Source organism: Adiantum capillus-veneris, chromosome 25 (genome assembly GCF_014529385.1).
Source record: "Adiantum capillus-veneris isolate H3 chromosome 25, ASM1452938v2, whole genome shotgun sequence".
NCBI classification, from domain to species: Eukaryota; Viridiplantae; Streptophyta; class Polypodiopsida; order Polypodiales; family Pteridaceae; genus Adiantum; species Adiantum capillus-veneris.
In genome coordinates, this window is record NC_140955.1 from 86,451,262 (window position 1) to 86,523,350 (window position 72,089).

Genomic DNA, 72,089 nt, shown 5'->3' on the forward strand with positions numbered 1-72,089 from the left:
TATGGCTGATTTGGGTGTTGGACAGGACACTACCGACATCATCTACACTTATAGTCAGAGCACATTGGCAATTGCGAGGAATCTAGTTTTTCATGCTTGCACAAAGCACATTATTATGTCAGGGAGAGACTCTTAGTAGGAGAGATCAACTTGGCTTATGTGCCAACATAGGACAACCTCGCATATCTTTTCACAAAGGCATTGCCTCGTGAGAAGATCAAAGCTTTCCACAAAGCTTTGGGCTTGCTCCACTTTGTGGACCGATCATGTCCTCAGGCCTTGGCACTTCCCTATACTCTATGTGCCAGCTCTTGTTCACCACATCACTCCAAGGGGGGATTTTTTACCATAGATATGTGGTAGCGATGTGTGTGAACACACTTAGGATTGTCGGGGCATTTTTTCCCTCACTAGGAGGTTTTCCCCCCCCCGTGCATTATATATATGCCCATCACTCTAGGGCTATCTTATCTTTCCATTGCACACTAAGTAATACTACTCTCAGTGGTGTGCCTTGAGATTCTTTGTCTTCTCCAAGCTGTATGTGTTTCCTTGCAACCCTATTTCCAACACCCCTCATGGTGCATGCTCTCCATTTTTATCCAAGCGCATTCCTTGCTCGCTGCCATCATTGTGCAAAGAATATTTTTTTAAAAAATTGCTTCACACTATGGTCTTAGACACCCTAATTTTGGGCATTCGAGGTGGCCAAGGGCCCATTCCCTTGCAGGGTTTTGGTAAGGGCAAGCATTATTTAGAGCATGACTTGGAACGTATTTCGAGCCCAAAAAAAGAAAACAAAAATCTTCAAAGAACAGAGAGCTCCTAGAGTTCGACATCGTTTCTCAAAACTCTGAACATCTAAGGGCTTCTTCTTTTTCTTGAGGATGGTAAATTCCCTCGTTGAGCAAGAAGAAGATTGGCGGGTGTTTGTTCTTAGTTTGGGTTAGAATTCGAACGTATTTGGGCCAAAATTCTAAAGAAATCATGGCCATTATCTTCAAGCCCTTCATCACGTCTTTCATTTTTACATCAAAAATTTTATTTGCACTTGGGGCTTTGGTTTGGCACGACAAAGTGCCATGTTGATTGCGGTTACTCTTCTGCTGTCGCTCTTTAGCATTGCAAGGCGATTATTGAACAAGTTATTCATTTTTATTTCCCGCTTACACAACAATGTTGCAATATGGATTCAAACATAGACATGCATCAGGCTTTTGATTTTGAAAACCTTGCAATCGACTACTCTCATGAAGAGTACCTGCACGATAGTTGGACAAGGTGATAACATAGAATTTCTTGATATGCAAGAATTTTGAGCAGTACAAATATGCATTTCTGTTTTGGAATCAAATTTTGCATATTTGCATTTGCATGTGAGTAAAATGTTTGATCTGCTTGTGCAATTCCTACAACAATTAGCCAAAGATCCTCTTAATGAGCAGCCTCGGGTTTCTTTGGCTCCTATGCATGGAATGAACATCGCTGGTCTTTAGGAGCAAGAATCCACTTTGAATATGTTCCCCCTTCTCTCTCAAAAAGAGATGGATCTTTTGTTCAAAAACACTAAGTCACCGGTCTTTCAAGATGAGGAAAAGAAGCGCAACAAAAATACATTGAATATATTGTCATAATCTTAGATGAACTCTGGATGCATTCAAAGGCACTACAAACTAGTCTAATGGATGAAAAGGTTGAACCAAATAATTACAACACTAAGTCACCGGTCTTTTAAGATGAGGAAACGAAGCGCAACAAAAATACATTGAATATATTCATGTCATAAACTTAGATGAACTCTGGATGCATTCAAAGGCACTACAAACTAGTCTAATGGATGAAAACGTTGAACCAAATAATTACAAGTTTGCAAAGATAGTTGCCATTGAGAGTTAATATTTTGCTAATTATTCTTAACCTAGTATGTTGTCAAAAGAATTGTCCCAAGGATAAGTTGTTTTAACTGCTTAGGAAGTGGACGTAGCAAAAAGGATTGTCCCAAGGAGAAATCTGTTGCCCAGGGTAGTGAGAAAATTGTGCACATGGTGCAATTGCTTCCCCTAAAATCCTCTTCTCATTTCTCCAATGTGTAAGTAACACATATCAAAGCGGTTCACGAGTGTTGTCTTATATGGCCTCTATATGGCAACAAAATTTTTCTCCACACGAGAGATGGTGCATATGCATTGGTTTATCCAATGTAACAAGGTGAGTATCCTAGTAGACAATGGTGCCTCCCACAATTCATTAACTATAACAATGAAGTGGCCCAATTTGGCTCAGACACCTAGTTCCCATGTCAGGCCAAGGGCAAACCCAGGGGGGTCACGGACCCACGACAAGGGCCAGCGGCATAAGTGTGGACAAGGAAATACCAAATATGGAGGCCAAGGGCCTATTTAAAGGGTGGTTGGGTGGATGTATTCTCACGGTAGTCCATCGGTCCTCATACTGGTATCAGAGCAAGGATATTTTGGGCCTAAGGATCGTGGACTCATCCCTTGCATGTTTTTTGCAAGCTTATGAAAACAAGGAGGGGCATGGAGAATAGAATCATGTGCAAAAACCCTTGCTAGGCGGGGAAGTCGTAGTCGAGAAGAACTGTGTGCAAGAGGGCTTGTGTCGGGGAGGAATACATGTTACACATCCATCAAAATTTGTGCCATAAGGCTCAGTGTGGTTTGCATTGCACTGAGGACAACTTCACGTCACAGGCTCGTGGGCGATTGAGCAATGTAATGGGATCTCGCTCTCTCTCTCTCTCTCTCTCTCTCTCTCTCTCTCTCTCTCTCTCTCTCTCTCTCTCTCTCTCTCTCTCTCTCTCTCTCTCTCTCTCTCTCGTTCTCCTTGCAGCAGCAGGTGGCCGACTGCACCATAGCTTCTTTGAATATTTTCTTTGACACTTATGCCCAAAGCTTTAAGGACAAAAAATTGAAAATTCAAGGGAGGGTGGCGCCCCCCCCCCCCCCCCCCAAACCTAGGAGGTTTTTCCCACGGCATGGCTCTGCATGGTGGGCAGGTCTCGCATCAACAGCACGGGAAAATTTATCAGAGCCGTATATCGCTAGAGTCGATGGCATGAAATACACAGAAATTATATGTATCTTCTCGTTGGAAGACAAGGCCAATTGACCGAGGAATGGTCATACAATTGGAAGGAGTTTCCAAGGAACATGTTATCCAACCAAGATACACATCAAGATTTGGGGATGGATTCAAAGACTCTCTAGGACAAACGAGGAGGAATTCTTTCGACATGCATGTACAACTATCCAAGGGATATAGTACTCCAAGATTCCTGATGAAATTTTGTATCAATTGAAGAACCTTCGGCATGTTGCAAGGCATATTGGTACATCCATAGGTACTCATGTTTTTTGCTTCTATTTTTCATTGATTATGTAGTCATTTGCATGCTCTTCAGGGTTGTGAATTCCGACATGTGGTGCAATGATTGCCACCCAAGTGGTATGTGGCCTTCACCACGCATGGCTTGATTGTTGTTACAACATGGTTGTTATTGAACCTATCCAATTCCATTTCTCTGCATGGAATATGTATTAAGCGGCTGTGGATTTCAAGGAAATTCAACCACTTTTAAAGCTCCGCTCAAGCAGAGGGAGCACATAGTGTCTCAACAAGCATCAATATGTTTGAATTATAGCAAGGCTAAGACTGACGCATGATTCTATGATGCTCCTCAAAATTAAACAAGGTTGATTAGTAGTAAATGCAAGTACATGCAAGGCCTGTGGCTTGAATGGTAAACCTGTGACTAGTAGGATCAAGGTACTCGCCAAGACCGGCCATTAACTACAATTCCATGAAGCTCTCAAGCAAGTCTCTAGGGCCTGGCTCCTAGGAAATTTGTTTGCATGTGATGCACTCAGATAAGGATATGATCCACCCATTATCAGCAAGCATGATCCAACGGGTTTTCATAGGTACTTGGCAATAAGTACATGCGGTACAGTATTGGGTAGGTACGCTTTGTTTATGCACTTACTATCCATATTTTTATGCTTCCAATGTGGTATACTATTCAAAAACATTGATAATTGATGAGGTTAATTTTCTTTTAACTCTGTTTAATCTGACACTGCCATAAGATACATTACAAGAGCAAGGCTCCATATACCGACACTTGAGAAAATGACTTGTGTATTACTTTGACTATTATATATATTTTTTATCTCCTCCTTGTGCTACGTACAAGAGGGGGAAAGCAAGGCTTTTAGAAGCATGGTTTGTTAAGCAAATGTTGCTTTGATCAAGCAGTGTTTTGGCAATAGATCACACTTGATAGCTAAGATTTATATACTATCTCTATCAATATTGGGAAATCTCATGATTCTCAATAAGCTGCACGATTCGGCAAGGCCGATTCTCTATGAAATTTCAACAAGGTCAATTCTTTTCTACTTTGACATATGTGTGTCAATAGGAGCACATGTTAGCTCTATGAGCATTCAGGTTGCGTTCTGTCTCATCTTTTTGATGAGACAACTTATTCAAACCTCCACTTTTGGACATCTTGCATAGAAGTTTCCAAAGTTTGGAATATGCTATTAGCATAGGACTTCGAGGAACTTGGCACCATGTCTATCTGATTTTCTCTTGGAGGTCGATATGACCCAAGCTGATAGCTCTAAATTTCTTAGCATATACGGCTACGAGACAACTTCAAGAGACGACAACCGCTCTTAAGGTTAGTACATTTCAAGTTATACTTGTTTTTTTAACACTTTAATCTTTTATTTGAAAAAGATTTCTCTATAGTGCAATGCAAAGTGCTTTGCCAGACTTCATGCAAAGCAAGGCTTCTCTTATGTGTTGAGGAACTATCACTTGACTTTAGATCAAGTATAATGGCACACATATTTGGCATTAAGTGGACATAAACTCATAGTTTGAGTCTGGCAATGACACACTGTGATGTATCCATGCCAATGTAATCGTGCAAGGCACGTATAGCAGTAGCTTACAAGGTTGAGACTGTTATTGAAGCCAAGGGCTTACCACTGTGTCTTTTTGAATGTATGCATGGCATGCAACTACAATGGCGGTACAACCACCCCATCATTGTACACACTTTCACAATACCATCGTCTACTCTACTTATGAAGATTTGAGACTGGTAGATGGGCTTTTGCTGATTGTATATGTATACAGCGGTGAGCACTTCACATTATTGGCTCTATGCACCACTGATGGTTTTTATGGGTAGCAAATAGGCATGGCCTAGCTATCAAGTAATTGATTCATGGGAAGACATGAATACATTAAGAGAGCCTCCACGCAGGGTGTCTCTTCTATAAACACATGAGAAAATCTAGTATGATTATTTTCTTTGAGGGTATTTGCCATCTTTCTCCTCTTTCATGGAGGAAGAAGATTCTGTCACAACTTAGTTGTGAATAAGATTCCAAAAGAGCTATTGCTTATTTTCAACACTAAATAGGCCTCTAAGAGTGTTATTTTGAGAGGTATGACCGTGTTAATACATAATTACTCCATAGGAGTTGAGAGTCATGCTTTGAGCTCAGCACAGTGGTACTTGCAATAAAAGAAGTTTGCAATCTGCCCTGCAACAGTGGACAAATTCAACTTTCTTAGTTGGTTCCAAATTTTTTTTAATACAAAGCTAACCAAGGGATTTGGATTGCAAAGGCAACACCCAGGGTTACCAGTTTCTATTGCTTGTTTTTCTAGTTGTTTCTTTCAGGTTTGCAAAGTGCATGTGGCTACAGGTAAGTGCGTTATGTTCAATATCTAGGTATGCATCTGATTTGGTTTTATTTCATTTTTGATTTTTTTTGTTGCTTGAATTTTTCAAGCTGGATGAATAAGCTTGAATGCTTTCATCCATTTTGCTTTTGAAAGACATGACAAGGTCATGTAAGAGCAAGGAATTTTGGGCCGCACTGTTCCAAATATATTTCTACATTATGCAGTTATGGACCTATATATAGGGCTTTCTTTGGCACATGTGGTCACATGGGATACAACATGATCTAGGAACTCAAAGAGATTGGTTTAGCCAGTGTGGAGCAAGGTTAATGAGCGTCCCTCTCACTCATGTCACTGAGTGTTTACAGTTACCTCCACACACAAGTACATATTGTACTTGAAGGATGTTCTTTTTTTAGACATCCTTGTTGAGACATATTCCACATGTGTAGAATATGAGTCTCCGAGACTAACATTGGGCGCATGCTATGTCAATTATGTATCACGACAAATCCCTAAGTGTTGGTCAAATCCATTTATAAGACCATTTATGCACGTCCTATCAGGAACAATTTTAGTGGCCAAAAATTATCGGCAGATACCTAGTCATACTTGTTAAGGTACAAGTGTTGTTAAACAACTTTAACGGATGGTTGTTTATACATGTAACAAGGCTCTATTCTGTTGATGAATATGTTTCATTGGTACCTAGGTGTGATTGATTTTTACATTTTATTATGGTCCAATGGAGGCCCAAGGGTCAGGACGGACATGGATATGCAAGTTGTGATTTGTTTTTGCTAAATGCATGCACACTAGGTGTTATGGGCCCTAGTGTTTAGCAAAGGCTGATTTGGAACAACATGCACATTCATGGCATTAGTTTCTTATAAAGCATCTTGCACTCTATGTGAAATATCTTTATGCAATTACTTTTGGATCTACCAACCACCAATAGAGGTCATGGCTTGGTTGGGTGCTTCTGGATCTTTCAAGTTAACCAAGATTGTTATTCATCACATTGTTGATTCCTCAACAAAGGTGTACAACATTGAGATCCTTGTTACCAGTCATCTGAGACAACTTATTGTAAACGGTGGGAAAAACATACCTCACTACTATCATCTTCCAAAGAGGATAGGCATATTACAAAGTGTAATCTTGTGCTAAAGGATATGCGAAGCACGTACGTTAGCACCAAGAAATCCAATTAGAAAGCATGTATCATTCTAGTTGGATTTAGCTAACCATAAGGTAAAGCATTCTTGTGACTAGGTTTATTCTCTTCATGTTTAAGTCAGGTTCTCAACCTTGAATACTAGTTATGGTGGGGTTGTTTACCAATGAAAATTGGTAGCAAGTCAAGGACTTATACTTTGCTGATGATTTGCATAAGTTAGTTACTTTCATGGAAAGTGAAAAGAGGTACCCTTTGGGGTACATCTTTGTCGTGATAACTCATTTAGCATGCTCATGTGGTGTCTAAATGGAGCTTACACACTATGTTGGTTATGGGCCAGTTACACAAGACGATTGCATAGGGATAGCAATGTGGAAAATCAAGATGTTAGTCTTGGTTTCATTGAACCTTCTTTTAAACTGTGTTTATGTCAAATGAACAGTTGGATCCATGAAGGATGCCACATTGGAAAACATTAGTGTTCTTATGGAGACATAACCACTTTTGCTTTTGAGGACGAAAACAATTCTCCAAGGGGGGAAGGGGGGGGGATAATGTCAAGCCAAGGGAAAACCTAGGGGGGTCACGGACCTAGGCCAAGGGCCAACTACCTAAGTGTGGATAGGGGAACACCAAATACGGAGACCAGGGGTCTATTTAAAGGATGGTTGGCCCGATGCATTCTCATGAAAGTCCTTGGGTCCTCATATCCCATCTCTACTTTCATTAACTGTAACAGTGAAGCAACTCAATTTGTGCAAGACACCTAGTTCCCACCACTACAAGGTAGCCATGATTAAAGTCCATGATGTTGAGGTGTGGAATACACAAGTAGAAGGTGTACCTCTAGAGATTCAGGGTTATCATACATCGTTGGATTTTCAAGTTACGAATATGGATCAAGAAGGTATGGTACTAAGTCAGAAGTGGTTACACAAGCTAGGGTCCTCATTAAAGCATGGCTATGAGTATAATAATTTAATGTTTGAATCCAATGGTGTACATATGCTACTGGTGGGAGAAAAGGATGTGCCTTCCTTACCACTTATTTGTACATCCAAACTTATGAATCTCTCTTATGAAGATGAAATAGAAGAACTCTTTTCTGTTACTCCCTGTGTAATTTCTTGTAAAATGTTGATAATGGTTAATGCTAATTGAAGATTCCTTGATGCCACATTCTTCTCTCTCTCTTCTCTTCCAGCTCTTACTACTTCTCTATCACCAGAATAAGCAAATGTTGCTAATAAATTAAAAGCACTTTTTATGAAATACAAAGATGCGGTTCCAAAAGACTTATCACCAAGGTTATTGCCAACACGTTCTATGCAACATGGCATAGATGTGGTTGCGGGTAGTAAGCCCATTAGTAAACCACCCTATAGAATGAGTCATTCTAAGGCTATTGAGGTGGAACAAGCATTGCATAACACTTACGTGTCTAACTCTACACATGCAAATGCACAAACATGAGCATAATAAAAGAAAATTTATAGTAGTTGCATTTGATGCATCCAAGAACCCCAAGGGGCCATCTGTATAGTGAAGAGTTTGAAAAGGCTAAGAAGGAAAAGCTACATTTTACATGTTTAGGGAGTGAAAACAACACAAAGGATTGTCACAAGAAAAAATCTATTACCCAATGTAAGGAAAGCAATGCACATGGTGCAATTACTGCCTCTCAAGTCCTTCTCTCACTCTTCCAATGTGGAAGTAACACACACCGAAGCGGTGCACGAGTGTTGTATTACATCCTCAATGTGGTAGCTGACCTTTGGTCCACACGAGTTGGTATGCATACATGGGTTTACCAAGTCACAAGGTGTGAATCTTAGTAGTTAATGGTGCTTCATACAATTTCATTAACTATAAGTCATTAGGAAAAATATGGACTCTCCTAGGGCCCTTTTGATTAGGGAAGGGTTAGTGGAGGACCAACGAGAGGGCTCTTGGGATATCACCTATAGCCTAAGGAGAGATAGGGGGGCAGCCTATTTGTTCCTCTCTTCAATGCTTGATTCCTAGAGAGAAAGGGGAGGTGGACTTGGAGGGGGGGGGGGGGGGGGGGGGGGGGGGGGGTAAAAAGTGGGAAAGAGATGTCATAAAGCCTAGAGAGAGACCCTTGACAAAAAGGGACCCCAAAAGAAAAATTGCGCAGGTCAAAAAACCCTAAAAATTTGAAATTTTTGAAAAGTCTCAAAAATGACCATTTCCCCTCTAAAATTGCCCAAAACATAACCAAACATCAAAAAGTCACTTTTTCTCTCCAAATTCCCTCTCTCTCTCTCTCTCTCCTACAATCTTCTCTCCCCTGCCCCCTCCCCTCCCCTCCCCTCACTCTCTGTGTGCAGTCAACCCCACCATAGCCAAAAGCTCACTCTCCATCTTCTCTAGCTCTCCCTCCCCTCCCCCCTCCATTCTCTCTGTGTTGTGCAGCCCACCATAGCCCAAAGCTCATCACTATCCTCCTCTTCAGCTGTCCCCCCTCCCTCTCCTCACTCTCTCTACATTCAACCCCACCATAGTCAAATGCTCACTCTCCATCCTCTCTAGCTCTCCCTCCCCTCACCCCTCCATTCTCCACAATGCAGCCCACCATAGCCCAAAGCTCATCACTATCCCACCATAGCCAAAAGCTCACTCTCCATCCTCTCTATCTCTCCCTTTCTCCCCTTCATTCTCTCTGTATTGTGTAGACCTCACTATCCTTCTCTCCAACCCTCACACCCCTCCCCCTTCCCCCCAATCTCTCTCTGGTGTGTGGCCACCCGACCTCTTCCCAAGAATGTCCACCCATACCACGCATAGACGGCCCAAGTTTGAGATACAAAAGGTCATACTGCACAATACAAAGAGCTCAAAGGTGGAATGGATCCCACAGGTATTTAGCAAGGCTCATGGGTCTACATGCAACCATTCAGTGTTGTTCCTCATGGAGTACAATGTTGAGGCATACTGGAACGCCATTGGAAGTGAAGACTGATGGCTTTTAAAACAAAATCTGGAATGGTGGCCATCACTCAACATGTGTATAGTGTAGCTGAGATCCACTTGCAAAGAGATTCAAACCAATTTGCACCTCATTGTAAGTCTAATGCTAAGTCATGTGTCCTCTTTAATTTGCATGTGTCCATATTTTTTGACAACGGTATTTGTGAACGTATTTTTTTATCCAGCTTACTTGCAAAGCAACCGCTTGAATGCCTCTCGGGTACCTTTATGGTTGTGCATGCTATAGATAAGAACTAATTTATATAACTCAACAATGTATATTAATTTAAACTATAGTAGCTAACACCATATTTGTCGTATTCAGGATGTTATTGGGATTCTTGGGCTCAACTTGGTTTGGTGTCAAGTGGAAAGTGCGACTTCTCCAATCAGAAGATCATTCTAAACAGTCTTTGTTTGGTGTGTATACTTGTGGATATGGAGGTCCATGGAGTTATCAATGATGAGACAAGCCTTGCTAAGAGCATAGCAATTGCCTAAGTCTATATTCCATTCAATGTATTTGATCCAGAACATAACATCCCAAGCTATTATTGTAGCCAAGCTACAAACTTTGTAATGAAACTAATTGAATAGAAAGCACTCTTGTTTCATCACATTTTTGTCCACTCTAGTTAATCTTCAACTATATGATGTTGTGCTTGTGATCAATTTTTGCTTCATCTAATCTTGTATGGGTATTGTGCTTCCTGCCAAATTTTTGGTGCTCATAAGTGAATTGATCATGTAAATTGATTTTTTGGTAGCAAGTACACCTTTGCAATGTGCCTGCATGTAGATCTAGTAAGCCATCTAATCTCAAAAGTCAGGTTTGAGCACTTAAAGTTTATCTCAAAATGGTGGCAAGCTTTAAATTCTTAGAAGAATCCCATACTCAAGACTAATCTAAGCAAGATAGAGCAATCATATTTCCTTGTGTTGCAGGCATAGACATGAGCCTCCTTTGGCATTGAACAAACATTTAGTTCATGAGCACTCAAAGTTTATCTCAATATATTTGGCAGGCTTCAAATTTTTGAAAGAATACACTCAAACCTAATCCAAGAAAGATAGAGCAATCATATTCCCCTCTTGGCATTGTGCAAACACTTCGTTCTACCTTTGCCATCAATAATGCAATGGCATGCTATTATGTTGTATTTGATATGAATTTGTGTAAGTTCAACCATAAGCTTGTGTTCTTTGAAATCCCCAAGGAACACAGACTATGAAATCAAAATAAAGAAAAGAGAGTGAACAAACAAGATAGAGATAGGGGATATATATATATATATATATATCGTACATAGATAGATGGAGGATAAACAGACAGATAGACAAATAGATATAGATACATACATTAATAGATAGATAGATAGATAGATGGATAGGTAATTTGATAGATAGATACATGAATAGATAGATAGATACACATGCAGATAAAAAACACAAAGATAGATAAATAGATAGATAACTAGGGGAGAGAGAGAGCGAGAGAGAGAGAGAGAGAGAGAGAGAGAGAGAGAGAGAGAGAGAGAGAGAGAGAGAGAGAGAGAGAGAGAGAGACCCTTTTGGAACTCAAGGGCATTGCCCCTTTATTGAGGATACACTCTTATGATGGATAAATGACATGATACATGAATCAAACCCAAACAAACCCAAGACAAGTTATTCCTTGGATTGCTTGCTAATTGAGTATGCATCATGCATACTTTGAGCCATCTGTAGCAAAGAATGAGTAGAGAATGCATCATGCACATGGTGAGCGATCTATAGCCATTTATAGTAGAGGATGAGTTTGCTTTTTCTAGATATATCATATGAGCTATAGTTTTGTAAAATGATTCTTTGGATGGATGTTCATGGTTATCTTGTAGGCCCAAGGCCACCATGCCCAAAACTAAGCAAGCACAAAGAGTAGGAGGCAAGGCAGGGGGTGCATAGGCCTTGGGAGGCCCAAAGAAAGCCTGCCACAAGGGAGCGCATTTGGGCCTTCCACCATAGGTCTATGTAAGGCCCAAATGCGCTCCCTTGTGGCAGGCTTTCTTTGGGCCTCCCAAGGCCTATGCACCCCTGCCCACAAGGGAGCGCATTTGGGCCTTCCATAGACCTATGGAAGGCCCAAATGCGCTCCCTTGTGGGCAGGCTTTCTTTGGGCCTCCCAAGGCCTATGCATCCCTTGCCTTGCCTTCTATCTGTGCCAGCTTGCTTTGGCATGGTTGACATGGTCCTACAGGATGTTTAAACTTCACTCAACCATGCAATAATAGCTATCTCATACCATGGCGCGTTGCATGCCTTGCCTTCTATCTATGCCAGCTTTCTTTGGGCCTCCCAAGGCCTATGCACCCCTGCCCACAAGGGAGCGCATTTGGGCCTTCCATAGACCTATGGAAGGCCCAAATGACCTTTGTGGCAGGCTTTCTTTGGGCCTCCCAAGGCCTATGCATCCCTTGCCTTGCCTTCTATTTGTGCCAGCTTGCTTTGGCATGGTTGACATGGTCCTACAGGATGTTTAAACTTCACTCAACCATGCAATAATAGCTATCTCATACCATGGCGCGTTGCAAGCCCCGCTTTGATTTTCAGGATAGTGCCCCATAGTGTGTATGCTCTAGTTTTGGTCTCTAAAAAAAAAGGGGGTGCTTTGCTTGGTTGTACAAGACACTTTTTAGTGTCACAAAGGCCTACTAGTGAAACAGAGCTACCCAAAAAGGAGAGATACAGAGAGAGATAATTGATTCTTAAAGAAGCTACCCATAAAGGAGCCAATATTCTATTAGTACAAAACACTACTCTATAGGTTTATGCAAAAAATAATTGATCATACATGGCTAGCTAGCTGAAAGCAAAGAGATATTGGGGGGGGGGGAGAAGAGAGAGAGAGAGAGAGAGAGAGAGAGAGAGAGAGAGAGAGAGAGAGAGAGAGAGAGATAATAAAGGTTTTCTAAACCCATCCCATGCCTCTTTTCCATCCAATGCATGAATAGGCACCCTTGCCTCCTCTCCTAAACGAACCAACTAGCCCCTACTTTTGAAGCATTGGTTGATATAGTTTTGCAGCCTCAGAAATGCTACCATGATGCAATTACATGGCCCATCTTGATGCAGGCTTATGAGTGATGGGTAATCCTCCCCACTAGCATAATTGCCAACATTGGTTCAACACTTTCTATATTAGTTATGAACCCCTAGTATTCACCAAGAATATACCGTATTCATGTGACACACTTGTATAAGCATCAAACCCCTCAGTAAGAATCAAATCTTCAAAGAAATTGCTACATGGAAAATAATTTGCAAGATCAAAGATTTCATATATTAAAGCCATAGCGCTTGTTGTTACAAAACCATGTCCATTGTAGACCACCTCAAACATGATTTTATGAGATTACAAAGGAAAAGCTATGTTGATAGCTTTGGGCATTATGGATACATGATCGGCATGTATAGAGTACATATCTAAATTCTTCAAATGTTGCCTCAAATACACTCAGGTTTGAAACCAGTGCCCTTGTGTAAAGTAACATCACCATTGCTTGACATACTTGACCTTCCTATGCTTGGGATCCATCTCTGTCTCATGGCTATGGAGTTTTCATGTGTGGTGCAGGGGCACCCTTCTGTGTCCTTCCAACTAGATAGTTTGTGATGTGACTCCACCTTACATGAAAAAGAAATATTATGTTCCATAGCTTGCAAGAAGTTGGGTATGCTAGAGTCTTTTCCATAGCTTGTAGAAGTTGGGTATTAGTGTTGTGGGATGCAATAGAGGCAAAGGTGGATGTGAAGACAACTACATTAGCTTGTAATCACGGTTGGCTTGGTTGATAGGGTAAGTTGAGTGGGAGGGAAGGGGTAGGGTCAGGGGAGGGGACGTTGACATTGAAACGGAAGATTGAGGAGGTAGATGAAGAGGTAGTTGCTGTAGATCTTGGTATTTTTAAGGGAGGACAATGAACAATGGAAGAGGGTACAGGGATAGAAAGAAGAGAGGAGAGGAATTTGACAGTGAGAGGAAGGGTTTAGCAGGTAGATGAAGAGGCAGATCCAGGAGTGTGTGAGAATGAGAGGGAGAGTTTAGTAGGTAGATGGAGAGGGAGATGCAAAATTCTGTAAGAGTGAGAAGGAGGATTTAGCATTTAGATGAAGAGGGAGATGCAGCAGGTCCTGGCTATGGTGGGCATGGCTACTTTGAGGAAGGGGAGTGAGAGAGACAAAGAGGAGACATAGCAGCAGGTCCTGGCTATGGTGGGCATGGCTACTTTGAGGAAGGGGAGTGAGAGAGAAAAAGAGGAGACATGGAGAGAGACAAAGGGATTTTGGAGGCAAAAATGATGTCTTGATATTAGAATAGGTTTGGGGTCACTTTTTGGGGGGAAATGACTACTTTTGAAAATTTCAAAATTTTAGGGTTTATTTTTGGCCGCCTTTAGAAAAAAATGAAAGGTGGGGTTCTCTTTTTTTACAAGGGTCCCTCTCCCTCTTTATGACACCCCCTTTTCTCTAGGAGATGTTGAAAAGTTAGAGAGAGAAGATAGCCTCCTAGTCACTACTTACCCCACCTTTTCTAGGCTTGAAGGCTAGAAAATGACCTACCAAAATAGCCCCCATTAGTTCCTTTGTCTCCCTTAATCACAACATACTTCCTTAAAATTAGGGATTCTTACAAGGCCCATGGAGAGTCCATATTTTTCCTAATGTTAGTGAAACGACTCAATTTTCCGCAGACTCCTAGTTCATACTATTACAAGGTAGCAATGACTAATGGCCATGATGTCGAGGTATGAGATACTCAAGTGAAAGATGTACCATTGGAGATTCAAGTGTATCGCACATCCTTGAATTTCCAAGTCATATGGGTTGAGTAGATTTGGACCTTAGTCGGGAGTGGCTATATGGATTAGGGTCATCATTAAAACATAGTATGAGCATAATAATTGTCCAATGGGATGCACATGCTGCTGTTAGGGGAGAAGGATGTTCCTTTCTTGCCACTTATTTGTACAACTAAGCTTATGAAGCTCTCTTCTCAAGATGAAATAGAAGTATTCTTTTTGTGTTACTCATTGTGTCATTTTTTGTCGAATGTTGATAATGTTTTAAGTTGCAGTTCCTCGACGCCGCATTCTTCACTCTCTTCTCTTCCAACAATGACTACTTCTCTCTCTCACCAAAACAAGAAAATATTGTTAATAAGTTAAAATTTATTAATGGAATATAAGGATATGTTTCCACATGATTTGTGACCAAGATTACTTTTGACACGTACAATGGAATTTGGCATAGACGTGGTTGCAGGTAGTAAGCACGTAAGTAAACCACCCTACAAAATGCATCATTTTGAGGCTACTGAGGTGAAAGATCATCTTGCTGGCTACCTTAGTAGAGGGTTTTTACAATCCAGATCTTCACCATAGGCCTCTCCCATCTTATTGGTGAAGGAAAAGGATGGTAGTATGTGCATATGCATAGATTACTGTGGCCTGAATGTGGTAACTGTTAAAAAAAGTATGCATTTTCGAGAGTGGATGAGTTATTTGATAAACTCTATGCTTGTATCTTTACAAAGATTGATTTACAATTTGGCTTTTATCACTAGTACGTATTAACCTGCAGATATTGAAGGAGTACGATCGGAAGTGCGACGCGAGAGAGAGTGCGAGAAGAAGAGCACGACGATATGGTGAACTCGCTCTACTGTAATGTGTAGAGCATAGTGAGTTCTTATTAGGTTTTTACAAAAGAATATGTGTACATACCTGGCGGCCCGCCCACTTACCTGGGCGACCACATTGGGCTTTATACCCCAACAACCTCCCACTTAAAGTCCAATGTGGTACTTTAAGTGTGAGAGAAGCTACTATACAAGCTAATATACAAGAGATGTAGAGAAGTGATGTACTACCCTACACCTATCTGCTTGCGAAAATGCGCAAAGCTCTCTGAGGGAAGTCCTTTTGTAAGTAGATCAGCAGGATTTTCTGTGGTGTGAACTTTGACAAGCTGAAGTTGCTTATCCTCGAGCATTTCCCTGATGAAATGATACTTCACATCCACATGCTTTGTCTTTGAGTGATAAACTGGATTGCGAGCCAATTGTATAGCACTTTGACTATCACAATATAACACAGACATCTCTTCTTTGATTCCAAAATCTTTTACTAGTCGATTAAGCCAAATTGATTCTTTGCATGCCTCTGATGCTGCAACATATTCAGCCTCTGTAGTAGACTGAGTAACACAATCTTGTAATCTAGAACGCCATGATACTGCTCCACCAGCCAATGTAAAGACATACCCTGACATAGACCTTCGGTTGTCTAAGTCACCTGCATAATCTAAGTCTGTAAAACCCTTTACACTTAGCTCCTGATTCCCATAGCATATACGCATACTCTTTGTAGCTTTCAGGTATCTCAATATTCCTTTCACTGCCTCCCAATGTTTCTTGCCTGGGTTTGACATGTATCGACTTACTACTCCCACTGCAAATGCAATGTCTGGGCGAGTAGCAATCATTGCATACATCAAACTGCCTAGACGCATATGGAATCTTATCCATTTCAGCCTGTTCTTCCTCAGACACAGGACAATCTTGTTTGCTAAGTTTCACATATGGTGGCAATGGAACACTCAATGCCTTTCCCTTCTCCATATTGAAACGTTGCAAAACCTTGTCAACATACTCTGTTTGAGATAACCAAATCAACTTCTTTGATCCGTCTCTCTCAATGCGCATACCAAGTATATGACTTGCCTCACCCATGTCTTTCATGTCAAACGATTTTGCCATCTTTGACTTCAAAGCTGAAATTTCTTCCAAGTGCTTGCCAGCAATCAACATGTCATCCACATACAAAATAAGGATCAGCCAACTGCCATCCTTAGCCTTCTTTGTATATAGATAGTGATCGAACTCACTATGTTTGTAGCCTTGAGAAAGCATAAACTTGTGGAATTTATGGTACCATGCCCTCGGTGATTGTTTTAAGCCATAAAGACTCTATAACAACTGGCATACCCAATCTTCCTTGCCTTTCTCAACAAACCCTTCTGGCTGCTGCATGTAAATTTCCACATCTAAATCACCATGCAAGAACGCTGTCTTGACATCCATTTGGTGCAACACCAAATCTAATATGGCAAACAATGCAAGAAACCATCTCAATGTAGTCATCTTGACCACCGGAGAGAAGACTTCATGAAAGTCAATGCCTTGTTCTTGCTTAAAGCCCTTGGCAACAAGACTTGCTTTGTACTTTGGCTGACTATCATGAGCGGTGATCTTATACCTGTAAACCCATTTACAAGGTAGAGCATTTTTGCCCCGTGGTAATTTAACTAGCTTCCATGTCTGGTTTTTATGCAGAGCTGTCATCTCTGACTGCATGGCCAATTGCCAATTCCCGGAGTCCTTCATTTGCACTGCTTCCTTGTAACATGAAGGCTCATTGCAATCAGTCAACATGACATAGTTCATAGATGGAACAAACCTATCAGGAGGTCGTGTGACACGTCCAGATCTACGCACAATAGGTGGCTCATGCTCAGCCACAACCTGTGGTTCCACTCTATCCTGTCCTTGCTCCTCTTGAGCCCTGACATTTTTTCTTGCACGTGCAGGTCCATCTTCTTGGAAGACAACTCTTCTAATCTCCTCAACCCTCTCTGGTTTAGAATGATATTTGGATTCATTAAAGTGAACATCATTGCTGCGGACAACCTTTCTGGATTCGGGATCCCAAAGTCTGTACCCCATCTCACCAGAATTACCATAGCCTAGAAAGATGCACTTTCTACTCTTTGGCTCAAGTTTGTTCCTAAATTCCTTTGGAACGTGAGTATATGCCTCACAGCCAAAGACTCTGAGATGCTTGTATGAGGGCATTTTGCCTGACCATACCATCTCTGGCACTGAATCCCTCTGCAAAACCTTGCTAGGAGATCTATTTACAAGATGAACAGCTGTTGATACAGCTTCAGCCCAAAACCCATTTGGCAGCTGTGCATTAGACAACATACTTCTGACCTTCTCTTGTATGGTCCTATTCATCCTCTCAGCAACACCATTTTGAGGAGGATTGTAAGGAGCAGTAAGTTCACGTTTTATACCTTTTGACTCACAAAAGTCCTGAAAGGCCTTTGAAACATAATCTCCACCATTGTCAGTGCGTAAGCATTTAAGCTTCTTGCCACTCTGATTCTCCACAAGTGTCACAAACGTTTTGAAAACACTAAACGCTTCATCCTTGTGCTTGAGAAAGTAAACCCATACTTTCCTCGAGTAATCATCTATAAATGTCATAAAGCAAGAAGCTCCCCCTAGAGATAGGTTAGGCATAGGTCCACACAAATCACTATGAACAAGTGCCAACTGTGTATCTCTTCTACTGCTTCTATGCTTATGTGGCTGCTGTATTTGCTTACCATACAGACAATGTTCACAGAATTCAAAATCATTAAATATAAAGCCAGGCAAATAACCAGAACGAGACAAGATTTCCATTCCCTTCTTGGACATATGTCCTAACCGGCTATGCCACAAAGTAACGTTCGGCTACTCGGTTACATTGATTACATTTTTAGAGACATTTGATACATAAATCATGTAAAGTCCTCCAGACTTTACTCCATGTGCTATTTGCTGTAAGAAGAGCTGAGTCCATTGTATTCTTCAAGAAGTAGATGTCTCCTGACACTAGACTGTCATCCTCTGCAACAGTGTTTGTCACATTTATTTCTTGAATCTTCACTGAGGACTTGTTCTTCTCACCATGGTCTTCAGCTTTCTCTTTGCATTTTTCTGCTCTCCATTCTCTGCAGACTCTTTTCATGTGACCCTTCTTGCCACAATGGTAGCATTCTATGTCACTCTTGCCTTTAGCACTGCGGGACTTGCTACGAGACTGATTCCTCTTTCCACCTTTGTACTTTTCTTTGGTCCTTCCCCTGACAACTAAGGTTGTTCCTTTGCCTTTGTCCATTGTCTTTCTATTGGTTTCTTCAGTAAGCAGACTTCCTTCTACACCTGCTATGTTCAAACCATCTGGAGGTGCATAATTACTCAAAGCTGTGCGAAAAGTGTCCCAACTTTCCGGCAATGTGATCAACAGGAACATAGCTCTAACAGGTTCATCAAAATTGACACCTTGAGCTGACAATTGACTATAGATTGTGTTGAATTCATTCAGATGATTGGACATAGGTGTCCCTTCTTTCATCTTCAAGTCAACAAGCTTCTAAAGCCAGTATACCTGTGAAGCTGCACTCTGCTTCTCATAAAGATCACTCAGCTTTAACCATGCTTGATAATCCGACATCTCGTATGATACATTGAAGTAAACGCTGACGGGAGCAAAGCGAACCCCAAACCCCCGACGGCCTCTAAAACATCGGGGACCGAATGGCGCGCCTCGAGCCTGTCATGGTAAAGCAAACAGGGGGCACCACCTAGCTTCAGCGGCTAGGACGCAAACAACACACCACCATAACAAAGTTTTCATCCAAGAGAGATGGATGTTTGGGAGTAATGATGAAGAGGAAAGGGAATGAGATCAAGTGAGAGAGAGAGAGAGAGAGAGAGAGAGAGAGAGTGAGGGAGGGGGTATAGCGGCTTAGTACTTAGGCACCACAAAAGGATGGCGAATCCGCACACCCTTCACACATACACAAGCTCACTCCAAAACACAAGACTAGGTGGCGATTCCGCACACCTCACATGGGCAAAACATTGCAAGAAAACATAATCACAAAACCTCAAGCTTTATTTAGAGAATTAGGCGATGAAATGGGGAGCATAGGGTAGGGGAATGAGAAGGGAGAGAGTGGTAGAGCACATGGCGGATAGGTGGGAGTTGATGGCGAAGACTCGCACGAGGATTATGGCCATCATCCTTCATTTAGTTGCCCTTCATCTTCCATAGCCAAGGGTGTAGAGGTCATGCTCAAGACAAGCATGGTGATTGCAGTGATGGTGATGGTGTGGGTGTGTGTGTGTGTGTGCACTAGGCACACACAGTGCATAGTGTGTTCTTTGGTGATGTTGTGTGTGTCCTTAGTGTGATGGTGACCCCTCTTTATATAGGGGAGGAGGGGGGAGAAATTCTAGAATTTAGAAATGAAGAAATCATTATCTACATAGGCCATGTGACTGTGGGCCCCACTTGTCTGGCTGTGTGTATATGTGCCAGAACAGCAGTCTCATGAGAGAGACTAAGAGAGAGAGATGGGTGAATGGAAAAAAGAGAGGGGACATGGAGAATAAAGTAACTACAAGAGGGGAGTGTGTTCAGAGGTGAATCTGTGTGCAGATGTGTGTGAACACAAGAAAATCAGGTAACCACTGGGTGGGGATGGGTCTGTGGGCACTTTTTTCAGTGAAAATGAGTGTGTGTGAGTGTGGGGGAGGCCATCTGGCTACAAGACAAGAGAGATTTTGAATTTTAGAGAGAGGGGGGGGTATTTGGATCATGGGAGAGTGTAGGAGAGAGAAAAGGGGGGGTGGGGTATGCTGTTTTGGAAGATAGGAGAGGTGGCATGTGAGTTAGGGTGCATTATTGGTAAGGACAGGGGGTGGGGTAGCTTCAAGGGAGAGAGAAAGGAGAAAGGACAAGGGGAAGAGAGAGGGGGTTCACCTTTTGAGTGGAGGAGAGGAAAAGGGACCCCCGGCGGGGCAACAGTGAAGAAAAAGGAGGCAAGGTGGGGATAGGCTGCCCCGCAGGCATGAGGTGGCCTATTTTACCTTTCTCATATATTTACATAATCATAATTTATTTTTTTTCTTACTTTTCCAATTCCTTTTATCACTCCCTCCCTAAGAGGAGGTTTCCATGGGGTGGGGACGAGAGAAGAGGGGTATGTGAGCTTGGCTTGTGAAAAGCCCCCATCATTAGCCCTCCCCTTTTGGCTAGAGGCATTCATGCCTCTAGCTCATCTGTTTCTTCTTTCGCTTAGCTGTAGGATCCGATATCGGGTTGCCTTCTGAATTAGCCATTCCATTTGGCCATTGGTGAGATTTCTGGGATATTCATGAATCTGTAACAGGTCCGGGTGATAGCTTGTTCCTTGGAATAGTGTCGGTTGATTAAAGGGGAAGCCCATGGCTTCCAAAACTTTGTGCCAGTGTCCTCCTGGATCCCAAGTGAAAAATAGGATCATTGTCTGCAGTGTCTGAACAATAAAATTTGCATGCCAAATTGGACCAAATTTGTAACCACCAATAGCGAGAGGGGAAATGAGCATCTTGGCTCCTGCAAAGACAGAACTGAAAATTATGATTCCCAAGAGTGTACCAAGAATCCACCATATATGGCCGACTTGTTGGTGTTGTGAGCTCAAGTTGTCTTCAGAATCCTGCTTACTGCCATGACTGGAAAAAACTGCAAGCATATCATGCTTCTTTTGGGTGTGCTCAAACATGTCAGCTTCCTTTACTGATGCTAATAGCAAGCCACCTACCTTGCGGCTTAAATACAAGCGTAATCCACTTACCTTTCTCCAAAGAGAGGATGCACTATTTGTAAAAAATTGTACCAAATTGCGAATGAGGTCTTTATTCTTGCATTCTATCAGGCTTTTGTCTATCCATGGCTCCTTTGCTCTTATCTCCATGCTGATCTTCTCTCTATATGTTATAGCGGCTAGCCATAGCCATAGGTCTGATGCATCCCATGCAAACACAATGCTGTGTTGTGGAGGAGTTTGGAACATCCTTAAAAGGTTGGCAACATATTGATCATCACACTTACTCTGAACATCCTCACATAAACTGGAGGCATTACCCATCTCCAAGTCTATAACACTACACAATAAAGTCTTGCTCGGTTGCCAAGCCTCTGGAGAAATATCCAACTCCAAACCTTCAGTCATACTTACCTCTTTGTTATGGTCCTCTAGTGAAACTGCCTTGATGCAAGATTCCTTTAGCTTGCTACACTGTCTTGGGTCCATGCTGGTGCACAGGCTTTCGTTTTCAAAGCCCTCCCCTTTGCTTGATATGTTGTCCATCTTCTGCAAAGCCTTGCTAACAGGATGGTTTTCCTCTTCTCTTGTATCTTTCATGACCTTTGCATTCCTCTTACTCTGATGAGGCCTAATCAACACTTTACACCTTCTTACCCTGACTGCCCAATGTTGTCGATTCATCGCTTTGGTGCCTATTTCATTCAAGGTTAAAGATGTACTCACATTTGTAACACAATTTTCTTGACTTACCTTCCCCACATGGGTAGCATCTTTTGATTCTTTAACCTCTTGTTCCACTGCTTGAGTTCTTTGAATAGTCTTCTTACTTGATCCTTCTTCGGATACCTTCATCTTGACCTCTTCTGCAAGACCAATGATACTTGGTGTGCGGGTACCAATTGGTGGTGGGCGTAGGATGATTGTAAGTGGTGATTGTGGAGGACGTAGAATTTGTGTTGGTGGGGCTGGTGCTCGGGGTGGGGGTGTTCTTTCTCTAGGGGGTGACAATTGGTTCCTCCTACCTTCTCTATTATAGTTTTGTTGTGGTTTGGGACAGTAGTACATACCGTGACCATCTTCTCGATAGTTGTAGCAGTGATACTCCCTGTTTTGTCGTCGTGCTCTTCCAGGGTCTTGATCTCTTTCTTGACTCCTCCCTTGTTGTATTAAGTGGACAGACAAACTCTGCAGTTGGTAAGTAATATGGGCCAACATATCTTGTTGGTCACCTCTTACCCCAAGAGCCGGTGGTGGTGGTGGAATGGTGGTTGTCGTAGTTGCTGGTCGACACGATGTTCCTGCTTCTGTTGACTCGGTTTCTTTGGCTTTCATTCGCAGCTTCTTGTCCTTAAGGCGAGCAATCTCAACGGCTAACTCGTACATAGCCGAGAATCTACCTTTCACCTTCTCCTTGAGAAGCGGCCATAAGCCATGCGTGAACCGATCTTTTTTTAGGAAATCGGGTGCGGCTTCCCCCCTTGCCAGTGACTCAACCCACCATTCCCACAAATCCACAAATTTGGACTCATAGGTGGCATATTCTAAAAGACCCTCCTGCTTCAAGTCTCTCAACTCGTCCCACAACTTTTCTGAAGTGGTACCTCCCCCAAAGCGCCTCTTAAAAGCGGTTTTTAAGGGTTCCCAGTCATCCTTGGTTGCTTGTGGAAGTGCATTGTACCATGATCTAGCTTCTAGCTTCATGAGATGCTTAAAGATTCTAACCCGGGATTCATCCGTATCTTTGTTGCTCACTACACATGCTACTTCAAAGTCATCTAGGAAGTCTGTTATCAAATCCTCCCCCTTCTTTCCTTTAAATGTTGGAAATGCTACACTTGCCATGATTACTGAGAGAGAGCTAGAAAGACACACTGCTTAACTTGCAAAAGTTTTTTTCTTCTTTACAAGGAGGCGTGTATACCCTCTTATACTAGGACATAGATTAAAACTTCAAACGGTACATTGCCTTGTACCAAAGGTAAGACAAATGGTTGATCTGATGCCAGAACCTCCAAAAACCGCTCCCCACCCAGCATGGTGTCAATGACGTGCTGGTAGTGAGCCTTCAAATCTAGTATTACCTTGATTGAGTATACACGTGTTGGTATGTGTGATCTGTCTTGAGGTAGGTTGTACTGATTCATGTGAAGCTTAGAGGTGCTTAGTCACTGTCCAAGCTTGTGGGAGAGGGTGGTGTTCTTTCCTGAAACAAACTCAGTAGATCCCTAGTTTCTCTAGTGAGAGTGTGAGCCAATGCTTCCGTTATCTGTGCTGCAGTATCAGGTGCAACTTGAAAACTGACTGTGATAATTACCTCGGTGACTTGAGTTACCCGATTCTCAAAGTAGAATAGTGTTGATTCTCTATTTTGTAGAGCTCCTTCCATTTTGTTGTTGTGGGTTGGTTGTAGGTTGTGGACATGGTTTCGACCTTCTCCTTCTTCTTCTTGGCACTTGGCCTATGTATATCCACTGGGTTTGGCGTGTTGGTTGACTCTCCCACTGCAAATCGATTACCATTACGCCTGGCACTCGAGCTTCGATGGAGATGCGGAGTTCATCTAGTTGTGCTTGGAGATGCGGAGTTCATCTGGTTTGGCGTGTCCAATTAGCAAATCCTGCTAGCCATTCATCCATTCACAATAGTTTAAGGGTTACAGTCTTGTAAACTGAAGGGTTTCATGAAAAGATCCTCAGTGGGGGCACCAAATGACGGGAGCAAAGCAAACCCCGAACCCCCGACGGCCTCTAAAACACCGGGGACCGAATGGCGCGCCTCGAGCCTGTCATGGTAAAGCAAACAGGGGGCACCACCTAGCTTCAGCGGCTAGGACGCAAACAACACACCACCATAACAAAGTTTTCATCCAAGAGAGATGGATGTTTGGGAGTAATGATGAAGAGGAAAGGGAATGAGATCAAGTGAGAGAGAGAGAGAGAGAGAGAGAGAGAGAGAGAGTGAGGGAGGGGGTATAGCGGCTTAGTACTTAGGCACCACAAAAGGATGGCGAATCCGCACACCCTTCACACATACACAAGCTCACTCCAAAACACAAGACTAGGTGGCGATTCCGCACACCTCACATGGGCAAAACATTGCAAGAAAACATACTCACAAAACCTCAAGCTTTATTTAGAGAATTAGGCAATGAAATGGGGAGCATAGGGTAGGGGAATGAGAAGGGAGAGAGTGGTAGAGCACATGGCGGATAGGTGGGAGTTGATGGCGAAGACTCGCACGAGGATTATGGCCATCATCCTTCATTTAGTTGCCCTTCATCTTCCATAGCCAAGGGTGTAGAGGTCATGCTCAAGACAAGCATGGTGATTGCGGTGATGGTGATGGTGTGGGTGTGTGTGTGTGTGCACTAGGCACACACAGTGCATAGTGTGTTCTTTGGTGATGTTGTGTGTGTCCTTAGTGTGATGGTGACCCCTCTTTATATAGGGGAGGAGGGGGGAGAAATTCTAGAATTTAGAAATGAAGAAATCATTATCTACATAGGCCATGTGACTGTGGGCCCCACTTGTCTGGCTGTGTGTATATGTGCCAGAACAGCAGTCTCATGAGAGAGACTAAGAGAGAGAGATGGGTGAATGGAAAAAAGAGAGGGGACATGGAGAATAAAGTAACTACAAGAGGGGAGTGTGTTCAGAGGTGAATCTGTGTGTAGATGTGTGTGAACACAAGAAAATCAGGTAACCACTGGGTGGGGATGGGTCTGTGGGCACTTTTTTTAGTGAAACTGAGTGTGTGTGAGTGTGGGGGAGGCCATCTGGCTACAAGACAAGAGAGATTTCGAATTTTAGAGAGAGGGGGGGGTATTTGGATCATGGGAGAGTGTAGGAGAGAGAAAAGGGGGGGTGGGGTATACTGTTTTGGAAGATAGGAGAGGTGGCATGTGAGTTAGGGTGCATTATTGGTAAGGACAGGGGGTGGGGTAGCTTCAAGGGAGAGAGAATGGAGAAAGGACAAGGGGAAGAGAGAGGGGGTTGACCTTTTGAATGGAGGAGAGGTAAAGGGACACCCGGCGGGGCAACAGTGAAGAAAAAGGAGGCAAGGTGGGGATAGGCTGCCCCGCAGGCATGAGGTGGCCTATTTTACCTTTCTCATATATTTACATAATCATAATTTATTTTTTTTCTTACTTTTCCAATTCCTTTTATCACTCCCTCCCTAAGAGGAGGTTTCCATGGGGTGGGGACGAGAGAAGAGGGGTATGTGAGCTTGGCTTGTGAAAAGCCCCCATCAACGTTTTCTGCCAAAGTCAGCATAATGGTAGAAAGTTCCAATTCATCCATTTCGTTCCATTCATCTTTGTCCATATCTTCTGGTTTTATCCCCTTGAGCTTTATAGGTTTTATCTGATTCTTTTGTACCAACACGTGCCAAATCTGCTTCTTCCACAATGGGAAATTGGTTCCATGCAGCTTCTTGATATTGTAAAGAGCAGTGTCCTGTGATCCAGCCATAGCTACGCTTCACAGTGGTTTACTTTCCTGGGAAAAATTCGGCAGAGTTTCCCCTGTAAACTGACCTCTGAACCAATATCAACCTGTCAAATGAACCAAGAAAGCTTCAGATTCTGCATAAATTTCGACAGAGTCTCCTTTGTAAAATGGCTCTGGTGTACTCAAAAAACAGACCAAAAAACAGCTCAAAAAACACTGTCTCTCTGACACTGTAAGTTGCGGGTAAACCTGTCCTGCACCTGTACTGTCTCTGACTGTCCTGTCACTGTCCTGTAATCATAGAGTGCGACAATGCCTCAACGACAGTAAAGCAAAGATGCAATCCCAACTGTCTAACTCACAGTCAATACATCCTAGCTGCCTATCTAAGGGTGCTCGAGGGATCGCTCCAAGACCTGTATCACCGAAAGGATCTCAACATTCGAGAATCCCCCAGCTCAATAAAACCTCACTCGACCCTCAACAAAGGCTGCAGTAAATTTGACAGTACATAGACTTCCCACAAAGTCATACATCCACAAATTTCCCACTATATGCTGTAACCGCTGCGGCGGTTGTTTGCTGCGTGACTCACAGCCAGCAAACCCTCAACAGACATACATCATCTCTGGAAATACATCCCATGTGGAAGTACCTGCAATGTCAGGATGAAATCTGGAATATCAAGCAGCAAACACAAGCTACCTGATGAACTAGTGAATGTCGCCTACAGTCTGTGTGTAGATGCGCCCGTGTCGTATGTGACACGCCTCCAAGAACTGTGAGCCGTCCTTCGATGTGTAGACAGCCACAAATCAACACTCTGGGAGTGTCGATATCCTCAGCACCTGCAGTCGTAGGCCGAAAACCCCAAATTTGCAAAGTCGGATCTGCACCCGTCGAGACCACGTAGTCGAAAATGGCCTGCGCAGACCTTTGTCGAAGCCGAACGGTGGCCGAGATGACCTCAGAATGAAATTCTGAGAACACCGAGCCCTTCGAGCAATCTCATAGGATTTGGGGCCGTGTCTTCGCCTGTCGAATTTCACTCCAATCTGAGCTGGTGACTCTAGCCTCCTGCAGTGCTGCCCCGAGCCTCGATCTGAGCTCTGATACCAGTTGAAGGAGTACGAGCGGAAGTGCGACGCGAGAGAGAGTGCGAGAAGAAGAGCACGACGATATGGTGAACTCTCTCTACTATAATGTGTAGAGCATAGTGAGTTCTTATTAGGTTTTTACAAAAGAATATGTGTACATACCTGGCGGCCCGCCCACTTACCTGGGCGACCACATTGGGCTTTATACCCCAACAGATATACCCAAAACTGATTTCTGAACAACGTTTGGACACTATGAGTTTGGTTATGCCCTTTGGGTTGACCAATGTGCCAGCTTTCATGACGCTTATGAAAAGTCCATGAACCATAGTTGGGCAAGTTTGTTATTATTTTCCTCGATGAAATTCTAGGTATAGTGCCTTTGAGGAAGAGCACTTACAACATCTAAAGCAAGTGTTTTGAGTTGTTACGACAAAACAAGTTATATGCCAAGGAATCCAAGTGTGATCTCTCAAGGAGGAAATTCACTATTTGGGGCATGTAAGTTCAACTGTCGCACTATGTATGGATAAATCCAAAGTGGATGCTATTAGGAGATTGCCTTCTTCCAAAAATGTGGAAGAGCTACATATTTTTTTGGGTTTTGTACGTTTTTATGGAAGATTCCCTAAAACCATGTGTTGGAATTAGTGTTGCAAGGAAACACACGCAACTTGGAGAAGATGAAGGAAGCTCAAGGCACACAATAGAGAGTGTGTTACTTGGTGTGCAATGGAAAGATAAATAGCCCTAGAATAAATGGGCATATATACAATGCACGGGGGAAAAAACCTCCTAAAGAGGGAAAAATTGCCACGGTGGTCCTAGTGTGTTCACACACATCACTACCACATGTATATAGTAACAAATCCCCCCTGGAGTGATGTGGTGAATGAGAGCTGGCACTTGAGTAAAGGGAAGTGCCATGCCTTGAGGACATGATCAGTCCACAAAGGGAAGTAAGCCCAAAGATTTGCGAAAAGCTTCAAACTTCTCATGAGACAATGCCTTTGTGAAAAGATCTACAAGGTTGTCCTGTGTTGGCACATAAGCCAAGCTGAAACAAGAACAAAAACCACTTGTGGACACTCACGTGTCAAAACAACCAGCCCAATCTAAGTCCGAAAAAGCGTGTAAGTCTGGCGGCAATGATCCCCCCCTTGGGATAAAACAAGCCAAGATGTAAAGTGCCACTAAGGTAGCGGAAAATCCTCTTAACAGCCTGCCAATGCTTAGACCCTGGGCTATGCATAAATCTGTTGACTTGTGAGACTGCAAACTGAATATCTAGCCTCATGTTGCATACATAAATGAGACATCCAAAAAATTTTTGGTAAAGAGTGACATCAGTAGGATCGCCAGCATCATGTAGACTCAACTTCAAATGTGTTTCCATGGGAGTGGCAATAAGTTTGCAATCCTCAAGTCCAAACTTACATAGCAATGTCTCTATGTAACTTTTCTAACACAAGGCAATACCACCATCACTCTGCTTAAACTGTATGCCCAAATAATGATGCAACAGCCCCAAATCATTCATCGTGAAAGTAGCATTCAAATCAGCCTTAAATTCAACAATATGTGCCTCATTGGGACCAGTGATCAGCAAATCGTCCACATAAAGAACAACAATGAGAAGTACATCGCCCTCTCGCTTGACATACAATGTGCTTTCTGTTGGACTGTTATGAAAGCCTTGTTTGACCAAATGAGTGTCAGCTTTCTTATACCAAGCACGAGGAGATTGCTTCAACCCATACAAAGCCTTCTTACATCTGCACACTTTGTCCTCTTGTCCTTTCTTGAAAAAACCGTGAGGCTGCGTTACATAAACTTCCTCAAATATGTCATTATTTAAGAAAGCAGTAACAATGTTTGATTGATGTATATCCGAACCAAAATGAGTTGCCAATGCACATAAAAAATGCACAGTAGTCATACGACAAGTGGGAGAAAAAGTCTCTTCATAATCTACGCCTTTTTGTCGTGCATAACCCTTTGCAACAAGTCGAACCTTATGGCAATCGATCTCACCATCCGGCTTGCATTTCAACTTGTAAACCCACTTCGTACCAATGGCCTTTTTTCCAGGAAGAAAATCACATAAAGTCCATGTGTCATGTTCTATAAGTGCATCATATTTTGATTGCATGGCAGCCATCCAATTTTCTGAATTCTGTGCTTCATCAAAAGACAGAGGTTCCTCAACATCATGTAAGCTAGACACAGCCAAAGCATAACAATCTAATAAATAAGATGCATGTCGAGAGCCTGAACGAGTACGACTAGACAAAGGTGCATCCAATTTATTGTCACACAATGTATGCACCATCCATTTTGGCATACCTCTAGCCTACTCATTTTCAGCCCTTTCCTCATCAAGTACATCATGTACATCTGCATCAGTAATAGGATGATCTATAACATTTTTAGAAACGCCCATAGGTTATACATTTACCTCATTGGAATTTACATTCGTAATTCCACCACTGAAAAGAGGCAACAAAGTGTCATACATGTCCAGTGAGCTTACATTACTGTTTGTAGTACATGACAGCAAGGGCTGAACAGAATCTTCCACAAACACTACATCCCTTGAAACCAAAATACGCATTTTTTTGCGGATGATACAACCTGTAACCTTTGATTTCATCACTATAACCAACAAAAATACATTTGATAGCCTTATCATCCAATTTTCTGCGCTGTGTTTGTGGCACCAAAGCATATGCCAAACAACCAAAAACACGCATGTGCTCAATAGAAAGCTTTCTATCATGCCATGATTCATATGGAGTAATAGACTGCAAAGATTTCGTAGAACACCTGTTTAGTACAAAGTGGCACACAAGATGGCCTCAAGCCAAAAAGAAAGCGGCAAAGCTTGACTTTTGACCATACATCATGCCATTTTTGTAAGTGACTTGTTTTTCCTCTCCGCAACACCATTTTGCTGAGGTGTATAAGGCACTGTACATTGGTGTTTTATCCCACGACTAGCCAGAAATGCACTAAATTTATGAGACATATACTCCCACCCTGGATCGGAACGGAGGGTGTCCATAGTACATTTTGAGACATTTTCAACCATAGCCATAAATTGTTTGAAGCACATAAAAACTTTGGACTTCTCTTTAAGCGGAGATACCCATGCATGCCTAGAGTAATCATCAATGAAAGTCACGAAGTAGAGGTAATTTCCCAAGGATGGAGTTTGCATGGGCCCACAAACATCACTATGCACAAGTTGCAACGTGCATGTGGCCCTAATTGAACCATCCTTTGAAAACTTCAAACACTGCATCTTACCCAAAATACAGCCTTCACAAACATGTTTGATAGGTGCTTTAAGAGGTGGCAAAGAAGCAACCATATCAAATTTTTGCAAACGTAGCAAACTGGCAAAATTCTGATGACCAAAATGTGCATGCCAAAGTTTTGCATCTGAAATAGCCCTTGAATCATCAACTACATTTGCAAAATTTTGTCCACACTTTTCATACAAAGTGAGCTTATACAGCCTATGGCACAAAAGCCCAAATGCAACAATTTCATCACCAAAACTGAGATCATGAATTGCACATCTGTCATCCACAAATTTGATTAGAAGTCCAAGTCTAGCAAGTGAAAATACAGACAAAAGATTCTTCTTGATCCCAGGTACATAAAATGCATCAACAAGTGTGAAAGAACTGCCATTTGTAGCAGTAAGCATAATCTTTCCAACCCCCTGAACTAGATAAGAGGCATTGTTGGCACAAGGGACTGAATTCCCATGAGGGACAGACTTGAGAGAGGTGAACAATTCACGATGTGAGGTAATGTGCTTTGTAGCACCACTGTCAAAATACCACACATGTGAATCTGCAAAAACTGACAAGCATGCATCATGGACGACAGGATTGTAAGTGCACTCTGCACTAAAAGCCCATTCTGCATCAACATCGGCATTACAGCCTCCTTCCATAGAAGACTCAACAATGGCTGCATTTGTAGTGGAACCAGCATTTGCAGTGGAATAACCCTCTTTCTTCTTAGCCTCTTTGGCCTTCAACTTAGGACACTGCTTGATCAAGTGATCATTAGCTTTACAATAATGGCAACACATCTTCTTTTTTCCCTTATCACCAGAACTGCCAGATGAAATTCTTCCAGTAGAAGCATTGGGAACATAAGTTTTTCCACTCGCAGCAGAACCATAAGAAGTGGCTGCATTGCTGTTACCACCCTTTGTTTGAGAAGCAATACAAGCGTGTTCAACTGCACACTATTTAGTCCTACTCTTTTTGGAAAGTGACTCTTGCAAGAGCAATGTGCAAAATGCATCAAACTTGACAACTTCAGGATTTCCTTGGGTCATAAGTCTGGTAAGACATCAAGAACACTTTGCACAAGGGAACTATCTGAAATGACTTCACCTGCAAAAATAAGTTGCTCATTGATATCCTTGACACTAGCAAGGAAAGTGTCCATATGATCTTCCTCATGCATAATCTTCGACTCCAACTCTTTACGCAGCAAAGCAATTTTAGCCTCATTGCAACTTGCATAAAGACCATCCAAAAAATCCCAAGCCTGTTTTGCAGATTTTGCTGAACGAATGTGAGGAACAATGGTGCGCTTCACAGACAATGCAATCAATGCATGAGCTTACACATCCTTTACATCCCAATGAGATTGTCCTGCTGTAGGCAAAACAACTCTAATAACAGCAATTCTTGCAGCAAGACCTGCAACATCCTCAACATCGCCTGCATCCTCAAAACCAGGACGTACATCAATGCCCTGCACAATATTCCAGACACCCTTTGACACAAGAACATGTTGCTTCATGTAAGTGTACATAGGGTAATTGTCCCCATCCAATCTGTCCTCATCAACAAACATCTTGAACACATCTTTGTTGTTGTCAGCCATGGTAAATGCACCTGATGTGAAAACTGCCTGAAAAGAGGAGAAACGAAGCAAGAACAACACATGCTATATAGCACAAACTGTACAAGACTGTAAGGCACCTATTATGCAAAAAACGGCACTGACAAAAATTTGCAAAAAATGACGAAATAGCCCGTGCAGTACTGTCTGTAGTGGAAACGGAGGCCGAAATGAGTCCGAATCAAAAATTTGAGGAAACTGTTCTCCGCGAGCTCTCCCAAAATTTTTGTTGACCTATGAACACTTGCCAAAGCTAACAAAAATCAAAGAAAGTGAGCAGGCGTGTGCTAGAGTTGTTGGCGACTAAGCCCGAGAGGACGTAACCTGCTCTGATACCAATTGTTGGAATTAGGGTTGCAAAGAAATGCACACAGCTTGGAGAAGATGAAGGAAGCTCAAGGCACACAATAGAGAGTGTGTTACTTGGTGTGCAATGGAAAGACAGATAGCCCTAGAATGAATGGGCGTATATACAATGCACGGGGGAAAAAAACTCCTAAAGAGGGAAAAAATGCCCCGACGGTCCTACTGTGTTCACACACATCACTACCATATGTATATGGTAACACCATGCTCATATTGTTGTTTCAATAACAGACCAATTAAGAGCCAAGGGGAAAATCTTTTAGTAGGAAGAAGCTCAACAACAAAGTTTTGATGCTCTCAAGGTTGCATTAGCTACTACAGCTCCTATTTTAGCTATTGTAGATCCTATGAAATCGTTTATGCTAGAAATGGAGGCTAGTTATCGTGCTATTGGAGTAGTCCTTCTATAGGAGGAAAGGCCAATTACATTTGAAAGAAAGAAGCTTGATTGTGCACATTAGAATTATTCTACTTATGAAAGAGAACTCCATGCAATAGTGTCTGCTTTGAAAATGTGGCGACATTATTTGTATGGGGCTCAATTTGAAATTGTGTTTGATCATGAAAGTATAAAATGGTTTACACAACAAGCCAATTTGAAGGGTCAAAAGGCCAGGTGGGTTGAGGTTCTTCAAGCATATGATGCAAAGCTTTGGTATTATAAAGAACGATACAATGTGGTAGTTGATGCTCTTAGCCATATGCCTAAGATCATCTCTCTTCTCTTCACAAATCTTTGAAGTGAGTTTTTGGAATCTGTAAAGGGCAAATATGAGCATGATGAAACATACTCCAAAGTTTGTTGCTATGTGAAAATGAGGGATCCTTCTCACTCCAATGTTGGCAGTGTATCTTTTCCTCCACACCCCATTCTCCTCCTTTGAGTGATGGCGGAAGAAATTTTCCATAGATGATGGGTACCTACTCCATAAGGGGAAAGTTTGTGTACCGATGGATGTAAACATTTGGTGTCAAATTGTCATGAAGTCCCAGTACAGGGCACCCATGCATAAAAAAACCTTATGCATTCCTACGATGATAGTCTTACTGGCTAGGTTCACATGGGTATGTTCAAGACTATGTCTTGCATTGCCAAAAATTCAAGTAGATAAAGTGGAGCGCTTAAAAGCAAGAGGTCTTGTGGGAAAGTATCTCTACGGATTTCATTGTGGGTTTACCAACCATTGTACAAGGTCATGCCTTGGTATGGATGGTCATAGATCAGTTGACTAATCTTTGCAAATTTATTTCAACCAGGTTTACAATTAAAACTCTAGAGCTAGCGAAGTTATTTTGTTGACAATCTGTATAGGTTGTACGGGTTGCCCAACAATAGTGTGAGTGTTAGCCCTACTACTTACATCAAAGTCTATATACAACCAAGATGTATTTTTTAAATCTTTTTGAGCAATCTGGACATTTCTAGCCTTAAGCCTTTGTAATGTATTGATTTTTAGATTTTAAATGTAAACAATTATGTGATTATGAGCCCAACAAAGTGGAGCTAAATGCTTCTAGACTGTATCAATAAAATCCCAAGTTGTAACAGAGTTATATAGTATTCCCTTTTTTGACCCAAAATCTTCTGCTAAGGTATAAATGCCAATTTTTGTAAACCTAAGGGAGTTATTTTGGATAATAAGCGTTGTGACGTTTTTGTAGAGCACTATGTACTCTCCTGTTTTCTTCTTAAGCTTATAGCTTCCTCTTGAAATGTCCATTTGAAGTGTCATCTGCTTCATCATGTTCATAAGTGAAAGCTCTTCGCAACATTGTGCTTCTCTCACGATAAAACTGTGTTTTTGTTGTAGCTAACCTCCTCCTTAATTTGCTGATAACTTTGAATTTTCTTAACAAAACTGGATTTTATGCATTGGAGGGGTGTTGAGGCATCATTGCTAAGCTCTAGGATGCATTTAAAGCTAAGAATGGTTAAGTCAAATCTGCACTGTAGATATTAAGCGTGATTTTGGCAAGTGGACAAAAGGGATGTGTCTTTTGATGTTTCTTATCCACCCTGTAAGTTTCATCTTGTTTGGACTTTGTCTGCTTAGTGAATCAATGAGATTTTATTGCAATATTGTGGTTGTTGCCTGACATGCAGTTGAGTGTTTCTTTGAGTAGATAGGGATTGGGTGTGTTTTCCAAGGGACTGACAACCTCTCGTAGCTTCTATGCACTAGTCAAGTCACTCCATCCCATGGTATGACATTTATGTTCGTAGTTCTCACTATCACTACAATAAGATAACAAGGTTTGGCATTCATGGGGAGCCCCATATTTTGGTGTCATTGTCGGGGATGAGGCACCTTAAACCAGGGAAAACCTCAGTGATCAGTAGCAGTGTCCAAAAGTTCCCCTAGGTTTTCCCTAGAGTACAAAAATAACCGCACGATTGAGGTGTGTCTACTTCGATTGTGTAGAGGTCTCTTGGGAGTAGTTCCACTCACCGAGGAATTTTAGGCTTATTTTACTTCGATTTTGAGGGGTTGATAGCTTGGACAATGTCAAAGTCTGAGGATTGATACTCTTTTCAAAAGAAAAAACAAAGAAAAACTAGTGTTGGTGGACACTTTCCACTACCATTAGTCTAGTTGATTAGGAGTAGGGCTGGTAGACATCGAGGAAGGTTTCCAATCTATTTCCAATCTAGTGATTAGAAAAGTTGTGTGCAAAAATTTCACAATTTTCAAGTACGAGACTCATAAGATGAGTTTGAAGCATCAAAAACAACATTTCTAGTCATCATTGATCTTTGAAAGGCTGTAGCAACCGATTGGTAAGTCAAAAATCCACTTTCAAGAAAAATTTCAAAGTCAAGCCAAAAATAGGCTTATTATCTCCTGTATGATAGATGCATGCAAAGGTGAGTCTTGTTAGCCAAAAGTACTTGCAATAGGATGTATAAAAATTGAATGCCATCAAAAGTCCAGAAAAAAGCAGATTCTTGCCTATAGATAATAAGCACTTATTATTTTGAGGCCTGAAAATGAACCTTTGTGAAGACTCAAGAGAGTGTGATGCCATTTGGAGACAAAATTAGGCCCAAATACCCTTCACTCTGAATAGACACACAATTGGGGCTAAGAACACTTGAAACTGAATAGAAATTGCTAAGACTTCTTGACAGGTTTTAAAATACCTTATTACAACTATGGAAAGTGAAAAAGTGGGAGAGACTTGCAAATTTTTGCACCTAGATAATAAGCACACAAAATTTTTACCATTTAACTCTAGAGGTATCAAAAAAGTATAATAAGACCCTGATTAAATTTTGGTGGCATTTGGAATTGTAAGTTGTCAGAAATCACTGAAACCAAAATGTAGATAAAAAATTTGGCCTAAAAACTTAGAAACTGAACCAAACTTCATGGAACTTGATTTGTGACTTGATTAAGGTGTGAACATCCAGCACAAGCCAAAAAAATTTGGAAAGAGTCTTTATTCTCACACCAAAGATAATGAGCACGCTTATTATCTTCTACCCTAACATTTCAACTTTTTGACAATTTTTCAAAGGGGATTGGGTCTAGAGTAGTAATAGAGTACTTGGAAGAAGTTTCAAGTAATTTGGATAGCATTTGACTTGTATGACTTCTAGATTTGCTTTTGAAACTTCTTGACACAAAAACTCAAAGGATGCCAATGCAAGGGCTGGGGTAGGGTCCATCACAAGGGCAACCTATGGGACAAATCAGAGCATCTAAATGATGTGCTATTGAGGGTAAATAAAAAAGCCATGAAATGAATGAGTGCTATTATAAACCTAAATATGATGGAAATGTCCACTATGTAACAATGAGACAACAAGGACAACCTATGTATAGGTATCCACCAAACATGGGACTAATGCAAAGACCACCTATGGCTACCGAGAGACCACAACCATTCTTGGGTCAACAACCACCTTTGCCAAGAAATAATGTTGTGGCAGTGAAGTACATGCTTTGAGGGATAAGTGAGAGAGAGCAGGCACTAGTACCGGTTATGCCATACAATGAAGAGAGTCCGTCAACTGTGGTAGTAGAAGACGAGTGGTATACTCAACTGACTCCTACCATGGTAGAACTAGTTTATTAGGCACCTCTATAGGTAGCATCAGTTTACTTTATCGTAAACCACGGAGCTAGACCGCCCATGATGAAATAGATTCCTAAATTGAGAACATGAAATTGCTATAATTGTGGTTCGAATGACCATTGTAAAAAAAATTTTCTGGAGCCAGACAAGAATGCTAAGCCAATTGAGGCCTTCTACATGCAATGTAGTAGAAAAGGTGGAAATATTTCTAAAGTTTGTCCTAGGAATCCTGTGAACAAAGGAAAAATGGCCATATATGTAGTGCAAGTCATGCCAAGTAGCTCTTCAGATAGTGAACCCACAATTCCGGTCAAGGTAATTACCAGGGCACAAGCTAAGAAGAACAAGCAAAACAATGTGAGTGAGACTGATAGAAACAAGAAGTCTTCAAAGGACTCCGAGAGAGAGAGAGAGAGAGAGAGAGAGAGAGAGAGAGAGAGAGAGAGAGAGAGAGAGAGAGAGAGAGAGAGAGAGAGAGAGAGAGAGAGAGAGAGAGAGAGAGAGAGAGAGAGAGAGAGAGAGAGCTACGTTACGGGCTTAGAAGATAGCAACAACAAAGGGAAATTGAAGAGTGGGCCCAAAAAATGGTCGAAGAAACAGCTCAATCAATGTCATCAAAGTTCCAGGAATCAAAACCAAGATCGGGAGGATCAGTGTTGGTAGACAAAATATACAAACCCATCAATGCCGGCTTGGAAGCTTTCCAAGCAGGATTGAAAGTGAGTCAACCTTTCAAAAGCACGGAAACTCAAGACTCTACCCTCATACGTGGGAAAAATTAAGACAAATTACTAGTATGCAAGACCACAAAAGTGAATCGAGCAACGTAGACTTTGGATGAGGAGAACCTACAATCTATTATGTCGACACATTTTTAATGTACCACACATTATGTGAGTTGTTGAAGATAAGACCACATCTATGGAGAGATCTGCAAGGCACATTAGAAAAAATGGGCATAACGGGAATAACCAAAGAAAACATTGAAGAGTTTCACAAAGAGGAATCTCGGGGATAATTTTTGTCATATCTATACCAATGAACAAAGGGGGAGACCATTGCAAAAGGAATGAAGGAAACATGACTCTTTTGGTACAATATAACGATGTAACACCACCAGGGCTTTTCTAGACAGTGGGGCAGGTATTTCCATCGCCAATGAAAGTAGCCTGGGAAGCCTAGGAAAGACTTACAATTAGGCAGACATAGATGAAATTGCAATTTGCAAATGGACACATTGAAAAACCCACGGTATTATTAGAAAATGTGATAGCTCTTGCAGGATTGACCGTCAACACACCTTTGCCATTGTACTATGAAATCATCTTGGGATGACCTTTTATGGGACAAATGTTGATCTAAGACTGGGGAAACGATTATCTTTACTTGAAACATGTTGGATTGATAACATGGGTAAACCCAAAAGACCACTCATCTAAGGATGTCCTCAAGACACCAATCCAAGAGCTAGATTTAGAGACATCGGCCAAAAATAAATTTCCATCATGGTTGAACAAAGATACACCGACTAAGATGTGTGGAGACTAAGAGAATGGTAGTTTACAACAAGAGGATTGCATCTTGGATCGAGATGTAAATGATGTGGATTATATACTAGAACCCTTTTTGGAACATTTGTTTGCACCATTTGAGTGGACTCAAATTTTGGCCACTATGGACGTATGTTTCAATGAGTCCACTGTTGGGATTAAAGCCCAAGTGGCCTCTTATGCGGATATGGCCGCTCGCCTGCCTAACTCGCTTATCACTAACTCTTTGTATATACTCACTTATACTTGTGTCAATAATAAGATTTGGGAGATATCCCTTCAAAGAATTCTCTACGTACTGTGTAAGCTCTCTATGTGTGTATCTGTGTGTGTGTGTGTGTGTGTGTGTGTGTGTGTGTGTGTGTGTGTGTGTGTGTGTGTGTGTGTGTGTGTGTGTATGTGAGTCGATCTAAGGTCCACTCCGCGACTTCAATTGGTATCAGAGCAAGGTTCAGTGTGGTTTTGCGTAGTCGCACGAGCGTACTTTTCAGGCAGATTTTGGATCCGGAGCTTGGAAATTCACACTCGACGTTCCGAGAGTATTTCCAGTAGGTGACCTACAGTTTTACCCCCCTTTCGAAGCTGTTTATGCCCTCAGAATTTCGTTCTGAGCACTACATCAAAAGATAGGTTTCAGCCGCAAATAAACCCGTCTTGTGTAGATTGGCAAGCAGGAGGTGGTCGACATCAATATCAGCATCGACATACATCACTCATTAGTCTTCAAAGAATCATCTATAGACCAGGTACACATATATATCATTAGATATATATATTGCAGTCTGCATTGCTACTTCTTGTGCTTGCCAGGTTCCGGGGGAGGTGTGTCCATACGAGGGCTTGACACCAGCGGCATGTATTGCAGATTGATGTACTGTGATTGTGGGTCTGCTAGTTGTGAGTCACGCTAGCAGACAGACCTCCGTAGCGGTCATAGGACAATGATTGGTCTATTGTAGGATGTATGCTAGTTCTGGGCGGTTTGTTGAGCCATCTAAGAGGGTCCTGTGTGAGGTTTCTTGAAGCCAAGCAGTGGGGGCTAGGTTACCCAATGTGAGGTGGATTAGGTTGCTGGAGCTCCCCTCTACACGCATCCTCTTCGGTGACTTTTATCCCATAGGATGTATGACTTTGTGTAGACACTGGATTGCATCTTATGCGTCCTGCCGTTGAGGCATTGCTCAGGGTTTAGTTTTGAGACAGATACAGGTTCTGTGATTGCCCAGACAGGAGACAATGTATGCTTATAGGAAGCATATTATAGAGATTTTTAGATTTGTCACTGGTCAGCTATTTATGGTTGTTTTTGAGCTATCTTTTGGTTTCCAGAGCTCAGTTTGAAGAGAGATTGTACGAAGTGGAAACAAGAAAAAGGCAAAACAAAGAGTTCTGAGCAAGATGAAAAGAAGAGTTCAGTGAAGATTGAAGAGGTGAATGTCACAGGATCTAGTTCAGACAGTGATTCTGGTATAGCAGCTGGAGACATCTTCCTCACAAGCAATTTTGATTCTGTTTTCTTGACTGCAGAGGATGGGCATGCTATGAGTGATTGGATTATCGACTCAGGGGCATCTTTACATGTTTCTCTGCACAAAGAGTGGTTTACATCATATGTGGCTACTAAAGATTATGTTAAACTTGGCAATGAGCAGGTTTGTGACATACTTGGAGTGGGAGATATGTAGTTGAAGTTTCAGAATGGATCTTCTTTATGGCTCAAGAATGTTAGACATGTTCCAGCAATCCGAAAGAGCTTGATCAGTACAGGAAAGTTGGATGATGTGGGTTATGTGACAGTCTTTGGGAACAACGCTTGGAAGGTCTCTAAAGGTTCGATGACTGTAGCACATGGCAGCAAGTCAAGAACTCTGTACACTTTACATGTTTCAAAGATTAAAAACCATGTAATTAATGTGATTGAGGATCCAAGTGTGTCATTGTGGCATTGTAGGTTGGGACATATGTCAAAAAGAGGAATGGAAATACTTTCTCGTCATGGTTATTTGCCCGGCTTTTCATTTCAAGATTTTGACTTTTGTGAGCATTGTGTTTATGGTAAGCAAACACAGGAACCATACAGATCAAAGAGGAATCGTACGGACGAACGGTTAGCTCTTGTGCACAGTGATCTATGCGGACCAATGCCTAGTTTGTCGCTAGGGGGAGTAGCGTACTTTTGTACATTCAAAGATGACTATTCTCGCAGAGTATGGGTTTACTTCTTGAAGCACAAGGATGAGGTGCTCAAGATCTTTAAGACATTCTTGCAACTTGTGGAGAATCAGAGTGGTCAGAAGCTGAAGTGCTTGAGAACTGACAATGGTGGAGAGTACGTTTCCAAGGCTTTCCAGGACTTTTGTGAAGCAAAAGGGATAAGTTGGAACTTACTGCACCATACAATCCTTCACAAAATGGATTTGCAGAATGTATGAATAGGACCATACAAGAGAAGGTCAGAAGCATGTTGTTAAATGCTGAGTTGCCTAATGGATTTTGGGCGGAAGCAGTGGCTACAGCAGTCCATTTGATCAACAGGTCTCCTAGTAGGGTTCTCGTAAGAGTGAAGTGGCCGAGATGCGATGGACAGGCAAGGCACCTTCGTATAAGCATCTCAGAGTCTTTGGTTGTGAAGCTCATAGCCATATTTCTAAGGATTTGAGGAATAAGTTAGAACCAAAGAGCAAGAAGTGTATATTTCTTGGCTACGGAGAATCGGGCAAGATGGGTTACCGGCTTTTGGATCCTGAGTCCAGAAAAGTTATTCATAGCAATAATGTGCATTTCAATGAAGCCAAGTTTCACGCTAAGCCAGAGAAGATAGAGGAGATCAAAAGAGTTGTCTTGAGGGAAGATGGACCTAGTTCTAGCACATCAAGACAGCATGGTCAGGCTCAGGAACAGCCTATAGTGGCTAGAGAGGCAGAATCGGTTGCGGTGAGACATTCTGAGCGTGTCTCCAAACCGCCTGATTGTGAGGTGCCACCTCTAAATTATGTCATGCTCACCGATTGCGGAGAACCATATTGTTACAAGGAGGCATTACAAGTGGTTGACTCAAAAAAATGGCAGTTGGCCATGCAATCAGAGATGACGGCTCTGCATAAGAATCAAACGTGGGGTTTGGTTCAATTGCCAGAGGGCAAGAAAGCTCTACCTTGTAAGTGGGTTTACAAGTATAAGATTACTCCTCATGATGGACAACCAAAATATAAAGCACGGTTGGTTGCTAAGGGTTTTAAGCAAGAGCACGGAATAGATTTTGATGAAGTCTTTTCATCAGTTGTCAAGATGACAACATTGAGAAGTGTACTTGCTTGGGTTGCCAAACATGATCTGCATTTACATCAGATGGATGTGAAAACGACATTTCTTCATGGAGATTTGCATGAGGAGGTTTATATGCAGCAGCCAGAAGGGTATGTTGAGAAAGGCAAAGAGAAATTGGTATGTTGTTTGAGAAAGAGTCTCTATGGAGAATAGTACAAGAAGTTTCACCAATTTATGCTTTCTCAAGGATACAAGAGAAGTGAGCCAGATCATTGCCTGTATACTTGACAAGCTAAGGATGGTAGCTTGATAATCCTCATCTTGTATGCGGATTACATGTTACTTGCTGGTAGACAAATGGTAGAAATTTCAACTCTTATGTCAAAAATGGCAAAGGTTTTTGACATGAAAGACATGGGTGAGGCAAGTCATATACTGGGTATGTGTATCTAGCAAGATAGGTCAAAGAAGAAGCTTTACTTATCTCAGGAAGAGTATATTGACAAGGTGTTGCAATGTTTCCATATGGACAGGGGAAAGGCATCGATGACACCATTGCCGTCATATGTGAAACTAAGCAACCAAGATTGCCCACAGTCTGAGGTGGAAAAGGTTGAAATGGATATGGATCCATATGCGTCTGCATGTGGGAGTTTGATGTATGCAATGATTGCTACACGTCCGGATATTGCATTTGCAGTGGGAGTGGTTAGCAGATATATGTCAAATCCCGGCAAGAAACATTGGGAGGCAGTGAAAGGTATCATGATATACTTAAAACATACAAAGAGTATGTGCATATGCTATGGTAGTCAGGATTTGAGTGTCAGAGGATACACTGACTCAGATTATGCAGGAGACTTGGATAAGAGGAGATCTACATCAGGCTATGCCTTTACATTGGCTGGAGGTGCCATATCATGGGGATCTCAATTACAAGATTTTATTACACAGTCTACTACAGAAGCTGAGTATGTTGTAGCAAATGAGGCATGCAAAGAAGCTATTTGGCTTGGTAGATTGGTAGCAGACTTGGGAATCAAAGTAGATATGCCAGAGTTATATTGTGATAGTCAAAGTGCTATATAATTGGCAAAGAATCCAGTGTTTCATTTGAAGACTAAGCATATTGATGTGAAATATCACTTCATTAGGGAAGTACTTGAAGACAAGCAAAAACAACTGATGAAGATCCACACAAAGGACAATCCTGCTCATCTACTCACAAAGGGACTTTCAGGAGAGGGCTTTGTGCATTGTCGTGAGTTATTGGGCATTGGATAGATGACAGCCATGTAAATCTTTGTACATTTATGTTCATAGATTTACAGTTACTTAAAGTGCCACATTGGACTTTAAGTGGGAGGTTGTTGGGATTAAAGCCCAAGTGGCCTCTTATACGGATATGGCCGGCCGCCCGCCTAACTCGCTTATCACTAACTCTTTGTATATACTCAATTATACTTGTGTGAATAATAAGATTTGGGAGATAACCCTTCAAAGAATTCTCTGCGTACTGTGTAAGCTCTCTGTCTGCGTATCTGTGTGTGTGTGTGTGTGTGTGTGTGTGTGTGTGTGTGAGTCGATCTAAGCTCCGCTCCGCGACTTCATCCACGACCACTCTATTTTGTGATGAAGAAGGCTATGACATTGTTCCCATCCAAATGGTGATGATTGAACTTTTGGATGAATAACACGTTTTCTCAGATCATTATTATGGTACTACTGATGAGATAGAGGAGGAAACACTCACAATCGAGGAATCCGACTCTGAAAAAGAGCACGTGAGAGAAAAACTACTGCTGCAGGGAGGGGAAGGAAAGTTTTTTGAATATTCCAATTAGCATAAAAAACGCCAATAGAGACATTGTAAGAAATGAGAGAATAAATTGAGAAGAAATTAGAATGTGCAAAAAATAGGGGACAAAACTCAAGTTTTGTTGTGGTAGATGTTGAAGAATATATCAAGGAGAAGATCATTCGTAGATACCCATCTCAAAGAAGGGAAAAAATATGAAGCAACAACCCAAAACAAACCAAATTGTTTTAAAAAAAAGATGAAATCAAAGAAAAAGAACCTTTAATGACAAAAATGGAGCGAAAAGCTAAGTATAGAGAGTTAAAGAGAACCTTGAAGGAGGTATGGACCACTAAAATAGAGTTCAATAGCGACAAACCACGGGCTATCAATGTTCCAATTTACTTAAAAAATATACTATGTAGGATCGACGGATCATAGTGGAGCAACCAATGAGACAGCCTAAGGAACCTAAAACATCCGTCAAGGGCCCAGAGAACACCAAGAGGATTGACCTAGTGGAATCTGGGGAAGAACCAAAACCAATTTATGTAGCTACATACTTGTCTCAAGAATAGGAAGAAATCCTCATCAAAACTCTAAAGGAGTAAAGGCATGTCTTTGCATGGTCGTACAAAGATCTTAAGGGAGTAGATTGTAACATTTGTCAGTACACTATTCCCATGAGAGATGACCTTTGCCAAAAAGATAAAGGAAGAGATAGAGAAACTCAAGGAAGCCGAATACATCTATGAAATCGAACACACTGATTGGGTGTCACCAATTGTGGTGGTACCAAAGAAAAATGGGAAACTTAGAGTGTATGTGAATCTCAAGAAGGTGAATCTTGGGACCATACGAGATAATTATTCTCTTCCCATCACCGATCTTGTTGTAGACTTAGTAGTAGCTAGAAAAGAAGCTTACAGCTTTTGGATGGATTTTTGGTTACAATCAATTATCCATTGATCCAAAAGATCATTATAAAACGTTTTGCCATGGAATGGGGGATATTTCCTTATCGAGTCATGCCTTTTGTGCTGACCAATGCACCAACAACATTCCAAAGGCTAATGAGCCATGCATTCAAAAAATATCCGAGAAATTTCTTGGAAATTTACATGGATGATCTTTGTGTGTATCATCAAAAAGAGAAGACCATTTTGAGCACCTGAAGTGTGTCTTTTAAAAATTCCGTCTATATAGGATCTGTTTAAATCCTAAAACATGGGTATTCATGGTTAACAGGGCAAGATTCTCAAACATATGGCCCTAAAAAATAGCATTTCAATCGATATGGAAAACGTGGAAATAATTGCTGAGATACCTAGATCGAAGAAATGTTAAGGAAGTTCACGCATTCGTTGGACTTTGTGGATAATATTGTAGATTTATCTACATGCATGACATCATTTCCAAACCCAATTATAGCCTTTTCACTCACTTTGAATGGACCAAATAATGTGAAAAGTCATTTTAGAATCTTAAACAAGCTTTGTTTTCTGCACCAATATTGAAGATGCCAGACCATAATAAAATTTTCCATGTGCATGTGGATGCTTCAAACTTTGCGATTGGTAGTATATTAGCATAGGCAAGAGATAAGACAATGGATTTTCCTATCTTATAGGCTAGTAGGCATTAAACACAGTGAAAAAGAATTACTCCACAATTGAAAGAGAAGGATTGGTGATGGTCTAGATGGTTAAGAAATTCAGGCATAACCTATTAGCTAATAAGTTTGTATTCTTTGTGGACCACCAAGCCCTACTTTATCTGGTCAACAATCCACGCAATATTGGTAGAATTGTGAGACGGTTTATCATCCTAATGGAGTTTGATTTTATGGTAGTAGTCAAGAAGGGTTCCAATAAGCAGATCACCTTTTGAGGATCACTTTAGGAGAACCTCCCAAAAGAGTTGACGTTGATTTTCCAGATGATTATCCGTTGTCTATTGAAATGATTCTGAGATGGTTAGAAGATCTTGTCTCTCTGATGACCATAGGTCAAGTAGATTCACAAGTCCCACTTCCAGTTATACCACAGTCGATCAAGAAATTGGCTTTGTATTAGTTGTTGGTTGGAAGGGTGTTTCAAAAAACAAGGATGGATTCTACTTTGGTGCATAACCCCCAAAGAACAAGCTAACTACTTAGATCAAGCTCATATAACTGTAGTGGGAATCCATTTTGCAAAAGGCCAGACTTTGCAATGACTAACATGGTTAGGGATTTACTTGCCTACTATGAAAAGAGATGTTCATGCCTATGTGAGTAGCTATTCTCAATGCAAGGAAAGAACAACCATTCCACACACAACTTTGTTCCAGATATTCGTTACACCTAAGTGGAGTTGATATCTGGTGGATTACTTGACGAATAGAAAACTTTTAGAGGACATGAGAAAACGATGACATAGAGAAATCGAAACTAAAGCAACCAATTATGCCATGATCGGCCGGTAGCTCTATGGACAAGGAAAGGACCAATAGCTTTGACTGTGTGCGAATGAAGATGAATACCTTTCTATTTTGGAACAAGCACATGCAGGGCTAGTGGGGGGCCATTTCTCTCATGAAACCACGACTAGAGCAATAAGTTGATGGTTAGTATATGGTGGAAACATCTATTTGCCGATGCAAAAGAATTTGTTAGACGATGTGACTCATGTTAGAGAGCAAAAATACCTACCAAAATGGACACCATGCCGTTGCGACCATTGATGGGAGCAAGTGCATTTTCTAAGTGGGATATACAACCACCTGCTTACAAAACTCATGTGCAATACATTATTGTGGCCGCAAGAGCCACTAGGAAGAACAATGCACAAAAAAAATATGGATTCTTGTATGAATGTATATTCACGTGATACATAGTTCCTACTGAGCTTGTGAGTGGTACATAGACACACTTTATCAACGAGGTGATAGAGAATTTGCCTAACAAGTTTATGGTCATCCATAACAAATCCACATCCTCATGCAAATGGCCAGGCAAAACATACAAATAAAATCCTAAGTTCAGTGCTTACAAAGACTGTAAGCTCTGGTAGAACAGACTGGGAGATGAATCTCCACTCAACTTTATGGGCTTGCAAGATTTCATTCAAAACAACTCTAAATACCACTCCATTCAATTTGGTCCATGGAATTGATGCTACATTTCCAATGGAGTTTTTAATGCCAATTAGAGTGGAAAGTCATGAACTGTTAGAACGACTTGAAAATCTTGAACAATTAGACGAAAAAAGGAAACAAATGGTTATTAACAAAAACGATTTAAGCAAGGAGATCTATTATTAGTCTAATCATTGAAGCAACACCTTACTAAATTCAAGAAAAAAAGGCATGGTCCTTTTGTAATTGAGAGTGTTTCACCAAGTGGGGTGGTTAAACTTGCCACCTTAGATGGCGAAATAAAATTGGATCAGTGGATGTTGATTGAGAAAATACCATATACCATTGACTAATGATCTCTTACAAAGAATGCATGGAGCTAAGGAACACAAATTCAAAAGACAAGCTATTAAAGAATCTTAGGAGCCACAATGCGACCAATCCGTGTTTTCCTAGCCAATATGCTTCAAATTTGATCCCTACATTTTCCTCAGTCTTTAGCAAATTGCACGGATTGGACATGAAAATAACAATAACATTGAAAAATGGATTCAGAGTTAAAGCACTTGCAGACACATGTGCAAGAATAAATGCAGTAAGTCATTCAACCTACAAGAAGACGACTACCCAATCGTTGGAATATTGCAAAGCTAAAGTCAAAGACTGCCATAAATAGCTCACTCGAACATTGGGATTGATCAATCTGGATATCTTCGTGCATGGATTTATGTGCCCCCTTACATTTATATGCATCCTTGATGAGCATATGAATGAAGATATAGTGCTAGGAGTTCCATGGATGCGGACGTACAACGCTGTCTAGGATTGGGATGACAAAGTTCTTGAGTTAACACTCAAGGGTGGACATTTGCAAGTACCATTTTCTTATAGAAAAGAGGAGTGGAAAGCCGCTTTGTGGGCTTCTAAGTTGACGAATGGCAAAATCAGCTCAACACTAGTGTCGTTCAATCAACATAAAATCCATCCTCATAACACAAGCATGCAAGGAACCAAGAAATTTTGGGTAACAAAAGCTCATCTGAAAAACGTGAATTGCTTAAGATGCTAAAGGCCAACCCCATGGTCCTCACACTACAAGGGTGTAACCTGGCCTATCAAGCAATGGAAACATGGAACAAGGATTTGGGAACTGAGCTCAAATTGGAGCAAATGCGAAAAGGGAGTTATCGCTCTCCTTCATGACTAAGGAGGAAGCTCATAAAAAACCGATAGTAGAATTGCAAGCTCCCCTAGTAGTGGCTCAAGAGCAAATAAAGGGCAAGCAAAAACTCTTGGAAGAAGATTTTCTCGAATCAATTCCACCAGAGACAGAGGCACTTTAGTTCCTACAATATGAAGAAGAAACTGATACTACCGTCATACCTCCAGAGTCAATAACAATAGAGCTAGAGGTGGAGCAAGGCCCCATAGATCGCTTCACAGATGAAGCGACCCGGCTTGAAGGAATATTGGCTAAAGAAGCATGCAAGGTATTTGATCGTGTACACTCAAACTGAACTAGAGATTTGCAAGGATCCAACATTCTGCCCAATGCCTAGAGTCTAAAGTTGGGGTAGCCACCAAATTATCCTCAAAAAACATCCTACATGGTTCAACTACACCAAATTGAGTGTACTAAAGGGCAAGGCAAATGAAGACTACATGCTCAAGACACTCTAAAAGGCTATAGATATCTTCAAGCCTGTATCATGTTCATGAAGATAGAAAAGATGATCCTCAAGTGCATCCAGACTTTCCACCAAGTAGAGAAGATAGATGCCCCATTGATGGCATGTCTAGAAGGCAATCAAGGGCTTTGCTCCAACTTTTCAGATCAACTTCAAGTCATCTATGGAATGTATGCCACGGTAATTTTCTTGCCCTCATAGTATATATGGACATTTGAAGAAGCATTCTACACAAGGTTCTCACTTTTTAATCAAGAATCTCTGGCCCCATGGTAGAAAATATCTGTGCCAGATTTGTGGGATACACCACCATGGAACTCAACACTCCAATAGACTTAAAGTTTTTGGTCAAAGAAAATAAAAAGCTCTTGATAAAGTATCTTGAAGCTCTTGAAGCCTTGAAGAAGCAACAAATAGCATGGAAGCTAGAGCAATACCCGATCCCATGAAGCTGTGTCGCGGATGACTCACACGCGGTGGGGGGGTGGTGGGGGGGGGGGGGGGCTCATAATAACTAATATCTAATTATCCTAAATGATTTTCTCATGTTAAACTGATCATTTAATATGGGAAAGTACTAGGGGAGAAAAAGCTAGAATATTGGTTAATCTGGCAGACCGGTCACAGTAGGGATCCAAAGGAGGGAAAATAGGGATCCAAAGGGGGGGATATCTGCAAAAGAGCAATTTGAAAACAATGGGCTTCAAAGACCTTAAGGTTCAGCCCATTTAGACTTCCAAAATGCTAAGGTTCAAAATTCAAAGGTTGTGTCCAATGGTCCAACCCTAGGTAAAATTGGATGCTTGTGGGAAGACTCAAAAGTCTTCCCACATCCCTATCTTGATGAGGGTGAGCCCTTTTAGTAGGGAATGAGAGAGAAACACACACACACACACACACACACTCACACACACACTCTTGCAAGCCCTTTACACAAAGGGAATAGGGGACACATGTCAACTCCCTAGCCCAGTTGCCCCCAAGGTGTTTTCAAATCGTATTGGATGGCCATAGAGGTGGACCAATGAGAATTAGGCTAGAGTACTTTCAGTTTAATTCATTTAAAACACTTGATAAATGAACCAATAGAAATTAAGCTCTCTAGAAGACTATTCTCATTGGTCCACCTCTATGGCCATCCAATACGATTTGAAAACACCTTGGGGGCAACTGGGCTGGAGTACTTTCAGTTTAATTCATTTAAAACACTTGATAAATGAACCAATAGAAATTAACCTCTCTAGAAGACTATTGGACAGTCTCCCAAGGGGTCCAATGAGCTTTCAGCAGCCCAATGGCTTGCTTGATTCCTATTGGCCAGAAGACTAAGGGGTCCAATGAGAGATTAATTTTTTTATGTAATTACCTAAAGCTATCACAAAAGGGGAAAGGGGAACACATGTCAGAAGGCTAGCCATTATGCTTCTAATTTCTTATTGGCTAAGCATCACATGAGCCAACGGGGTGCCAGCATGAGTAAAATGCATGAGGGGTCGACCAAGAGAGAGAGGGGGCTGATTTTGGAAGGCATTAACACACACACACACACACACACACACTCACACAGTCTCATGTGTGAAGCAAAGAAGACTCTCTCTCCTTCTCAAGCTTTAATGGAAAGCTCATCATCTACTCCAAGCTTGTGAGAAGGGAGGCCTACACCAACAACTCTTGTCTTTGTGATGCAAATCCAACCAAGAGCCAAGCTTCAATGCATGCTCATCTCCTCTATCGTGCTAATTACTAAGCTATGCTAAGATTTTATGAGTGATTATGAGGAGATACACTTCTTTCTCATAAGAATACTCCTTCTTCCTCTCAATCTACTCTCATACCCCGCTCACTCTCACCATCTTCGAAGGTGTATGAGGTCTTGGGTCTGAGACCGGGAGGGAATTGATGTTGTGTTTTACAATTGTGTGCATGGCGCTTGAAGCTTCCATCTTCATTGCACCGGAAAGTTATTGAAGGAACACAAAGTATTGTATTGTAAAATGTGCTCCTTTGATGGGGGAAACCTATAATACAAAGCCTTTTGGAGGGAGGACCGCCGGCTCCATGTAAATCCGGTCCTCAACTGTTGTCAATAGCTTAATTTCTCTCTCTTTTTGAAGTATTGTTCATGCCTATCTAACTAGGTGTTATGCTTTTTGTTGCTCTCTCCATCCAAGCACTCTTGCTATGCTCATTAGGAATCTAATCTAATGAAATGCTCACTATGTTTATGCTATTTTCCGCTACATACAAGTTACTAGGCCACTAAATGTTATAGGGGGAGTGGGATGTTAGCCCTATTGCTAGCATCAGAGTCTATATACAACCAAGATGTAATTTTTTAGATATTTGAGAAATCTAGACGTCTCTAGTCTTAAGCCTTTGTAATTGATTTTTTAATTTAAACTATAAACAATTATGTGATTATGAGCCTGACAAAGTGGGGCTAAATGCTTCTAGATTGTATAAGTGAAATCCCAAGCTGTAACAGAGTTAGATATCATTTCCATTTTTGAAAAACCTTTGGCTAAGGTATAAAAGATAATTTTTGTGAAACCTAAAGGAGTTCTTTTGGTAATAAGCATTACGACATTTTTGCAAAGCACTATGTACTCTCTTGTTTTCTTCTCAAGCTCATAAGTCCCTCATGAAGTGTCCATTTCAAGTGTCGTCTACTTTATTAAGCTCATAGATGAGAGCTCTTCACAACATTGTGTTTCTCTCATGGTAAAACTTTGTTTTTGTTGAAGCTAACATCCTCCTTATTCTGCTCATAACTAGGATTTACATAACAAAACTGCATTTTATGTATTGGAGGGGTGTGGGGAATCATTGCTAAGCTCTAGGAAGCATTTGGGGTTGAAAACGGTTAGGTCAAATCTGCCCTGTAGATAATAAGCATGATTTTGATAAGTGGTCAAAAGGGGGATTTGAGGGCATGGGCATGTGTCTTTAGATGTTTCCTATCCATCCTATAATTTTTGTCTCATTTGGAATTCATTTTTTTAGTGAATCGATGAGATCTTCTTATGCTGTCATGGTTAGCATTTGCTGCATGACATGCAGTTGAGCATTGAAGATAGCGAGGTTGGCATTCGGGGAGCCCCCGTAGTGAGTGATCGTGATCCCAAGTTTTAACGATTGGATACACAACTCAATATCAGTGCTGTAGATAATCTTGAAACAAATAGTTTAGATGAAAAATGTTAATCAAGTGATAGACGAAGTGCTAAGAGCATACGGAAGCAAAAAGCAATTAGATTAGGAAGATATTCTAGAGTTTAGTGCCAAGCATGTGACGAGTGGTTTTAGTCCTTTTATGCTTAAGTATGGTTTTCAACCTAGATCATCGGTTACAATGGGGTTGGCAAGTTAGAAACTTGAGCGGGTTAAGAATTTTCTCCAAGACCACATGGATATGCTAAAACTTGCTTAAATCAAAATACTCGATAAGCATAGGATAGATACAAAAAGTATGCTAATTAGAAATGTCGGCAACCTTCATGGAAGGGAAAGAGGTATTTTTACGTGTGCTAGAGTATTCAAGAAGTCTGAAGATTGGACCAACATCTAAATTATCTCCGAGATATTGTGGGCCTTTTAAAAATGCAAGCGAGTTGGAGATATGGCTTACAAACTCTTGTTACCTGGAAACTCTCGTATTCATCCGTTATTTCATGTAAGTCATTAAGGTAAACGCTTGCATAGAGATGACAATGTCATTAACCATAATATTTTGGTTGATTTTATTGAACCTCCAACCCAACTGCATGAATTGAAGTGCATTCTCAACTATCATAATCTATGTATGCATCATCATGTGCATCAACAAGCATTAGTAGAGTGGAAAGATAGAACTGAGCAAGGTGCCACTTGGGAAAACATTAGTGTTCTTAAGAAGAAATTTTCCATTTTTGTTTTTGAGGAAAAAAATGCTTCTCCAAGGGGGAATTAATGCTAGGCCAAGGGCCAGAGGCCAGCTTGAACCAAGCTCAAAAGTTGCCTATATTAGGGCAAGAGGTTGGGAGGAGAGAGAGAGGTTCCACACACCCTAGTCTCAATTTCATGTCCTAGACTTGTTAGGTTTTTACCTAGGATCAGCCAAGGTCTTTTGAGGAGACTTTTTACTTGATTAGAACATCTCCTTTGTTGCCTTTTCTAACCTCCATAGAAAACATTTCCTTACCTTTTAGAGGGTCTCTAATCATTGGGGGTTCTTTTAACAATGAGGTAGAAGGGATTAATACTTAACGAGTTAGTGCTTTCTAATCCTCTCAATATTCATCCCTTCTACCTTACTTTCTGGGTGCATTTTCCTAGGCTTGTTATTTGTTTTCCTAGAATCACCCATGCAAAGTCTTTTCTAGGCCCATTTTCCAATCCAACTGATTCACCTATGTAGCAAGTTCTAAGGCTATTGAATGATTCAACCCATACAAAGATTTCTTACGTTTGCACACTTTATCTTCTTGCCCTTTAATGACAAAATCACAAGGTTGCAGTACATAAACTTCCTCAAATATGTCACCATTCAAGAAAGCAGTAAAAATATTTGATTGATGTACATCCCATCCAAAATGAGCTGCCAATACACATAGAAAATGCATAGTATTCATACGACAAGTGGGAGAAAAATTCTCTTCATAATCTATACCTTTCTGCTGTGCAAAATCTTTTGCAACAAGTCACAAGCCTTGTAGCGATCTCACCATCTGGCTTACGTTTCAACTTGTAAACCCACTTTGTACCAATGGTCCTTTTGCCATGAGGAAAATCACATAAAGTACATGCGTCACTTTCTATAAGTGCACTCATATTTTGATTGCATGGTAGCCATCCAATGTTTTGAATTTTGTGCTTCATCAAAAGATAGAGGTTCCTCAACATCACATAGACTGGAAAAAACCAAAGCATAACAATCTAATGCATAAGATGCATTGCAAGAACCTGAACGAGTATGACTAGACAAAGGTGCATCCAATTTACTATCACACAAAGTATGCACAAACCATTTTGGCATACCTCTAGCCTGCTCATTCTCAGTCCTTTACACATCAAGTACATCATGTGTATCTGCATTAGTAATAGGGTGATCCGTATCATGTTCTAAAACCCCCCATAGGATGTACATTTGCCTCATTCGAATTTACATTCAAATTTCCACCTTTGAAAAGAGGCAACAAACTGTCATAAATGTCCTATGAGCTTACAGTATTGTCTCTAGTACATGATAACAAGGGCTGAATAGAATCTTCCACAAACACAACATCTCGTGAAACCAAGATACACTTTGGTTGCAGATGGTACAACATGTAACCTTTGCTTTCAGTACTGTAACCAACAAAAATGCATTTGACAACTTTATCATCCATTTTTTTGTGCTGCATTTGTGGCACCAAAGAATAAGGAAAACAACTAAAAACGTGCATGTGATCAATAGATGACTTTCTATTATGCCATGCTTCATATGGAGTCATAGACTAGAAAGATTTAGGAGGGCACCTGCTAAGTATATAATTGGCACACATGATAGCCTCAAGCCAAAATGAATGCAGGAAAGCTTGACTTTTGACCATACAACGTGCCATTTTTGTAAGTGAGTTATTTTTCCTCTCAACAACACCATTTTGTTGAGGTGTATACGGCACTATACATTGGCGTTTTATCCCATGACTAGCTAGAAATGCATTAAATTCATGAGACATATACTCCCCCCCTCGATCGGCACAGAGGGTGCCCATAGTACATTTAGAGAAATTTTCAGCCATAGCCAAAAATTGCTTGAAGCACAAAAACTGTTGGGGTATAAAGCCCAATGTGGTCGCCCAGGTAAGTGGGCAGACCGCTAGGTATGTACACATATTCTTTTGTAAAAACCTAACAAGAACTCACTATGCTCTACACATTACAGTAGAGTGAGTTCACCATATTGTCGTGCTCTTCTTCTCGCACTCTCTCTCGCGTCGCACTTCCGCTCGTACTCCTTCAACTGGTATCAGAGCTCAGATCGAGGCTCGGGGCAGCATTTGCAGGTAGCCAGAGTCACCTGCTCATATTGGAGTGAGATTCGACAGGCGAAGACATGGCCCCAATTCCTGTGGGAAAGCCCGAAGGACTTGGTGTTCTCAGAATTTCATTATGAGGTCATCTCGGCCACCGTTCGGCTTCGACAAAGATCTGCGCAGGCCATTTTCGACTACGTGGTCTTGGCGGGTGCAGATCCACCGACTCTGCAAATTTGGGGTTTCGGCCTACGACTGCAAGTGCTGAGGATATCTACACTTCCAGAGTGCTGATTTGTGGCTATCTACACAACGAAGGACGGCTTACAGTTCTTGGAGGCGTGTCACACACGACACAGGCGCATCTACCCAGATTGTAGGCGACATCCACTAGTTCATCACGTAGCTTGTGTTTGCTGCTTGATATTCCAGATTTCATCCTGACATTGCAGGTACTTCCACATGGGATGTATTGTCAGAGTTGATGTATGTCTGTTGAGGGTTTGCTGGCTGTGAGTCACGCAGCAAACAACCGCCGCAGCGATTACAACATATAGTGGAATTTGTGGATGTATGATTTTGTGGGAAGTCTATCTACTGTCAGATTTACTGCAGCCTTTGTTGAGGGTCGAGTGAGGTTTTATTGAGTTGGGGGATTCTCGAATGTTGAGATCCTTTCGGTGATACAGGTCTTGGAGCGATCCCTCGAGCACCCTTAGATAGGCAGCTATGATGTATTGACTGTGAGTTAGACAGTTGGGATTCCATCTTTGCTTTAATGCCGTTGAGGCATTGTCGCAGTCTATGCTTACATGACAGTGACAGGACAGTACAGGTGCAGGACAGGTTTACCCGCAACTTACAGTGTCAGAGAGACAGTGGTTTTTTGAGCTGTTTTTGGTCTGTTTTTTGAGTACACTAGAGCCATTTTACAAAGGAGACTCTGCCAAAATTTATGCAGAATCTGAAGCTTCCTTGGTTCATTTGACAGGTTGATATTGGTTCAGAGGTCAGTTTACAGGGGAAACTCTGCCGAATTTTTCCCAGGAAAGTAAACCACTGTGAAGCGTAGCTATGGCTGGATCACAGGACACTGCTCTTTACAATATCACGAAGCTGGATGGAACCAATTTCCCATTGTGGAAGAAGCAGATTTGGCACGTGTTGGTACAAAAGAAGCAGATAAAACCTATAAAGCTCATGGGGATAAAACCAGAAGATATGGACGAAGATGAAAGGAGCGAAATGGATGAATTGGCACTTTCTACCATTATGCTGACTTTGGCAGAAAGCGTTTACTTCAATGTAGTAGACGAGATGTTGGCTTATCAAGCATGGTTAAAGCTGAGTGATCTTTATGAGAAGCAGAGTGCAGCTTCACAGGTATACTGGCTTAAGAAGCTTGTTGACTTGAAGATGAAAGAAGGGACCCCTATGTCCAATCATCTGAATGAATTCAACACCATCTATAGTCAGTTGTCAGCTCAAGGTGTCAAGTTTGATGAACCTGTTAGAGCTATGTTCCTGTTGATCACATTGCCGGAAAGTTGGGACACTTTTCGCACAGCTTTGAGTAATTCTGCACCTCCAGATGGTTTGAACATAGCAGGTGTAGAAGGAAGTTTGCTTACTGAAGAAACCAATAGAAAGATAATGGACAAAGGCAAAGGAACAACCTTAGTTGTCAGGGGAAGGACCAAAGAAAAGTACAAAGGTGGAAAGAGGAATCAGTCTCATAGCAAGTCCTGCAGTGCTAAAGGAAAGAGTGACATAGAATGCTACCATTGTGGCAAGAAGGGTCACATGAAAAGAGACTGCAGAGAATGGAAAGCAGAAAAAGGCAAAGAGAAAGCTGAAGACCATGGTGAGAAGAACAAGTCCTCAGTGAAGATTCAAGAAATAAATGTGACAAACATTGTTGCAGAGGATGACAGTCTAGTGTCAGGAGATATCTACTTCTTGAAAAATACAATGGACTCAGCTCTTCTTACAACATCTGATGGAAATGCATTGAGTGACTGGATTATAGACTCAGGGGCATCACTTCATGTGTCTCCAAACAAGGAGTGGTTTTACCTCTTATGTGACCACTAAAGATCATGTTCGGCTAGGCAATGGGCAGACATGTGAGATCTTAGGTGTTGGAGATGTTCAATTGAAGTTTCACAATGGCTCTTCTTTCACGTTGAAGAATGTGAGACATGTTCCCGCAATTACAAAGAGCTTGATCAGCACAGGTTTACTTGATGATGCTGGTTACGTCACCACTTTTGGACAAAACATGTGGAAGATATCCAAGGGTTCGATGACAGTAGCACATGGAGTAAAGTCTAGAGGACTTTACATGATTTATGTATCAAATGTCTCTAAAAATGTAATCAATGTAACCGAGTAGCCGAACGTTTCTTTGTGGCATAACCGGTTAGGACATATGTCCAAGAAGGTAATGGAAATCTTGTCTCGTTCTGGTTATTTGCCTGGCTTTTCATTTAATGATTTTGAATTCTATGAACATTGTCTGTATGGTAAGAAAACACAGCAGCCACATAAGCATAGAAGCAGTAGAAGAGATACACAATTGGCACTTGTTCATAGTGATTTGTGTGGACCTATGCCTAAACTATCTCTAGGGGGAGCTTCTTACTCTATGACATTTATAGATGATTACTCGAGGAAAGTATGGGTTTACTTTCTCAAGCACAAGGATGAAGCGTTTAGTGTTTTCAAAACATTTGTGACACTTGTGGAGAATCAGAGTGGCAAGAAGCTTAAATGCTTACGCACTGACAATGGTGGAGAGTATGTTTCAAAGGCCTTTTAGGAATTTTGTGAGTCAAAAGGTATAAAACGTGAACTTACTGCTCCTTACAATCCTCCTCAAAATGGTGTTGCTGAGAGGATGAATAGGACCATACAAGAGAAGGTCAGAAGTATGTTGTCTAATGCACAACTGCCAAATGGGTTTTGGGCTGAAGCTGTATCAACAGCTGTTCATCTTGTAAATAGATCTCCTAGCAAGGTTTTGCAAAAGGATTCAATGCCAGAGATGGTATGGTTAGGCAAAATGCCCTCATACAAGCATCTCAGAGTCTTTGGCTGTGAGGCATATACTCACGTTCCAAAGGAATTTAGGAACAAACTTGAGCCAAAGAGTAGAAAGTGCATCTTTCTAGGCTATGGTAATTCTGGTGAGATGGGGTACAGACTTTGGGATCCCGAATCCAGAAAGGTTATCCGTAGCAATGATGTTCACTTTAATGAAACCAAATATCATTCTAAACCAGAGAGGGTTGAGGAGATTAGAAGAGTTGTCTTCCAAGAAGATGGACCTGCACGTGCAAGACAAAATGTTAGGGTTCAAGAGGAGCAAGGACAGGATAGAGTGGAACCACAGGTTGTGGCTGAGCCTGAGCCACCTATTTTGCGTAGATCTGGACGTATCACGCGACCTCCTGATAGGTTTGTTCCATCTATGAACTATGTCATGTTGACTGATTGCAATGAGCCTTCATGTTACAAGGAAGCAGTGCAAATGAAGGACTCCGAGAATTGGCAATTGGCCATGCAGCCAGAGATGACAGCTCTGCATAAAAACCAGACATGGAAGCTAGTTAAATTACCACAGGGCAAAAAGGCTCTACCTTGTAAATGGGTTTACAGGTATAAGATCACCGCTCACGATAGTCAGCCAAAGTACAAAGCAAGGCTTGTTGCCAAGGGCTTTAAGCAAGAACAAGGCATTGACTTTGATGAAGTCTTCTCTTCGGTGGTCAAGATGACTACAAATGCTTTCTTGAATTGGTTGCCATATTAGATTTGGTGTTGCACCAAATGGATGTCAAGACAGCGCTCTTGCATGGTGATTTAGATGTGGAAAATTACATGCAGCAGCCAGAAGGGTTTGTTGAGCAAGGCAAGGAAGACTTGGTATGCCAGTTAAAGAGTCTTTATGGCTTAAAACAATCATCAAGGGCATGGTACCATAAGTTCCACAAGTTTATGCTTTCTCAAGGCTACAAACGTAGTGAGTTCGATCACTGTCTATATACAAAGAAGGCTAAGGATGGCAGTTGGCTGATCCTTATTTTGTATGTGGATGACATGTTGATTGCTGGCAAGCACTTGGAAGAAATTTCAGCTTTGAAGTCAAAGATGGCAAAATTGTTTGACATGAAAGACATGGGTGAGGCAAGTCATATACTTGGTATGCGTATTGAGAGAGACAGATCAAAGAAGTTGATTTGGTTATCTCAAACAGAGTATATTGACAAGGTTTTGCAACGTTTCAATATGGAGAAGGGAAAGGCATTGAGTGTTCCATTGCCACCATATGTGAAACTTAGCAAACAAGATTGTCTTGTGTCTGAGGAAGAACAGGCTGAAATGGATAAGATTCCATATGTGTCTGCAGTGGGTAGTTTAATGTATGCAATGATTGCTACTCACCCAGACATTGCATTTGCAGTGGGAGTAGTAAGTCGATACATGTCAAACCCAGGCAAGAAACATTGGGAGGCAGTGAAAGGAATATTGAGATACCTGAAAGCTACAAAGAGTATGCGTATATGCTATGGGAGTCAGGAGCTAAGTGTAAAGGGTTTTACAGACTCAGATTATGCAGGTGACTTAGACAACAGAAGGTCTACGTCAGGGTGTGTCTTTACATTGGTTGGTGGAGCAGTATCATGGTTCTAGATTACAAGATTGTGTTACTCAGTCTACTACAGAGGCTGAATATGTTGCAGCATCAGAGGCATGCAAAGAATCAATTTGGCTTAATCGACTAGTAACAGATTTGGGAATCAAAGAAGAGATGCCTGTGTTATATTGTGATAGTCAAAGTGCTATACAATTGGCTCGCAATCCAGTTTATCACTCAAAGACAAAGCATGTGGATGTGAAGTATTATTTCATCAGGGAAATGCTCGAGGATAAGCAACTTCAGCTTGTCAAAGTTCACACTACAGAAAATCCTGCTGATCTACTTACAAAAGGACTTCCCTCAAAGAGCTTTACGCATTTTCGCAAGCAGTTAGGTGTAGGGTAGTATATCACTTCTCTACATCTCTTGTATATTAGCTTGTATAGTAGCTTCTCTCACACTTAAAGTACCACATTGGACTTTAAGTGGGAGGTTGTTGGGGTATAAAGCCCAATGTGGTCGCCCAGGTAAGTGGGCGGACCGCCAGGTATGTACACATATTCTTTTGTAAAAACCTAATAAGAACTCACTATGCTCTACACATTACAGTAGAGTGAGTTCACCATATCGTCGTGCTCTTCTTCTCGCACTCTCTCTTGCTTCGCACTTCCGCTCGTACTCCTTCAAAAACACTTCGGACTTTTCTTTAAGCAGATACACCCATGCATGCCTGGAGTAATAATCAATGAAGGTCACAAAGTAAATGTAATTGTCCAAGGACGAAGTTTGCATGGGGCCACAAACATCACTATGCACAAGCTGCATTATACATGTAGCCCTAATTGAACCATCCTTTGGAAGCTTCAAACGTTGTATCTTACCCAAAATACAACCTTCACAAACATGCTTCACGGTTGCTTCAAGAGGTGGCAAAGAAGCAACCATATCAAATTTCTGCAAAAGCAGCAAACTGACAAAAATCAGATGCCTAAAACGTGTATACCAAAGTTTTGCATTTGAAACAACCTTTGAACCCACAACTGCATTTGAAAAATTTTACCTACCCTTGTCATACAAAGTGAGCTTACACATGCCACGACACAAGCTACTAGATGCAACAATTTCATCACCAAAAGTGAGATCATGAACTGTACATCTTTCATCCACAAATTTGACAACAAGACCAAGTCTAGCAAGTGTATATATAGACAAAAGGTTTTCTTTTATCCCAAGTACATAAAGTGCATCAAAAAGTGTGAAAGAACTGCCATTCGCAGTCCACGGCACAAGCTATCAGATGCAACAATTTCATCACCAAAAGTGAGATCATGAATTGTACATCTTTCATCCACAAATTTGACAGCAAGACCAAGTCTATCAAGTGTATATACAGACAAAAGGTTCTTTTTTATCCCAGGTACATAAAGTGCATCAAAAAGTGTGAAAGACCCGCCATTCGTAGCAGTTAGCACAATCTTTTTAACTCCCTCGACTAGATAAGAGACATTATTGACACAAGTGAGTGTATTCCCATGAGAGTCATCCTCAAGAGAGGTAAACAAGTCACGATGAGAGGTAATGTGCTTTGTAGCACCACTGTCAAAGTACCACACATGGGAATTTGCAGTAACTAACACACATGCGCACTTTGCACTTTGCATGATCATAAGTGCACTTTGCACTAAAAGCCCACTCTGCATCATCAGATTCACAATCTCCTTTCACAGAAGATTCTGCAATTGCTGCACTTGTAGTGGAACCAACCTCTTTCTTCTTAGCCTCTTTTGCTTTCGATTTCAAACACTGCTTAATCAAGTGATCATTAGCTTTACAGAAATGGCAACACATCTTTGTTTTGCCCTTTTCACCAAAATTCCCAAACAAAGTGCTGCTAGTAGAAGCATTAGGAACATGTGATTCACCACTCGTAGAAGAACCATGACAAGTGGCTTTGATACCAATTTTTCATTGAGCAACAATAAAGGCTTGTTCAATTGCATGCTGTTTAGCCCTATTTTTTTGGAAAGGGATGTTTAGCCCTATTTTTTTGGAAAGGGACTGATCCAACAACAAGGTGCATATTTGCAGGGGAAGTTTTGGCAAGGATTGGAAAGAGAAAGGGCAGTGGAAGGTGCCGCCTCATCATCATCATCGTGATTTGGTGGGCCTGGTACCTTCTTTCACTGACACATTTCTGGTTTTATGAGCCAAAACGCTTCGTGCAAGCACTAATCAGAAATTTACTTGCAAGGCTGCCAGCATACAAGGACTAGGGTTTCCTTGTGGCGAAGAACTCGGGTTTCCTTGCAGCGAGAGTGTGTTGTCATGCTATCGCTTACATGCGTTAAGTGCTGACAAGAATCTGAGAGAGAGAGAGAGAGAGAGAGAGAGAGAGAGAGAGGGACATTGTGTAGACATCGGACATGTTGTAGCAATGCTTATACACCACGTGAGTGAAGGTATCGCTCTTCGAGCAAGTTCATAGGACTTCAAACCATGCTTCTTGTATCTACCAGAATAGACATTCTGCAATATCTGTGAGAGAATTGTAGCAGAAATTATGGACGTGCTCCTTGTCGCTATGCAGTATATGCATGCATGACGATGTGTGGGTTTGCATATGCAGCGAGGCCACTATAATCAATGCAGCTGACGAATGGCAGAAACTCTAAAGTGAAAGGTGTTTCGACCACCCTCCATTTAGAATCAGATTGATGAGGTATAACCTGCATCCCGGACAGTAAGGGGTAGGGAATGGTCTCCTACTGACCATTCCCATTAATCATGGGCGACCGGCGGAGGCCGGGAGCCCTGATTATGGGAATGGTCAGTAGGCGACCATTCCCGGCCTTCAAGCGTCGGGGGGAGGGGGGCCAGCAGTGACGTACTGTGTTGATCAGTGAGCAGTGTACAGCCCTGGCATCTGGCGCAAATTTGCCTCAAGAACCCACTGAGTCTTGACTGTGCGCCATCCTTCCGATTTTGCAGTCCCTGAGTGCTCTTGAATTGCGGATCAGTCATGCAATGATTGGCAATCATAATGGGCAATGATTGGAGGAGACAATCCCTTGGAACTGGTGACAGTGAGTAAATTGAGGGGATTATGAGCGCTGATGTGTCGGCAGCTGAGCGCATTCCCTTTGCTGAACTGGACTGACCTGATTAGTGGAATGGCGAGAGCTTCCCGCGTGCTGACTTGTCAGACATCTGACGGACGACTCGTCAGATTCCACGATTTGCAGACGTCCTCATTGGATGGCTGTGATCTTCAGCCCCCCGACCCCCGACCTTGAAGGGCTTGTCACTCTGTTTTTCAAGCCCTCCAAGTGTGGTGAAAGGTTCTCTCCTTTGAAAAGTAGCCTTTTAATTGGTAGCTATGTGATACCAGCAAGCCCTTGCGAAGCCATTATACTTCTCTACAAGAGATTCAAACTTCTTGCATGTTTCTGTATATGGAGATTTGCACCCTTCAAAGCTTGTCTATATTGAATCTCCATGTTGAGGTAAAACAAATTAGCCATCAATCTGTAAAAATTCCCTTTTGGTGAGGGAGAATCTTTGGCAAAACATTTGAGCGTCCTTAATATGGGACCTTTACTCTATGGCCAATGTTGCAATTTACATGCTAGTCCACATCGATTCTTGTCAATAAGATAGGCCAGTATAAATCATTTTGGGATTGTGGTTGTTGGAATAAAGCAAAGCACTAATGTTGTCTGAAGTAGCAATGCACTTCCGAGTTTTTGATGGGTCGATGGATTGCGATCTTAAAGCAATTTTAATTTGCTATTACTTGTGTCTAACGCTTACAACAGAGTTGTCACCAAATATGAACTTTTTTGCCTTTGCGCTTTCACTCACCTAAGACTATTGGGTGTCCATCTTCTTCAAGTGCAAAGGTTGTGAAGTCACTTCGCCAGGTGCAATGAAGCCTCTATTCGTAATGATGCGACAAGATCTATCCCGTAAGTATTGGATGTAGCAGCATTGGGAATCTGAATGCAGTTTTTCTAGTTAAGTTCAATGAATGCCAATAGTTGCTATATCTTCTACTTTGAAGATGCACAGAGTGCATTGTAGGTGCTTAGTTTCAATGTATGCCAATAGTTGCTATATCTTCTATTTTGAAGATGCACAGAGTGCATTGTAGGTGCTTCGACGTCTTCGACTGATGTGGCATTAGCCTGCTGATTAAGAAATACAGGGACGGTGAACATGATTGTGTATACAAAAGTGCTCCCCCCCTCTGTGTCTCTAAGTTTTGTTGAGAGAGAGAGAGAGAGAGAGTTAAGAGAGAGGGTTCTAACATAGCTTCCGATAACAGACGAGCTAGAGAGAGCATTTGTAGACCAGACATGCGTGCATGATGGAGTAATCCAAAAGATGACATCTGTAGACAAGACCTGGAGCAATCCAAAAACATCCAATTTTTTTTAAAAAGGCCGCCTTAAACAGTCCGCGCCGGTGCGGACTCTTTCAAGAATGTTTTTTTATATGGGTAAATTACCAAAATACCCCTTTATAAATTTGTCAAAATTCCCAAAATACCCTTCAAATTAAAAAAAATCCCCCAAATACCCCCAACATTTTGTCATAAATTTCGAGAATTTTACAAAATACCAAGGGGTTGTGAGATTAAATTTCTCCAAAGTTATAAAAATTAGTAGCTTTTCAAAAGCAGACTGATTGTCTATCAATACAAGATGTTAAAACTAGAATTTGAGCTGGTTATGTAGGCTTTGGAGATGAATTGCTTCATTAAATTAAACACAGATCTGGATTCTAAAGAAGAAATGAAGATTAGAAAATAAGCAATCCAACCAAAATAGATACAATGGTATTTTGGGAATTTTTGAAATTTGAGGGGTAGTTTGGGAACTACCATAAATAAGAGGGGTGTTTTGGTAATTTTCCCTTTTTAATTTTTTTGGAGAGAGAGAGAGAGAGAGAGAGGAGGGGGGGGAGGGACTCTCAACTACAACCAATTGCTACTTGTGCTTGTGGGGTTGTTTGCTGTCTGATGCATAAAAGAGACCCGAGAGCATGTTACAACTAGGCCAAGCGAAAATGCAAATAAAAACGGAGTGGAGGCAAAGACGACAGGCGTCACTGTTCTCTGTGGCACTGCATGGAGCATCTACAAGATGGTGAAGCCACTTATCGACAAACACCACCCTGGCACCACATTGAGAGAGGAGACACTACTCCATTGCGCCCTGTAATGAGGGTTTCGCCATTTCAGTGCATGATTCGAAAATTGCAAATGAATATGATGATGAAGATATTTATGCGGATGCTGTTATGAGCATACCAAAATAAGTATTTGAATATATGTCTCTCTCCCATCTTGGTCTGCATACCGGATTTGTCTTGGTGTATCCATACTTGTAAACATTTCCCAACATACTTGTAAACACTTGTAAACATAGGACTACTCAAGAGATGCTTTTTTCAAAGAGAGAAAAATAGAGAGTGTTTATATGGTAGCGACCTTGAATAGGGAAAGGAGAAGGAGAGAGAGAGAGAGAGAGAGAGAGAGAGAGAGAGAGAGAGAGAACATTGTGGCGACCTCCAAAACTAAAAAAAAAAACTCGAATTGGCAGCAAGCAAATCTCTTGGAGACAACCATACATAGCTCCTACTAATGATATAAATGGCAACAATCAATGTGCACTGCACGGAAATTTAATAGCCTTGAGCTTCCTTGCTGGTTTGTAGAAGCTAAACTATTGTATGTCTTTTGCTATGCAAATGTATTTTATGATTTTTTAAAATATCAATCATGTTTGGATGTGCTCGGTTTTATGATTGCTTGAAAAGTTTTGCTCGGAGTTTGGAATTCCCCACTATCCTCAAGCAGATTTTGAGTTCAGGTCTTGAAATCGTTCCAATGATGTCATTTTGTTTTTTTTATGAAGAAGGGGGCCTTATTTGTCCCAAGTTTATGGGCTCAAGCCCTTGTTTGTGAAACTATACCTTGTATATATACTGTAGCCTTCCCACACTCTCTGTTGATGTATGTCACCAATTGTTAGGAATGATTGAACGTCACTACAAGTGATTGAAATTCTCTGATGCTTGTCCTCTTCAACAACAAGCAATGTCAAACTTTTTAAATTACCTCCTTCAATCTCAAAAATATATGCATTTGATGATGATCCCAACCCCCTCAAGACTCTTACTTCCAAACTGCTACCTAAGTCCCCTACTCCTCTGCACTCTTTAGATCGCCTTTTCTTTAAACATTGAGGAGAGTGCAGTCGCCAAGTGTCCTGCTGTTTTAGTCCAAGTATGTAGCACTCAAAACTCGAAAGCACAAGCCTAAAATTATATTGACAACACCTAATATTGTAGTTTTGATAACGTTATTATGCTCTAACCATCATAGCATGCTTGATAAAGTGGGTATCTCACTAGGGCCTACCACTACGGAGATAGAAAGTCCAACTATCAAAATGACTATACAAATATCACTAGTTTTTCATATTTTGACAAGGTCAACTCTATCTTCAACCCCAACTTTTCATCAATTTTATCATTATCAGCTTTTAAAATATTAATGTTTTGGTTTAAAAAATTTTAGTGCTTTGTCTTTGGGTAATAATTTTTTAGATAAGGCTAAACTACATTGCTACATATCACAGAACCTCAAGGTATGACATTTCTTAATGCATTTTGTTAATATCCGTCTAGCAAAATCCTGTCAATTATCCCTGATAAGTAAGATCTCTCTTTATGTATCTTTAGATTTTAATACAGTACTATCTAATTCACCACCCAAGTGCTTATTCCACCTCTTCCCTTATCTTAGCATCTCCAAATTTCCCCACCCTTCACAACATCTCCTTATGTGACAATCCTTCGATTTTAATTGTTTTTATAGTTAATTTCTTTTAAGTAATTACTTTTGTAGATATTCTCATACGCAAGCATCTTACAATAGGCAAGAGTATCATCATACACTTTTAGGCAACGTAGCCCCTTCACATATTTCAATTTTGTTATAGATTCTACTTACATGAGCTCAGTTGACTTGGGATAATCCTCAACATTTGGTACACACTTCAACATTCCAAACTACCCCAATTTGGCCCCAGGTAAATGTTTTGTATTTTTTATGCCTTGTCTAGTCCATTGGTCACGTTCACACAAATTCCCCGATTTAGGAAGTGTGTAAATACTCATCTTGGTATAGATTTTCCAATTTAGGCAAAACCGATTATACATGCAGATACATAATTTAGGCAGCACGAGTGCAGATTTGCCGATTTAGTAGCACATCAACAAATTGCAGATTCATTATTTTAAACAGTATCAGTACAAATCTGCCAGTATGAGCAGCACAAGTGCAGATTCTTTAATTAAGGCATCACAAAACTTAATGAAAACTGTCAGTTTAGGCAACATTAATGTAGATTTTGTGATTCAGGCAGCACGTCTCATTGGCGTAGATTTTTTGATTGAGACAACACCAATCACAAAATCATGCTTCGGTGATGACTGGCCACCACTGTTCCTAGTATAATTTTGTTACTCTTGTATATAAAATAAAAGATATGTTGGATTTGGACTTACAATTGGATTTGGAACCGGAATCGGTATAGGATGATTTTTTGTCGCGACAATGTTTATGAAATTGGACTTGAGATCTATGAAAATTGATTCATTAAACAATGAGTGTGACCAATGATATCTTGATTCATCAGGATATGACATATACTGCTTATTCTCATGGTATGAGACACTAGAATAGGCAATATGTGGATGACAACATGCATAAGAAATGTTGCTTAGTTCTATGATTTTTTAAACTATATGATATTTTTGATACAGAATAACACTGTTTTTTACAATATTGGTTTGCAGATTCTTAAATTTGCAAGAAACTGAGGACAGTTTCTTTCTAATAGTGAGGTATATTATGAAAATGTAAAATGATTTATTTATTGTAGGTGACAGGTGAAAAAAGCTAAAGAATATGCAAAAGGACATCACATTTATGTATATTTTATTATTCACGTGCTCTTTATGAGCTATGGCCATTTATGTCTGACCGAGTATGTACTCACTTTGAGCATTCAAGAAATATATAAATAAATATGTGCAAGAGGAAAATGCTCACTCTTGCATGGGGGGAGATTGCACCCAGTGTCTATGTTGAGTCTTCTCTCCTCTCCTCTCCTCTCTCTCGCCGTGCCGGTGTAGCACTCCGCTCCAAGAGGTGCATCTGCACGTATTTTCTCTCTTTCTCTCGCCCTTTTCTTGTCTCGTGATAGAATCGCTATGGATTCTATGCATACGTGATTATGCAAGTACGTGAATCTGTTGATTTTATGGTTGATTGTGTGCTATTTGTATATTTTGCAGTGCCTTTCATGCTCCCATTTGTAGCATGAACGTTCATCCACATATATTAGGGCTCCATGAGCGTTTGTTCCCTTTAGGAAAATTTTTGTGTATTTTGGTGTGTTCAAGGATTTTTGGGAGGTGCTACCCCCCATAGGCTGAAAGCAAGGGATGGTGGTACAAAAAAAGGACCAATTTTTTTTCCACCTTATTAGTACCACTAAAAAAGTGGGGACTGGTAAAATTTTTGTAGTTTGTGTCAAAACTTGTCCGACATTCTATTTTGATGTTCCTGTTTTAAAGATGTATCCAATGATATATAATATGATAACTAATTTCTTTTATGACTTGGATAAATCGCATTGCAAAGATTTGTCAAAGTACCATCAAAAGGTACTGTCAAGGACAACCAATTTTGTACCACAATCCCTTGCTTTGAGCCCATAGTCTCTTGCTCTTGCAAGCCTCCTAGTTGCTGGTTAGCCATCCCGTGATATGATTTGTCAGAAGAGGTGTCAGTATCACTGCCCTCTCCTATGATTGGAGTTGAGGGATCTATCTTGGCTTGATTTACACTCTCCTCTATTGATACTAGACTCCCTTGGTCTGTTGTTACTCTACCTTCTCTTAGAAGATGCCTGATCGATCTCAAATACATGAAAAAAGACATACACACTCTTGCAAATTCCCAACCTCTTACTTGTGAGATCAGCTAGCTCCCTATGCAGCGTTTTCTCTTGGTAACCTAGATACATGTATACACAAAATCAAGCACTTTTCCTCTTGGCCTTTTGAGTGATTAGTCCAAATTTCTCTTCGGAATCTATGCTGGCATTTCCTCCTTGTTGTAGCCAGCACTTTTGATGTGATCGATGCAATATATGTCTGCTAATAATCTATTGCAAATAGTGAACATACTTGTGCATACTTCAGTTTCTCTTTGAGCTTGAGTTTGCTACACATTGTGCTAGTACTTACATTGCAAGGGGATGTAAGGTTGAGTAATTCTCTCCACCATTCATCATCCACCACTTCCATGTAGGTTGCTCTTTTGCCATTGATGGTACAAAATCATTTGCAAAAGGACCTTATTTTAATCTAAATGCACTCATTTCTTTGATATAATCAATTTGGTCATGAACATTGGAGTAGAATATGTTGACCACCTTTGTATTGGACATCAGATCTAAATTCCAATACTCCAGATCGAGCATGTAAGCCACACTATGGAGTGGACTATGAGTGCTCTTCCATCTTGCATGAAAATACTTGGCCATAATTCTTCGTTATTTGACAAACAATGGTATTCGCCACTCCTTTTCTACTACACACTCTTTTAGCTCCTCAAGACTTTCAACACTCTGTTGGACTGACCACCATGTCATCCACACTTTGCCCTTACTTGGCGCCTTCTGAACAAGGTTGCAAATCACAAACATAACGGGCATCATTACATGGTATGCATCCCACTCTTTGTATTTAAGAGGACATTGCATATTGTGTGATACGAATGAGTTGAAAGTCCTGGGCCAAAATCATCAATTTTCTTCCAAGCAGCCTTCCAATGATTGTTGTCTACCATGACCAAAGCACTTCCAATGAAAAAAATTGCTTTGGCAAGTGCAGTTTGTGCTTCTTCTAGAGACTGCATCCGAAAACTTTGATGCAATGATTTTTGATGAATTTGCCCAAGTCCACTTTCATTGTGATGCTTAAAAGGAATGCTACTTGAAATTTTTTCTTCCTGTGCAAGTTGTTCTGCAAGGTTAGTTGGTGTCACCACAAGCTAAGCAGAGTTAATATTTGGCTCTGACTGCTCTTGACTTGCATCCATAACAGAGCAATGTATCCACTGTCTCTTGCCACCCTTTTTGGTGAGGTCTTCTCTCAAATGCTTTGTAATTGCAGGTGACTGAGGATGTTCACATTTCTTACAATTCTTTTTAATGCTACCCAAAAAACTAGTCCCTAATACGTGATGCACCGCCTGACTTTGCTGTGAAGCAAAATTTACATTGCCACTCCATATATCAACTGCATATGTTGTGAGCATAATCCCACTCTTTGCCATGGGTTTTTTTATTCTTTGCCTTCTTCGTACCACTTGTGCCGACAATTTTCTCCATTGCTTTCAATTTAAAAGTGAAGGCATAAGAGCTAGATGTTCAGTTTTTATAACACTTTTCTTCTTTTCAGTATATTAGAAAACTAATCACTAAGAAATTAATAAAATATGCCCAACATGAGATTTGCAATGCACTCTTTGATTTGCAAATAATAAGATACATCTATTTTCAAATGCTACCAAATAATAATCAACTTCTACGTTGAAACGATGTCAATTATTTGCAAAAAACACACAAAAGCAATAATATCTATGATTGGTCATATCATGCACTCGGGATCTTTCATAATACACAACACACTCCCTATATAAACCAATGCATGAAACAACGCAAAGAAATTTTCAATACAATCCCACAATTGAGGACTACTTGTACCTAGTCAAGGATTGTAGCCCCCTTTATGCATCCAATTCAATATATAAAAGCTATTTTCTCCCAATTAAGGATTATAGCTCATATATCATGCAATGACAATGTATACCAACTTTAATCTATGATGGTAAAAATGCAAGAGTTCAACGATCCTTATATACATAGTACACTAGTACAGGGCATCGATCCTTGCCTATCGAGTCATCATTTACATATGCCCATCTTCTAAAACCAACTTCAACTCTCATATGGACCAATGGATTTGTCACAATGGGAGAGTTCAAAGGCTCCATTTCCATTAATCTCTCTCTCTCTCTCTCTCTCTCTCTCTCTCTCTCTCTCTCTCTCTCTCTCTCTCTCTCTCTCTCTCTCTTCATTAGTCCAAATTTCTCTCCGGAATTTTTACAAAAATTTTGAAACCTAGGTTAAGAATTTGACAAATCAAAGCCTAATCTTTATGGCAGGTCTTTGAGAGTGATGTTGGAGTTTGTTTGGTTCAATCAAGGTATTTTTGGAACCCTAGAAAGATGGCCTACAGGTTGGTAGGGATCAATTCCCAAACTGGGTTAGATGGTAGCTAATGCAATAGCTAACACGTGGAATGTTTGAGCTTGGTCATTTCCTGTTGGATGGTCTTTACCTGGTGAGTCTTTTGACACCCTGTATGAAGTGTTTTGACACTTTTTGATACCTTCTGGGTCAATTTTCAGAAGTTATCCTTGGACATTCAGTTTCAGGGTGATTATAGGGGCTTTTACTAGTCCAGAGTCAAGGAAGGTATATTTGGGATCCTTGCACTACTAGGAATCAAATGCCACCAACTGGGTTCCAATCAAGCACAGATGATAACTACCATGGTAGCTAGTTTTTGTGTGATTGAAACTTTTGACACTTCTTATAGCTTTCCAATCACTTCTATGGTATTTTGCACCTATGAGTCACTTGCAATTTTGAATTTTGACCTGTCAAAAGTCAAGTTAACTCCTTGATCCTAGTCACTTAAGCAATTGTGGTTGGTTTTATCCATTTTTGAACATTTTTGATTGGTGGAAAGTGGATTTGGCAAGTATGGATTTTGTGGGTCCTGCTGGTGTCCCTTAGCTATGAAAAAGATACAGGTGGTAGCAACCACGGTAGCTACCAATGGGGTCTAATTTCAAGCTAGCCACTTTCTTTTGTTCCCTTATCTCTAGAGCTTCCCAATGACACCCTATATGACTCAAAATGACCACTTACTGCAAAATCTACTCTAACTCACAACTGATGTCTCAAACAAAAGCCAAACTTTTCAGATATTTTTTCTCCTAGAATGTATGCAAGTGCACAAGCAAGAATTTCTCAAATCACACACTCCGTTCACAGGTTATGCACATTTTCTTGCATGTTCAATCATTTTTACCGTCAAAAGTTGCAATATGGCACCCAAAAAAAACTCTGGCTCATCCAAGCAACACCAAAATGTAATGTTAACCTAACTGCTACTCCGACACCTAATCTAAACAACAATATAACAAATTATGAAACAAATCAAAGTAGACACATCTATTATCATATTCTCTTCTCTTTTCTCCATAGTGTATGGAGATACACCGATATCGAACTCTTCTTCGTCTTCGTTGTGACAATCATACAACCAGATTGGCACTTCCTCCTCGTTGTAGCCGGAACTTTCAATGTGATGCAATATATGTCTGCTAATAATCTGTTGTGAATAGTGCTATAAACATACTTGTACATATTCAGTTTCTCTCTAAACTTGAGTTTGCTACACACTTTGCTAGTACATTCATTGCAAGGGGACGTAATGTTAGTAATTATCTCCACCATTCATCATCCACCACTTCCATGAAGGTTGCTCTTTTGCCATTGATTGAACAAAATCATTCACAAAAAGACCTTCTTTTAATCTAAATGCATTAATTCTTTGATACAATCAATTTGGTTATGAACATTGGAGTACAATATGTTGACCACATGATAGAAATTGCTGGCCACCTCTATATTGGACATCAGATCTATATTCCACTACTCCAGATCGAGCATGTAAGCCACACTATGGAGCGGACTATGAGTACTCTTCCATCTTGCATGAAAATACTTGGCTAGAATTCTTCGTTGTTTGACAAAGAACGGTAGTCGCCACTCCTTCTCTACTACACACTCTTTCAGCTCCTCAAGATTTTCAGCACTCTGTTGGATTGACCACCATGTCACATCCACACTTTGCCCATATTTGGTGCCTTCTAAACAACGTTGGAGAGGGCGAATGGGGGCACACGCCTGGCATAAACACAAGGGCCTCTCTATAGCTCAGGGTATCCACAAAACCCCTATCCTCTCGGAAAACACCTTAAAAAAAACACTTCTCACTAGAAGACCACCGCCTGCTCAATTCTTATAGCTCACACACTCCACAAATCTGCCACACTACACACACCTCCTGCCACGGTCTGTCTCCACCCTTACACACGCACACAGCCGCTCAATCTCACTCTCTCACCCAAAACATCGTCGGTTCGGGCGGGCACACATGTCGGCACTGCCGGCAACGAGGGGAAATATGAAAGCAGGGGAAAGAGAAGGGGGGAAGGGGAAACAACAGCAAGATGGGGCAATAGTGGCTTGAGTTCATTTCAAAAGGCATGTACACAGGCTTGCACTACCATCACTATGGCCATTTTGAAGAAAAAGTTACAAAGGGGTTAGCTTGTCAGAGAACTCCACTTTGCAGGCTTCAAACGGCACAAAAAAAGCCCCTGATTTGATTAAAATTTGACTTTTATAGGGGGGGCCTTCAATTTTGGAAATTACACTTCAATTGGTCCATCTCATACCCTGATCTGGCATCTTTAGGAAGGGGGAAACCGCTTTACTTTTTTCCTCTGCCCTCT